Here is a 72,089-nt window from a genome sequence, read left to right as displayed (position 1 = left end):
TTTCTCACTGATCTCTCCTAGATTTTCAGTTCACCCATCCATGGCGCCTGACTAAAAATGGGGGCATTTTGGATACCCCGAGCAGTAAGTTAGCCTGGTAGGCATCCCGTTGCAAGCAAAGTCAACCCGAGCGGTCCATTTGACCAAAGCTTATCCAGGCAGTAAGCGTCCATATACAGCTAACTGTTATGCACCATCAACAGGTTGAGGTTACAAGATTAAAGAGTCATAATGGCCAAATGGAAGTTACACGACTCGGCCTATATAATAACAGTATGACAAAAAATGCAGGTATGAAGAACTATCACTGAAAAAATTTATTCCTAAAAATCCTTTAAGCTCCTTTAAGCTAACTTGGGCATTGGAGAGGTCTCTCCGAAGCACACTCGAGCTTACCTTTTTGTAAGACATCGAGAACAAGAGGCATTGAAGTGATTGTCCGGAGGGTTGAACTTGGTCGGGAACCAACAATACACACTATTCAAAAATAGGGATCATATTAAATTATTAATGCAACCATAGGAAGCAATTGAGGACAAGGGTGTTATTTGATTAAAAGGGTAATTGAAAACCTAAATTTTGAAATTTAACCCTCCATTCTATTTGGCCTTATGTGAACAAAAATGCCTTCATTATTTTCTTGTAAAAATAACTCACCCATTTAAACCTTACATGAAAATACTTAAAATGGTAAATGATATGTTAAAAATTGATTATTTTTCAAATAAAACATAAGAAGGGTCAAATTCATGAAAGGATTATTTCATCCCTTTTAATCAATTAATTCGATTTATTTCTTTTTATTTTTTTTCTCTCCATGTTAATTTTCACATCACCCAACAACACCACTCTTAATTCACACAAGTTTGAAGTTTTTGAATGAGATATATTCGTAATTATATTGTAATTGTGTTATAATAACCATTTCGTACTTGGATTTGTTCTTTCAGTCCATTTAACCTTTTTGTTTATTCATGTCAAAACAATGTACTTATAATCGAATCCATTTATGACATGTTGATCTTATATAAATTTATTAATTTTATATATTTAAAAATTATAAAAATTAAATATACTTTTTCAATTATGAATATCATATTACTAAAATATTAAATAACAAATTAACTTGAAATGCTATATATTTCATTAATTATTTTATAATTAAAACATTAAATGAAATAATAAACAAGTATAAAATAGAAAATTCTATCTTAGTTAGAAATTATAAACTGTTATTGAGACATATAAGTATTAAAATTCTACCCATTTCACTACCAAACAACTTATGTTTTTAGTCATAATTTAACCTTATGATGAACACTTAAATAAAATTTGTCATCTTTTTCTATTGATTTATATTTATTTATTTAAAAATTTTGTCTGGCATAAACTATCATCTCACAAAATCATCATTGATGAGTAGGCTATGCCCCAGTGTAAGCATCTCCAAATCAAACATCAATGAGAGGAGTACAACCAATCATACATCATCTTATCAAAATGAATCTCCGCTTTTCAAAGTCATCGTGGTAACGTGAAGAGAGTATTTGACCTCCTCTAAAGAAAAAACATGTCTTGATGTGAAAAAGATCAAGCAAAGTGGTATGCCTCAACAAAAATGTGCTCAAACATGATCATGCCCCGATGTAAGTTAGTATCTCTAAGATCAATCGCCAATGAAAAGGTTATTCCCCAGTATAGGGCAAACTCTGAAATGACTAAACTCCGTTGCAAGCTCTCATAAGTGTCTGTGTCATGATCCAATCATCGCAAAAATTTGTCAACAATGATGAGAAGGCTATGCTCCTATAATCACATCAAAGAAATCACTCGGTCATATTACTCCAATGTGAAAGAAATCTAATCACCTCCAAGGAACAGCTATGCCTCAAAACCATCATCGACTGAGAGGGGGATGCCCCTGATCCAATCACCACCCTAACTAACGTACCCATCATGAGGAACACTTGTTTGAGCTCCATAATGGGGATCAACCATTAGATGAACAAGATTCGAATATTACTTGCTCCCCATTTCAACCAATGAATGATGTACCTGGAAACCTTGTAGACAACCATAGTTTTCAGCCTTCTTCCTCGCGATCATCTAGAACAGAGTCGGTAAGCTTCACTCATTTCTTATAATGGACCTTGACCCACAACGTCGAACTACCTGTATGCAAAATTATCCGTCCAGAAAACCCATCCATACAATTCAGGTTCAAAACCCACAAGAACCACCCTATGAATAAACTAATTATAGCTGGCTTCGTTGCAATAGGCATTAACTTTCTTATGCTGACAGTCCTAGCATCATTTACCAAAGGATCAACAACTTTTCCATGTCAGAGAACATTATCAATCACAATGACACCCCTGGTCCTCACTAGTTGCGATAGCAATTTAAAGTATTCTTGATTCAAAGGGTAAACAAAACAAAAAAGAAAACCCTAAGTGTGACTCCTTATTTGAAAAATGTGGTTTATGAAAAACCGGATCGAGCTTAGGGGTCAGGTTACTTATCGGGAAGGTACAAAAAAAACCGTAGCACCCCTCTAAGTCCCTAAAATGGGTCTCTATTGATAAAATGAAGCAATCATGGCAATTGGTAAGGAAATCATTGAGTATCAACATGATCACACATTGAGAGTTAAAGCATGCATGAGGAATGGTCAAAGTGAGAAAGGATGCGTACCTTAGCAACGAGTCCCAATGCGCTATCAAGAAATTGGGTTAGTGCACAATCAATAAATATAAAATATAACACACATGCATCACTAAATAGGGTAATAAATCCCCGATGACAAACCTTGCACTTCACTCAGGTTTATTTCTACTTCTCTGATGTTGGGCCCCACCAAAGCTCATTTTATTTTGCATGAATCAACTCCAATAACTCCATTATTCGGAATTACGAAATTTAATTCTTGCTTATTTTAAAGCATTTTAAAAATAGAGGAGATATGAGAATTGCTCGCCAGAAAAGAAGATGGCGGCAAAATTTTAATGAAAAACGAGTTTTTGGAACCTAAGAAAAATGTTAAGGATGGAAAATTTTGGAGGTTTGAAATTAATTAAAAATTAGAATTGAGGAATTTATTTACAAAATGGGGTTTAGGAAAATTATTTTCAAAAAAAAAAAATGATGAAATGAGAGATGGCACGTGACACAAGGGTGGCCATGCTGAAGGCGTTCTCTTCTGGCCCAAGCTGGAAATGCACTCCAATTATCCTTCTTTTCTGGTATAACACCTTCATCAAAATAAATAGCTTTTGCACCATACTCTGATAGACAAGGACCAATAACAATGCCTATATTTGCCTTAAGTAGACAAAGTAAGTCACCCATTGAACCTCCAATATAAATTGTCAAGTGCTCTGTGTCATTACTGCATCCCTCCTTCAAGATGTCCTTAGAAACCTAAAGCTTTTCCACGACATACTCCATCTTCTTAATGATTTCACCCGTGGAAATGGATTCTTCACAAGCCAACTCATTTGAATATACTCTCAAAACACCCATATCACCTGATGAAAATGCTGATCTAACGAAATCGCCACACCAACAGTATGAAAGTCCATGAACATCTGCTTTCAGATTATTATTTTTAAGAATCTTTTGGAAGAAACCTGTGCAACCATCTTGAAGAATTAGACCTTGACCAACCTGTTTTATATCATCTGAATTTAAACCCTTCAATACTCCAGACTGAGTCACTCTTGAATCTGCCTTTTCCTCAAAATCAGAAAGTTGCTCAAGTGCTTTACATAAGCCTTCATAATTGAATTTTTCCACTGTTTCACTGGGGACGATGCTTCCCATGCATTTTTCAAGCTCTTCAGTATGCTGGGTAGATAGAACACCCCATGTGTGTGTCCAGATCACCATGAGTGACCATTTGAACCTTGACGAATGAGAGAGTACATAACATTTAAGCACACAGGACATATATTAACATTCTCCATTAGCTTCTCTTTGCCTTTGTCCACCTCTTGACCTCCCATGCAGCCAACTGTGAAGACCACGTCCAGGTGCAGTCACGTGGTGACACATCTCATGGTCTTCCTCATCCAATAAATCACATGCTCTGTTAAATCTGCTACCCGAATGGATACCTCCTATCCATCAACCTGAATATACTCCGAGCTTTCTTCATAAAACCCAAGAAACTCCAGAAGGCATCATGGTTCTCCTCCATCATTGAAATGATTAGGGATAGTAAATCACTCATCCCTTAGCAATATCCCATTTTTAAACCATAGGGTGCGTAGGCTTCTAGAATAGTAGCAAAGTGAGCAACACGGAAAATCTTGCGTGGATCCAAGTTCCATGATGGTGATCGTAGCCTCACCTTTGAAATCACAAGACCCAGAACCCATTCGTTCTTCCTGGTAATAACTATCAGATGCATAGGAGGCAGGGTTCTTCAGATTGTTGATTTGGTAAAAGCCTCTTCTGGTTGAACCCCTGAATGATTCACTTTTCTCAGTCCGCAAACCTAGTTCAGAACAGCCCGCAAGATCAGAACCTTAACCTAGGCGTGGAGATCCAGTGTTGTATAACGCCTCAATTGTCGGAAGCAGCCATGGCCCAAACAATGATATAATGGTCAGCAAGTTGTCCCCAAGGACCATGACAGTGATGAGCATTTCCGGGCAGCGCGTCACCACGTTCCACGTCGCGACGGTAATGGCTATGGACTGAGTGTCATGGTCAGGGAGCTTGATGAAGCAGGTGAAAATCTGGTGTTTTAGATTCTGAGGCAATGACTGCTTGATCGGTCGGATTCTAGTACCGGCGTTACATTGGGGAGGCAATCTTAAAGTTCCAACGGAGGTAGTAGTGGACTAATATTCCTCAATAACCAAACTTGAGTTTCTCACTTTCCGCTTCTCAAGGCATTCACCTGAAACGCTTCAGGCGCCCAAACCCTTTCTGCTCATCAGTATAATCACGCGCATGAAAGTCTTAACTGCCTTCTAAACTTCACAACTTCATCTTGCATCTGGGTCATCGTCGGCACGAACTTATCACCTGATTCAGTTAATATCCCCATATAACAAGTTCCAATGAAGTCGCAACTTTGCATCTTCTTTTCTGCGATTACTTTGATTCTCAAAGCCGATTACTTGTTGCAGTCCATAGGAGATTCAATAATCAAACATCATGCACAAGCAAAAAGGCAACAAAATACATCGGCATGTGGCCCATACACCCTCCAAAATCTTCACTCATTTAGTAAGTTTTAGATTCAAAAGAGTTAGCCTTCTGGTGAGCAACCCGATACCCATAACGAATGATGTATCTGAAACACCTTTCCCACGTGGCCCTTGAAGGATTCACTAGAAGGTGACCATGCATAGTAGGTCTTCACTCGCAGGAGAATGAGAAGGAAATAAACCTAAAGGGGGGTTGACAGCGTAGTCTAGAAGGTGATGAGCTGAGCGGGTGGGGGTATTAGGGTGGTCAAGTTCAGTGGGTATGAAGGGTGGAAAGATGGCATGATAGAGGAATAAGCAGCTGATAGTGGGTGCGATGATATAAGGTAGGTTGACTATGGAGAGTATGGCATTAAAGGATGAAGACTTAGAGAGAGAGAGGTGGGTTTAAGGGTATGGTGAGATGGAGGGTTGAGGGTGATAGGCTTGGATAGTTGCATGAGGAGGATGAAAGGTGGGTATGGAAAATGTGCATGGGTAGGAAATGGGTATAACAATGGGTGTGAATATTGAGAGGTAGTGAAATGAAGGCAGCCTTGCTCGTATGGATCAGTGTCGGATTGAGTTAAGAATGGTGAGAGAAAGGGATTCGATGAATATTGAATGATGGAAAATGGTGATTGGTTAGATAGGGATTTGTGGTCGAATGGAAATAGGAGACATGAACATAGAGATGAGTGTGATGGATGATAGTGGGCATGAAGGGTATTGGATTTGTTCATGGGTATAGTGGTTAAAAGAGTGGTGAGAAGAAAAAAAAATGGCCATGTAAATAGCAATTATACATGTGGGCCCGTGATTGCAAACGGGACTGCATTGTTGCATCTCATGCTGAACCCTCACCTCCTTCTAGGATCATTTTCTGCATCAAAGCTAGATAAACTTAGATGGTATTTCCTGCCAATTTTGGATGCCCCCCACTTTGGAAATATTTCCTTTTCACCCATCAGAATATGCTTATCAGGTGTACTTGACTCAGGTTCATTCCCATATTGCCTCTCTGATTTATGATCTTCAAAGGTTTTGCATGAAGGAAGCCTTTCACTGCATTCCCCTTCATCCACCAGACCTTCAGAGCATCGTTTCCAACAAAAGCAACCTTGACTCTTCTAGTCCCATCAGAAAAAAGTCTGAATATCCTCAGTTTATGTCATCCCTTGATGCCCAACTCAGAAATGATCCAAAAAACAGTCATCTCCCATATTTGGCTTCCCAGAAACACCTCGACTCAGATGGCCAGTCCAAATGTGATACCCAACATTCTAAAAATGCTAAAAACAGAGGAGATGATGAAGAAAAACAGAGCATGTATAAAAGAAAAAAAAAAGGACTGTTAAATCTCACTCCATTCCATAAATGCTAATGGGGTGGATATGGTGGAATCAAAAGGAAGCAAGAGCGTGATCTTCAAAATCAAAAGCAATGATGGATCCATATTCAAAACGTTCCAGAATAGAGAAAGACACAAATAAGGAGCAGGGTTTTTTTTTGTTACTGGCAGGAAGATATTTTTTCTAGAGAGTAACTAGAGAGAAAAATAGGAAGAAAAGGGAAGAGCATAGAAGACATCTACATAGGAGAGTATTCATTGTTGTGAGGAGTAGTAGAGAGCTTAGGAGGAGTTACAAAGAGAGTGAGTTTGGTTAGAGGAGGAAGTTTTGTTGGTTTTTCAGAAAGGATTCTAGCTTGAGTGAGAGCCATTCTAGAGAGGGTTAGAGAGGAGAAAGGTGTGTTTTGAGCAGCAAAGACACGAAGCAAAATAGAGCAGCCAGGAAAGAGAAGCAGAAAATCAAAATTACTAAAAAATTAGTGAAAGCTGTGAAATTTCATATTGTTACTAATTATTATAATTTTTTTTTGTATTTTCAATATTTCAACCAATATTTTATATAATTAAATTTAAATTATAAGAATTATATTATTAATACACATAACTATCTTAATGTTTTAACAATGTATACTTATTTAAATTTATTTCAATTTTTTTATTTTTTTATAAATATCTAATTAGACTTATAATTCATTGAAATTATTCATTTTTTTTTTACTTCATAAACCAATTATATTACTTTTTGTATTTTCAATATTCATTTGGAAAAAATAATTTCAATTTAAAATAAAATAAATTAATTAACTCTCAATTTATAAATTGTGTCATTGAATTATTTTTTATTTATAATATTTAGTTTATTTTAAATTTAATTTTTTTTCTTCACCTTTTGGTTTATCACTTTATATTAAAAAATAAAATAAAATTGAATTTCTTTTAATTTATATTTTCACAAATTATTCAATATTTTTTTAATTTTTATAAAATAAATCCTCAGATTATATAATTGGATGTTGTAAAGAGTTAAAATTTTTGTGTTGCATTGAATTATTTTTTCTAACAAAAGTATATTTGGGTACCGTAGACATTATATCCATATCTTAACGTATTATATACTTTTATTTTGTGCAATTAGCAATTGAGCGGAAGACGCGGAGCCGGCTAACGGAAATACCGCGTGTCACGCGTGTCCCTTCCCGTACCAAGTCTCAACTGCTTCAAGATTTCCGACGCGCCCTTCTTCGCTTAACTCTTAAGTCTTTTCTTCCACTCTTCCTTAAACCCATCACATTTCGCCGCGTGGACCTAAGTCTCAATGTCCTTGTGTTCATACGATGTATGTTCCCCCAATTCCTCATCTACACTGAAACTCCATACTCGCCTACTCAATCACTTCTCTACTCTAGAGTCTGGATGCTTATCTCTGCGCGTGTCGATGGCTCTTCACCCCAGCGAGTATGGCATTACAAGGGCAATATCGTCATTAAAGACACAACAGAGTGTCTATTTTATTTAAGCTGTACGTAATCGTGATTGACTTCTTAGTATCCTTTTGCTCCTAGTCTTCTCCCGCGTCTCTTATAAAAACTAAAGAAAACCACTCCAAGAGAGCACACTACAAGAATCTTCTTCCTTTTTTTCTTTCCTCTTTCTCTTTACAGATAAACTGAGAAAGCCCAGCTCATCCCTCAATTCCCAGATGGGTTTCATGAATGTTCTCAAGTTCTCAGCTGCATGCTTTGATCTTCTTGGCTGGTATGTTGTCCACGCGTTTTCTTGCCATTGGAAATTTTTGGGAAATGAAGTGGAATTCTCTGTTTGAGGACAAACATGGGATTTTCTTTGATTTCTCCCTGTTGGTTTTATCTATATTCTTTGAATTACCCACATTCTTGTCATTGATTGTTAGTCATTTGTTTGGATTTCTACTTGCAGGCCTCTATGTGCACTGGGTTATCCTCTGTAAGTCTTGGTCTTACACCTCAAGATATGATGATTCATTTACTCTTTTCTTGTTCTACGAATGGTTCAGTTACATTTATTGTGTTGGGAAACTGAAAAGGAAAAGGATTATTAGTTATTATCGTAATAATCATCAACATCATCTCGGTTCTTCACAGATGTGCTTCAATTCGGGCAATTGAGACTAACTCAATCTCAGACTTTCGGAAGTTGGTGGCGTATTGGGTTCTATTTTCCTTGATTTCACTCTTTGATCATGCTTTTTCCAAGCTCCTTGAATGGTAATTTTGCTCAACTGCATTCCACTATATGTGACTCTGTTTGTTTCATTTCTTTGCCCTTAAGGAATTTGGAGTTGCTTTTTTCAGTTTTCTTTCCTATGAAAATAATCGAGAGGTCTCCATGTATTTTATATTCCTTCATTTCTCTGCTTTGACAAAGGCCCACATTCTGATCAGCAGAAAGGTTATAACATTTGAAAAAGAAGTGCTTTATTTTTGTTTTTTGTTAGTACAATAATTTTCGTTTGGATAAATGGTCTGAAGGGTGTTTGTGTTTGGCTGAGTTCATGGAATTTTCTAGCTAATTTGGGATTTATTCTCAATTTCAAGATCATTGTGGATATGTCAGAAATTAATGAAATATAAACGGTGGAATGTGATTTTCTTGTTTAAGAAAAGTTTTTCTTTGAAAATACGGGTGCACCTGACCTACCTTATTGTGCTACTTGGAACACAAAACATTAGTACAGGTAATTTATTAACTAAATTGTACACTTTTTGATAGTTCAAGGAGGTGGTTTTCTTCTTTTAGGGTGTCAGCTTTGGAAATAGGATGGATCTAAAAGTTTTTATGTCTCATCTTTATAGGGAACTTGAAAGCATGGATGCACTTATTTCCATGGAATTTGGCTTCCTTGAAATCAAATTAAGCTTTATGCATCATTTGGATGCTGAGAAACAAATGGAAATAGAAAATTCAGAATCTGACAAGTTTTTGTAGGGCAACTGGATCTAATCTCTTAGTCGAAGCCTAATTGGGGCAAATGCTGATCATCTTTGGACCCCATTGAAAGCTCTAATCTGTGCACAATTCTAATGTTTTTGTTTTCTTCATTTCTTTTTCAACTTTTCACAATAGATGTCAAAGGTTAAAACCAAATTTACGCAGTCCATCCAAGTGGATGCATATAAATTTAACAGAAACTGAAATTCGAAGAAATTTATTTTCCCTTTTGTAAATGGTGTTTAAATATTTTATTTTCTTATATAATGCATGTCAGGGTACCATTCTGGCCTTACATAAAGCTGATGGTCATCTGCTGGCTGGTGATACAGCAGTTTGATGGTTCATATTATGTCTATCAACACCTAGTTCAGCCATGCTTGTCCATGGATCCACAAGCTGTCATGAACTGGCTCTTCAATGAATCAAAAAAGAAGTTTCATAGCAGAGAAAACTTTCTTGTTTCAGCAGACCGATATATTAAGGAGAATGGACCTGAAGCTTTGGAGAAACTACTTTCTAGGAAGGTATGCCATTATAAGTAGGATTATCAACAAGTCAAACAGAGTTTTATTTGAGATGTTCAGGTAAAAAATGACTATAGTAGGTCATCTAGAATCATTTGGTCTAAATTCATGTATATATCTATATATAATTGTGTTCTCTTTTTTTCACATATGCATGTGCATTTAGATTTACATAATTATATATGCATAATCAGATTCAACTGTGATAGCCCGGAATTATTTCAGTAATCAACTCTTCTGGGAACATGTTGGTTATGGTTTCTCTCTCACTGTCCTCTTCTTTATACATGACTTTGGCTTCAGTTGAGGAGCGCAAAGCCTAATGTTGAAGTGAAAAAGATCAAAGCACCTGCAGCACCGGAGAAAAAAGGGGAACAGGTAAGTTCTCTAATGTGACTATTTAATTTCTATGAGGCAGATCCCCAGAGAAATGTTGCTCATGTAAATTACTGATGCATTTGATTCAATGGCATGGTTTTAAAAGAAAAACCACTTTATGTATGTTTCTGTGAATAAGAGAACAAGTTTATGGATTAAATGATATTTTTTATGGTGGATTAATCAATAATTTTCAAAATAATAATATATTCGTGCATGTTTTTGCAATTCATGAATTCCTTTTATGATTGATTCTTCTTGCCTTTTTTCTCACCTCAGTGGAAGTGTGAAGAGCCTAATGTTGCTCAAAAGGAGATCCAAGTTGTCAAAGTAACAGAGATAAAAAATGGGGGGGATGGAGCAAAGAGGGTAAGTTTTGCTTTTTATTTATAAAGTAGGCTGTCTTCACACAAGGATTATTATCTTTAAGACATGAATGTTGAATGCTTTTGGAATTGTCCATGAATCATGTGTAGTGTGAATGGCCTAATGCTGCTAAGAAGGAGGTCAAAGTGACAGAAGTAACACACAGAACATTCGGTGGTACAGCACAGTGGGTAAGGTTTCATGTCATATTTAAATGGCTCCTCATATTTCACTAGGATTAATTTTGCCCCTACAAACATATTTGGCTACAAGTTAAGACAGAGTTCCAGATGCTGATAAAGTTGAGACATAAGTAATGAATGAGTTTAGAAACATGCACAACTCTTGTGTGAAACACAATGAGAGTGGAAAATAGCTAAGTTGAAAAATGGCCAAATACTATTTTGTAGTTCCCCCTACCACTTAAGTAATTTTTGTCATCCTTTGTGAATGGAAAATCCAGTCCCTTCAGTAATTCCGTTATATTCATGACTTGGTGAAGCATATAACCATTAGTGTCTTGCCTTAAGTCGACCTTTAATGATGATCCATTGAGATGGGTCTGACTTTTGTCAACCCTCTTATTCCCTTGATCATAGAGGTTAAACTTAGGGGGCTTAACCCACTTTTGAACCTTATTGGATATATGGCACATGGTATCCTCTTCATCTTGAAAGAGTGAAGTGGTCATACTCTTTCCTCTGAGTCCATTGTGGCCATGCACTTCTGGCCCATTGGGCTGAGTGAAAGGATTCCCTTCTGCTTCAAATCATAGAGAGATATGCCATGGTCAGCCTCTTTAATTCAAGGGATCGAAGTACTCAAATCCATTTCTCTGCATCCATCTTAATTCTGCATTCATGTCTCATGGTTAACCAAGAAGATCCAGCTTCCATCCATGAGATCAGCATCTGCAGGTTTATGACACCACCCTTCCTTGGCATAGGAAAGGGATCATTAAGCCATGTGTTGGATGACAGAAGTCATCATTCAGGTTATCTTGAGAACTAAGGAAGTTGGAATTCTAATTATTGCATATGGTTCTTGATGTTTAGCCAATATACCGTAGGATTTTAAGGATCATGCTCATGTGCATTGTGGTTGTTTATCAGCTATATGGTTTACCAAAATGAGGGACTGATTATGGTCATAAGTACCTTTTTCCTATTAATTTCTTGCATGTGCTCTGCTGAGATTATGTTTTTGACAGTCCAAATCAGGGCAAACCAACAAACAGCTTTATGTTAACTTTTACAAACTGCCACATTTTCAGGTTAAACGAACAGAGATAAATCTTGGTGAAACTAGAAGTAATACAACTTGTGCTGTGGAGATAAAAGAAAGGGCAGCGGCACTGGTGGCTGCAGAAATTGAGGCATGTAGAGACGATAGAACCCCCAAGATACCTCTTCATGAGAAAGTCCAGAAAGAGTGGGCTTGTGCTGTATGCCAGGTCACAACCCAAAGTGAAGCGACCTTCAATTCCCACCTTCAAGGGAAGAGACATCAGGCCACTTCTGAGCAGCTGAGAGCCAAAAACCAGGCAACCAAAACCAATTGTTCCCCATCTGCTTCAATGGCCAAGAAATCTGATCAGTCCACCAAAGAGGAGCAACCGAAGTGTACTTCCAACAATCTGAATTCCAAAAACAATGGAATCTCAGCTGCTTCAACAGTGAAGAAACCTGATGACACCAAAGATGATGAGCGACAAAAGTCTGCATCTAGCAATGAACCGAACCAGAAGAATAACAAAAAGCAAGAGGTACAGACCAATGAGCAAGGCCATCAGAAGAACTTAAAGCAAACTGGCGATGGAATGAAAGAGTTGAGATTATGCTGCAATATCTGTAATGTAAGCTGCACAAGTGAGCTTGACATGGCCTCTCATCTCAATGGATGGAGGCACTTTAATATGATAAAGGAGGCGTCTGAATTATGGTGCAGTAACTGCAATGTAAGGTGCAACAGTGAGGCTGTCATGGCCTCTCACCGAAATGGGAGGAGGCACTTGAAGCAGCTGAAGGAACGGTCGGGATTATAGTGCAGTATCTGTAGCGTGAGATTGTGTTAGGAAGAGGTGGAATGGGTTCCAATCAGGAATTAAGACTCGGTTCCAAGACATGGAAAGTGTCTTTAGATTATGTTATCTCCATTTTTTTTATTGTGAGAGGGGAGTATAAGGAATGAAAATAAATATATATATATTTTTTAATAGAGATGAATTTGATAATTTTAATTATTGTGTTTTGATGTATTTAGGAATGTAAAATTAAAATAATTATTTATTTTCATTTTAGTATTTGACAATAATAAAATTATGAATTAAAAAATAATGTGATAATAATACATTTATATTTAATTTAAAATATTTTTTATTTTATTTTAGAAGAATATGGGTTAAATTCTTTTTTTAAATAATAAGCTTAAGAAAAATAATTTTTACTCAATAAATAAAATTAATCATAAAAAGTCATAACAACCTAATAAAAATATAGGGGTAAAATAATAATTTTAAAATATTATTTAAGTTATCCAAACAAATTTGACTCTTCATTCTCTCTCTTGAACCAAATACGGTCTTTTAAGCGTTTGTCAACTTATTTTTTTTTGCAAAATATCAATATTTTACTAATATTTTTATCGATTATTTGCCAATATTTATCGCCACGTCACCAATTCTTTGAGTTTGACTTTCAAAATTTTGAAATGATATTTGAAGTCCAGTTCAGCCCAAATCACTACACCCATGATTTTTCCCTTTTCTTTTTCTCCTTAATTTTCACATCACCCAACAACACTACTCTTAATTCACACAAATTTGAAGGTTTGGAACGAGACTTCTTCCTAATTATATTGTAATTATGTTATAATAACCATGTCGTATTTGGATTTATTTATTCAGTCCATCTAAATCTTTTGTTTATTCATGTAAAAAGAATATAGTTATAATCGAATCCATTTGTGACATATTCATCTTTTATAAATTTATTAATTTTATATATTTAAAAACTATAAAAATTAAATATATTTTTTCAATTATGAATATCATATTACTAAAATATTAAATAACTAATTAACTTGAAATGTTTTATATTTCATTCATTATTTTATAATTACAACATTAAGTGAAATAATAAATAGGTTAAAATATATATTTTATTTTAGTTAAAAATTATAAATTGTTATTGAGACGTATAACTATTAAAATTCTACCCATTTGACCATCAAACAAACAACTTAAGTTTTTAGTCATAATTTAAGCTTCTGATAAACTCTATTTCCATAAATTAGAAACCGAAATCAATTTCTTCTTAGACTCAAAAACATAAAGACAATCTTTTAATTCTAGAAGACATCTATCATTTAAGATAAGGGTAACATATCCCATTGCCTAAACAACAACTCTTGCTTCAAAAGCCAATGTCAAGTACATATCCCTATCATTCAACCTTTCCCTTAGCTAAAACCCCTATAAAGAATTATAAACATAATCAATGGCTCCAAAATTTATCCACCAAGAGTTAGTGGAATCCAACACTAAACATAATTCAACTATAAGAGAATGATGCATAGTTGACTATCTCTTCAAGAACTAAGGACATTCCTTCTTCTTCTAATGGCATTTTTTACCACAAAGGAAACACTTGTCATGACCCTTACTCTTCTTCTTCTTCCCCTTAGCCTTAAACTTCCCCTTCTGCTTGATGAACTCTATAGTGTTCTTCTTATTTTGGCTAGAAAAACCTAAAGAACCCTTAACTGCCATATAAATACCTCTCTGGTCCTTGAGAATTCCCTCAGTCATTTTGTGTTCTCTCATTAGTTCAATTGTAGTTTAAGAAAAATAATGTTTTTTATTTTATTTTATGTGATTGAACTTGGAATGAATTTCCAAGTTGCATACATACTTGGGTTGAGATCAAGTCATAACGTAGTTTAAGAAAAAGATTTTTTATTTTTTATGTGATTGAACTTGGAATGAATCTCTAAGCTACCTACGTATCCAAGATGGGATCAAGTTCTAACATAGTCACAATGCAGTTCAAGATTTTTTTTTTTCTTTTTTTGTGCTCTAACTTTTGTCAAGACTAAAGATCTTAATCTTGCAAGCATGTCCTAACTTTTGTCTAGGTCACCTTTCCAAGTTTTCAACTTAGCAAACATTTTTTTTTTTTGTTCTCTAACGTTTGCCAAGACAAAAGATTTTAATCTTGCAAGCATGTCATAACTTTTACCTAAGTCAGATTTTTAGGTTTTCAATGTGGTGGATTTTTTTGTTTTTTATTTTTTATTTTTTATTTTTTGTGTCGTAGGCAATTTAGCTCATACGGCCCAGAAGCGATGTGTAGTTTGTTGGGATTCAACCCTTAAAAGCAAAACATGATGTAACAAAGTTAGACTTAACTATCCCCTTGCTATCATTTTGGTGTATTAACATTGATTTAAACATTCAACTCATATTTTACATTGTACATGACTTAGGTGCATTAGGAGTTGCTCATAAGATACATGGATTCCTTGTAAGTAGATGAGTTATCCATAGTCAGTTCATGGATTTGGGCAATCTAGTAGAGACTGTAATGCACCACCTCTTAATTGAAGAGATGACTTGTCTTGACAGTTGGGATAGGTTTCCTATGGTGAGTGCACTAGTATATATGATGCACATTGGATAGGACCTACGGTAAATCATGAGCAAAGCTATCAATTGTCATGATTCACCAAGTTACGATACTGCATGGACTCTCAATCTTGAGAGGACATTGAACCTGTGCCAAAATCAACAAAAAGCTTTCACCTATAGATGAGACCTTAAAGTGATCATATATCCCTATGGATTGAGTCACTATTGATGAAGGTTGGTGGTAATAGGTATTCTCAATAGAGGCACCATGATATCTCATGAGATTGAGACGGTGTGTCCCCTTGGGTGATACAAAGGACATGTGATCATAAAATCTGTGACCATAGTAATTCTTTTATTGAAATTTGACATATACCCCTTCGAGCTAGAGTATGTCAGTTGATTACATAATAAGTGGCATCTATAACTTAAGGATTTGAGAGGTAATCTTGATAGGTGATAGCACTACCTTGTTAGATTATGGACACCAGTTCATGGGGAATCTACATGCAGTGGATGATATGTCACGAACGCGAGCTTCATATCGTTGTTATTAACATAGGATACTGGAGTGCAATTGATTCTCTTTAGTAGAATGTTGAATCAACTTCAAAATGGATTATGAGGGAGCCAATACTCCTATGGGTCTTAATGGTCCCCACTCTGAGCTCATATACCATGATGACACAGTTTATGAGGGTTTGATTGGCTTTATGTTCATTTTTGTGCATAAGGGCATTTTGGTAATTACACAAGGTTACATAGGGGATAGTCAATAAGGTCTTTAGATTGGGCCAATTGATTAATTAGATGACCTTATGTGGTTAATTAATCAATTATGATATGTTTAGGCTAGATTAAATGACCCAAGCCTTGATGAATTTAAGTCACTTAAGCCTAGCAGATAACCTTATAAATACCCTCTTATGGGTTAGGGTTTCCTAATGACTTTCAGTTAATCATCTTCCATCCCTAGAAAGAGAAAGAGAGCCAAATCTTTCTCCCTTCCATTGCCCACACTTTGGTATGCCAAGATCATGGTTCAAGTCACTGGGAGGAAGATCTTGGGTGTACAAGACCTTCGGACTCTTTAAGTTTCTTCTTCGTTGGATGAATTTTTATTTGGGACACATCTAGATCATAAGTATGTGTTAGAAAATTTGGCTAATTCAACTTAAGGTAATCACTCTAGAGGAGGGGTGAATAGGGTGATGATCTTTTTTTACAAATTTAAATTATGTGAATGCAAGAGACAATTATACTATGCAAATATATAGTAAAACCATATAAAAATAATTGCATATAAAGTACAAGGGTAGAAAATAGAGAATATAAACACAAGATTTTTATAGTGGTTTGGTGCAACTCGGCCTACATCCATTCTCCTCTAGCTTCAATCCCAAGTTTGAGGTTCCACTAATTCAAGGCTTCCAACCTAACCCTTCAAGCAATACAATTGGATTATGGTTCCAATCAAACCTTTTGGACTTTTGGCTCTAAGCACCTTTTACAATCTTTGATTCGTGCCTAACTGGTGTTTGCCCTGTTGATTGGTGTTCAATCAACTGATGTGCTTTGATTTCAGTCCTCAGACGAGAGTAATCAACAAAATTTATAAACCTATTTCACCATATACTAGGGTAGCATTAGCTAGCATAGCATAGTGGCTCTAGGATCGTCCACAGGGATGGGTTTTCAAATTACAATTGATATTAGTTCAAAAACTGAATTGGTGTTTTTTCTTTTCAAGGTTAGCTTTAAAAGAAAACATAAGTATGTGTGAAAAGGTTGGTTTTAAGTGAAACCAAAAATAAAGTAACTGAAATTACTTACAAAGAAAAGTGCTTCTTGGAGTTTTAGATCACTAGGCTCAAGTTCCTTATACAAAAAGAGAGATTCCGATCACTTGGATCTTTTCCTAGCATTGGGGATTTAACATATAGTTATTTCCCGAACCGGTGCGGTACAGATGCTTCCCCTTAATGGTTTCAAACACTAAATCTCTATCACTGAATCATCTTGTAATGGTTCATACCTCTCACCTGGTATTGGTCATTTAAGGTGATCATTAACCTTGGATTACCCGTCAAAAGCTCGCAAAAGATAACTAATGAATGTCTCCTAGGAGTCCAAAAGCTTACCAAGTGTTGGCTATTCTAGATAATCCTACCTTTAAACCATCTCCCAAAAGCTCGCAAGAGATAAACTAGTGGATCTCAATGGACGGAGTCCACTTGCCTTACCAAGTGTTGGCCCAAGTGATTTTAAGGGATTTTAAGTTAACTAAAAAGATAAAAACCATTAACGGGTCACACTTTCTCTTCATTAAAACCTGAAACAATGAAACTTCCACTTTTGTATACGAAACCTTACCTAGCTTCCTTCACTCCAAGAAACAAAAAGCCTAGCCACTCATCCTCTAGGAAAACATCCTCAGAGTTTGATTTGGTAGAAATAAAAATAAAAGAGAAAACCAAATGTGAAGGTAAGGCCGAGCAGAGCTCTGTGTATTACTTTATGAAAAACTATACAAAATTTGTCTCTAAGAGAAACTCCCCCGAGATCTCTTTTAAAAGAAAATTACAATAGATATCATATAAAGAGGCTATTCACCCCTCTTGCTAACTTCCCAACCATGAAAACTTGTCAATGGTGGGTTACAAGGAGAAAATAGGGATTTACACACAAATATTTGAAGATAAACATCAAACTGAGTCGGTGCGCAAATATCTCAGATTACAAGTGGATTTCGCAAGTTCAAACGCAACTTGCAAAAATTTTGCAAGTTGAAATTATGGTTTCGCAAGTTGCGAAATTGTCCTGCAACTAATCAGCTCTCTGTCCTACAACAATTCCTTTCCTCTTCCTATTTCGCAAGTTGTGAGAATTTCGCAAGTTGGATTCCACAACTTGCAAAATTGTTGGATGGTTGATTTCTTTTGTGATTTTCTTCCTTGCATCCTCATTTGGCTTTGGCAAAGGGTTATGAAGCTCCAAAGCTTAGTTTCTTCATGAATTTGAGCTTCAACTTGCTTTGCCATGAACTATACAAAGATCTCCCTCATTCTTGGATTGCTTTGGTGATAAAAAAGCTATGAAAAACACCAAAACTTAACACAATTTGATTAGAAACGATTGTAAGGGTCTTTAACATGCCAATTGAGTTAAAAGGTAATAGCTACTACTCAAAAGTGTTTAAAAGAGTTAATTACAAGCTATAAAATGACCCTTTTTGAAGTTCAACCCCTTAAGTGATACCCCTTAAGTGATACCCCTTAATTCAAGAGATGTCTTACTCTTAAACAACCCCTTAAGTGATACCCCATACTTGAGATTCCCTAAGTGATGCCTCACACTTAGATTTTTCATCTCAAAGATTTACAAATGAAGATAGGAAATAATCTCACAAAATCTTAATACAAAACATTAGGCTCAAATGATACAAGATAAACTATGATTGAATGGTGCACTAATAATATGCAAGTTTTAAAACAATGAGTACTAAAAAACACTCTCCTAAGGTTCAAATATATTCAAGAAAGATTTAAGAAGGTTAAACTCTTGAAACAATAAAGATTGAAACCTTTTTATGGAGGAGAAATGCCAAACTAGTTGTTGGGGGTTTGTCCAGTCGAGTTCTGGTTTGACCGGTTCACTAACCGTTAGCATTTAATGCATGATAGGTGATCATTGGGCCTTGACCATCCCTCGACCAGTACTCAACCGGATAAAGTTCAACCTTAATCAATCGAATAAGCATTCTAGAATAGAGAGAAGGTTTTTGCACCTTTCAATCAGTTGAGTTGAACAAATAGACGGATTCCTTATCCAGTTCAACCGGTTGAGCCATTTTTGGCTCAACAATCATCATTTTCAACTTAAAACCTTTTAAACAAGTTTAGAAAGCATTTGACACAAGGATTTAGTTGAAAACATTAAATCATCCTATTTTTAAAAGATTTAAAACAAAATACCTCTTGAATGATTTTGGTGTATAAGTAAATAATGTAATGCATGAAAAACCCAGTGCGCCAACAACCTTACAAAGAGATCTTATGAGGCTTAGGTATTGAAAAACACTTCTCTTTAAGGCAGACAACATCGTGTGAATACCAAAGGGGAACTCTACGTTCCTAGGGAAAGATGCCTCGTCAGTACGTCTTGAGGTTGTTCACTAACTTCGGGGTTACCGGCTTTGAGAGGAGCCCTTTGATGACATTTGGGCATGCAACTCTTCATTTTCTTCCTTGATTCGCCTTGTTTGGTGGATCAAAGATTGCATATGCCAGTCATTTTTGCACTAGGTTCTCTCCATGCTTTCACGCCAGCCAAAGTAGCTTTCGTTACCCATAGTTGAGGATCGGCTTCTAAAGGGTACTAACATCCTTAGTCATTCCCACAGATGACACCAATGTTGGTTCTGAGTCGGCTGAAGTCAAATTCATCCAACTTAACGGAAGTTTGACAACCTTCCTCCATTTTTTGTGCCTCTTAGAGAATCCACCTAGCAGTAATGAGATTGGGCGAACTCCTTTCTTGCACAAAAGAATGTTCAGATGAGTACTTCGGGTACGCCCTTCGAAGCTTAAGTGAGGCAAAAATAGCTCAAACTACTTAATGAGAGAGAGTGGATAGGTGAATATGTGCCTACCTTGTTCGTGCTTTTTGAGGGGTTTATATAATGTTGATGAGAATGCCACTATAGTGCTTACTAGACACTTTAACTTTCTTCTATAATGATGATTGTCTTGCAGGCGGTTGGGCAATCATCAAAATTTTGGGTGGCTGATAGGTGCCATCAACTAACGTGCCATGATCTTAGACCATGCAGTAACCTGTTCCCTCAGTCTGTTGATGGCCTAAGGTTATGTGCAACAATTAATTGACATGGACTTGAGGGCTAGAAGAGGTCCCATCGGCCGTTCACATGTCAAGTGTGAATGATCACTCATGCTAGTGGGTCTTGAAGATTTGACTAGACAACCTTACCTATTTGGGAGGTCCAACCTCCCATTGCCGTTGTTTTGGCCTTATAGGAGAAAAGGGCTTTCTCATGTATGGTGCTAGAGGGACTAGTCGTGATCCAGATGAGTTGCATACCCATGCTAGATGGTCGAAGTGTCCGGGTTGGAAATGGAGGGAAGCCTCCCACAAATATGAGGGAGCCTTATGAAAACGGATCCTTAGGGCTTAAGAAGGGGTTTTCAATTTTAAGGTTTGCCTTTTCACCCAAGGATGTGAATGGGAAGATGAGGCGAAGTTAAAAGATTGGTGAAGCAAAGTGAGGGCAAGGTAGGGTTTGAATAAAGGAAAGTATACACTATTAATGAAGATGATAATCTCTAGAAAGAAAAACTAAGGTAAACTAGGGCTTTAATAATAATTTTCAATCTACACTAGTGAAGAGGATATCTTCGAAAACCAAAGTTAGGGCTTCAATAACGAATTTCAATCTACAATGGTGAAGACAATAATCTTCGAAAACCAAATCTATAATGATGAAGATGATTGAAAACTAAATCTATACTAGTGAAGACGATTGGAAAGCAAATCTACACTGGTGAAGACAATGAAACCAAATGTAGGTCTTCTAAACTAAACGCTTTTAAGGATTTTCCTTTTTTTTTTCCTTTGTTTTCAAGAAAGGCAAACTCTTTAGAAAACTAAAAAAACTAATGCATTCTTAGATCCAGATCACTATTTCCAACATGGTATTTGGATTGCCAGCTTGCATTTTTTATTTTTTTATTTTTTTAATAGTCATTGGCATTTTAGGGATTATTGAAGGATAATATCATTCAGCTCAATTTCCCAAATTAGTTAGGTCTTACACTCAAATGTGAAACTTATATGGATGTTAGGCCAATTATCAAACTCATCTGCCCTAAAACATAATTTCCCTTTTTTAAAATAGTTGTTAAACATCTATCCCAAACACGTTTAACCCTTTGAATTGCTTGTATGTTAACCTTGTTTCCTTTTCTTCATGCAACATGGCTTATTGATGGTTGCATTGAATCATTATCATTCACCAATTCCATGCAACTATGGACTACATTTCAAATCCCTCGAACATAAATGGTAATTCCAAAACAACTCAAGTATAATCTTTTCAACCCTTTCAAATGATTTAATTAATTGATTTTTGAATATATTCATATATTTTTTTGAGCAATTTTTAGGCATATAACATAAATCTCTTTTTTATATATATATAAAAGGTTTTATATTTTATATTACAATTTCCTTTTGTTTTTTCATCTAAAAAACAAAACATAAAACCTTAATAAACGAGTTTTGTCACAATCCCTTAACAAGTAATCTATTTTTTAAATTACTTTAACATTTTTAGATATATTGATTCAATCTAATTTACTTTTAATATTTTTTATAAAATATTTTTACTTTATATGACTATAAATTAATTACTATTGATTGCATATTATAGAATATATATTCTAAAATATATCTTATTGACAATATAATCATAAGATGTTATATCCATATCCTAACATATTATATACTTTTATTTTGTGCAATTAGCAACATGGTGGGAAGTGGCAAGCAGCTTAACGGAAATGTCATGTGCCAATGTGCCATGCGTGTCCCTTCCCTTAGTGAGTCTGAACTGCTCCAACATTTCCGACATGTTATTTTTTACTTAGCTCTTAAGTATTTTCGTCTCGTTTTCGTTAACCCCATCACATTTCGCCACATGGATCTAAGCCTCATGGTCCTTTCGTTCGTACAATGAATGTTCCCCCAATTCCTTATCTACACTAAAACTCCATACTCGCCATCTACTCAACCACTTCTCTACTCTAGAGTTTGGGTCCTTTATCTCTGCACGTGTCTATGGCTTTTCACCCCAACAAGTATGGCATTACAAGGGCAATATCGTCATTAAAGACCCAAAAGGGAAACCAATGGCATTATCTTCCTTTTGGTCTATTCTATTTATATTGTAAGTTATTCGTGATGACTTCTCCCATAAAAGCTAAAAACCACTCCAATAGAGCACACTTCACTTCTTCATTTTTTTTTTTCCAGATAAGCTCAGAAAGCCCAGCTCATCCCTCAACTCCCCGATGGGTTTGATGAATGTTCTTAAATTCTCAACTGCATGCTTTGATCTTCTTATCTGGTATATTGTCCACGCATTTTCTTGTCATTGGAAAATTTTGGAAAATGAAATGGAATTCTATGTTTGATGACAAAACTGGGATTTGCTTTGATTTCTCCATGTTGGTTTTATCCCTTTTGTTTGAATTGTCCACATTCTTGTCATTGGTTGTTAGTTATTTGTTTGGATTTCTACTTGTAGGCCTCTGTTTGCACTGGGTTATCCTCTATAAATCTTGGTCTTACACACCAAGATATGATGATTCATTTACTCTTTTCTTGTTCTATGAATTCTTAGTTCTGTTACATTTATTGGGTTGGAAAACTGAAAAAGGAAAGGATTATTCGTTATTATCATAATAATCATCAACGTCATCTCAATTATTCACAGATGTGCATCAATTCAGGTAATTGAGACTAACTCGATCTCAGACATTCAGAAGTTGGTGGCATATTGGGTTCTATTTTCCTTGATTTCACTTTTTGATCGTACTTTTTCCAAGCTCCTTGAATGGTAATTTTGTTCAACTTCATTCCATCATATGTGGCTCTATTTGTTTCATTTCTTTGCCCTTCAGGAATTTGGAGTTGCCTTTTTTAGTTTTCTTCCCTGTGAAAATAATCGAGATGTTTAATGTTCCAAGCCTCCATGTATTTTATTTTCCTTCATTTCTCTGCTTTGATAAATCCCCATGATTTGATCAGCAAAAAGGCTATAACATTTGACAAAGAAATGCTTTATTTTGGTTTTTTAAGTACAACAATTTTCATTTGGAGAAATGGTCTAAAGGGTATCGGTGTTTGGATGAATCATGGAATTTTCTCGCTAATTTGGGATTTATTCTCAATTTCAATATCATTGTGGATATTTCAAAAATTAATGAAATATATATGATGGAATGTGATTTTCTTGTTTAAGAAAAGTTTTTCTTTAAAAATTTAGGTAACCCTGACCTACCTTATTGTGCTACTCGAAACACAAAACAAAAGTACAAGTAATTTAGTAACTAAATTGCACACTTTTTGATAGTTCAAGGAAGTGGTGTTAGCTTTGGAAATAAGATGGATCTACTAGTTTTTATTTCTCATCTTTATAGGGAACTTTCCATAATATAGCTTATAAATACCATAATCACAGTGATGAATAATTGTCTTGTTTGAAAGCATGGTTGCACTTATTTGCATGGAATTTGTCTGCGTTGAAATTAAATTAAGCTTTATGCATCATTTGGATGCTGAGAAACAAATGAAAATAGAAAATTCAAAATTTGACAAGTTTGTGTAGGGAAATTGGATCTAATCTCTTAATCGAAGCTTAATTAGGGCAAATGTTGATCCTCTTTGGACCTATTGAAAGCTCTAATCTGTGCACAATTCTAATGTTTTTGTTTCCTTAATTTCTTTTTCAACTTTTCAACAAAGCATCAATTTGCTATAATAAATGAGAACCAACTTGACGATGAGAAAAATGACTGGTGATGATGTCATAGAGAATCGCAGATGAGAACAACCAAAAATACTAGGATTGGTACCACTGATGGTAATGAAGAAAACACAAAAATGGTGCAAATGGTGAACAGGAAACTCAAAATGGAATGGGAAAAGAAACCTAAACAATAGTCTCCTATATAAAGCACACAACATGTACATCGAGGCATCTGAAAGGACACGCTGCCTGAGAAGTCACTCTAATTGATGTGACTCCTCATGACGTGGGTGGTGGACATATGTCCCATGGTGCCAAAAATTTCAAACACTCAAGCAACCGAATACTTTCACTTAGTCATTTAAAGCCTAGCTAGACTCAATTGCAAGAATTAAGGGCATTGTGGGATGCTCACCACCGTCTATCATGGTCCTCAAACACTGTCTGGTGTGAGACATATTGGCACAAGAGCCATGTAGCTTCTCTATCCACCCCAAGATACTCCTAGGGTAGCAAACGAACACAATCCGACCAAACACTATGCATTCCTACCCTACAAGCATTAATTTCAATGAGCAATAAGTGTATTAACACATTAATGAATGCAACCGTTATAACGCTAAAACGCCATACTTTAAGGTTCATCAAGACACAACAACCATTATGGGCCGACAATTATTGGCGTTAAATATGGTAATGCGCAATCAAAGGCTCAATTAAGGCCCTTTAGAAGACGTTACTATTGGGCAAAGATAAATAACCATTTTTTACCACAAGAAAGTCTGATGCCATTTTTTTCACAAAAACTTTTGCTTAAGTCTTCCATCTCTAACCTAAGCTTTGAAGGGGTGTACTTGGAAAACCTATCCGAACATTCCTTTATGTAGGTGCAATCATCGTTTATGTCACGCGAAGGCTAGTCAAAGACCTTTATTGGTCGTGCACCAATAAATCTATTTAGTATATCTCATTTATCCGTTCAAGTGAGATGAAGGAGTGACCTAAAGATAGATTGGAAACATCATAGTTTCTTATATTGGTAAGGCAGCAACAACCTCGGCTAGTGCATCAACCTGCTCGTTTTCCTCTAGGGGTACGCGTTTGATAAACCATTCATTCAATTTTTCTGTTCAAGTGTACCAAAGAGAGGTAATGAGCCATGCATTCATCTCAAGCTTCATATTTTAGTTAGATTTGTTCACCCACTAGTTGTGAATTGCTTTTGATTTCTACTTTCATGGTTGTGAGAGCTAAGGCTAGATCGTCTCATAAGAATTGCTTCATATTTTGCCTCAATATTAGATACTGGAAAGTTGAGACAGACGACTTGTTCAATTTGCTCTCCTGTAAGGAATTGTTGTGTTAGTCCTATCCTAGCTTCTGATGTTCTAGAGGCTTCGTCTACATGGAGAACACGCCATTGTTCTTCATTGTTAGACCTTGTCCATTTTTGGGGTGGTTCGACTATGAAATCAATGAGAACTTGCTATTTGAGATACTAATGAGGTTTGTACCGTATGTAATATTCACTCAATTTGATTGCCCAATTCACCATTCGACTAGATAGATTTAGCTTGTGCAACGTGACCCACAACGGTTGATTTGTCAAGACCGTTATTTGGTGCGCCTGAAAATATGGACAAAGCTTCTTGGCAGCGATCCGTAAGTTCAGAGCCATTTGTTCCACTTAAGAATATCGTGTTTTTGTGTCAATCATAGCTTTTCTCACATAGTAAATAAGTCTTTGTTCATTACTCTAATTGTGTGGAAACAATATGACATTGACAGCAAAGTTTGACACAACCAGGTACATGTATAACTCTTCTCTAGCTTCAAGACTACTTAAGATTGGTGGCTTCGTAAGATACTGTTTGATGTCTTTAAAGGCATGCTCACACTCATCCATCTAACTAGACATCTTTGCTCCCTAGAGTTTGCTCAAGAAAGGTCTGAGCTTATTTATGAAGCGTGTTATGAACCAACCTAAGGTGATTAGACACCCAGTTAGACGTTGCACTTCCTTCTTGCTAGTAGGAGCAGGGATTTCTAACACTACTTTCACTTGAGCCAGATCGACTTCAATACCCCCTTTGAGTCACCATGAACACAAGAAACTTCCACTCACTTACTCTAAATGCATATTTTATTGGATTAAGCTTCATGTCATACCTGCACATTAAACTGAATGCTTCTTCCAAATGGAGGAGCTTCTTGGAACGAGTTATTCTCTTAATGACAATGTCATCGATATAGACTTCCAACGTTCGACCTATCAAGGGCTTAAAAATATGGGTCATCAACTGTTGGTACGTAGCTCCAATGTTCATTAACCCAAGCGACATGATCTTGTAAAAGTACAACTCCTTATGTGTAATAAATGTCATCTTCTCTTTGTCATGTGGAAACATTGGTATCTGGTGGTATCCAAAAGAAGCATCAAGAAAAGACAACATTCCATGCCTGGTTGTGGCATCGACTATCTAATCTATCTAGAGCAATGGGAAGCTATCTTTCAAGCAGACTTCATTCATATCCACGTAGTCTGCGCACACCTGCCATTTTTCTCCTTTCTTGGTACCACTACCACATTTGTTAACTAGTCCAAGTAGGTCACCTCCTTGATAAATCTTCCTTTTAATAGCTTCTCAACTTCTATCTAGATAATTTTTTGATGATCCAACTAGAAACGTCAGACTTTATATTGTATGGGTCGTGCTGTAGGAAGAAGGTTCAACTTATGAGAGCTCACCGCTAGGTCTATTCCAAGCATTTCCGAATGAATCCACACGAGGATATCCTTGTTTTTACAAAGCATTTCACCAACATTACCACATTCATCCCTAGTTAGCAAAAAATTAGCGTAAGTCATCTGCTTATTATTTTTCGACAAAGATAGCTATTGTAATAGGCTGATTGCCAATGAGTCTCTATCCTCTAGTTTTCCTTCGACCTAATTCTATAATTGTTATTAGCTCTCTCTTGATGATTTGAGTTCATCTTTAGTTGGGCCTGAACTCCATCGCCACTTAGTAACACTACTAGGTGGCTAATTGGATTCCATGTGGATCCACTTACCCAAATTCTGTCAGGTAGCTCACCATCTTATGATAGGTGGATGGAATAACTTTCATCTTATGTAGGTACGACAACCTTATGATGGTGTTGTACGACGGTAAATCCTCTACTATAGAAAATCATACGTTGAGAGTAGGCGGGTTGGCTTGGACAAGAAGTACCACGTCGCATAGTGATATTGTGGCAACCCTATTAAACCCAAACAAAAGTCGAACTAGATTTTCTAAGGCAGATGACGAACATCCCATTTTCCTGTAGGTTGACATATGCAATAAATTGGAATGATCATTTTAGGAAGGATCACTTGATTAATGTTAATTGAAGGGAAAGTGATTGGGTCATTGACTGGTCGGGCACTTTCGACAGTAAATGTGCACTGAACTGCACTTACTCTTTCCCTCCCTGTAGTCGCACAGAGCATTCGTCTCCTTTGTTGTTTGGAGTGATATTTGTCATCTACTATTTCCCCATGGATATAGTTAATCACTACTCGATGTGTTGTGGGAGAGTCAGGAACTCACTCTGACACTTCACGTGTCATTTCTTTATGTCCACCAGTTGCTCAGACATACAACTTGAGATGTCCGGTAATGATTAGTTTCTCCACCAAGTAGTGCAAATTTTTGCACTCTTCTGTGGTGTGCCCATGCTCCTTATGATAGAATCATCGCAATCCTCGATCATGCTTGGACGAATCAGTTTTGATGGGCTCTAGCCACTTGAACTCGAGCAGCTCTCAAATCAAGAGGAGAATTCTATCATAAAAAATGGTCAACGGGGTGAGCCTAGGCGATTATCATTGTTGTTGTCTTTCTTGTCCTTGATTAGTCTATCTAGACTGGCTTGAGGGCTTTAAGCTCTTAGCCTTCTTTTTTAATTGCTCGGTTTATAACCAGGATTTGTTGAGAGGTTACCTAAACATCCTCCTCAAGCATGACATGTTTGCCCACTCGTCTAAATAGGTCATTCATTGTAGTGGGCAACTTTTTGGCCATGGACTTGAAGAATTGAGTGCTTGGACTGATGATCCATTTGAAGATCTGCAGGATAGCATCCATGTTGTAAGATTCCATCTAGAACACCGCTTGTCTGAATCACTTCATGAAGTCCCTTAGCGATTCATTCTCCTACATCTGAATGTTCTATAAGGTGCTTATATTCTGCTTTTGGCGAGCAAAACATAAATAATGGCCCACAAAGGCCTCTAAAACATCTGTCATCTGTTGTTGGAAGTGCATCAGGTGAACAAAAGAGTCACCATCCCATAGTAAATAGTAAATTTGGGCACCGGAAACCCCTGGGCAGCTCATAACTAATGATATGTGGGTCAAACGACATGAAGAGCATGTCATCCAATCATCTACTTATGGAGTCAAGAGGGGCTTTTGTCAATGGGTTATTTGTCGATTGTAGTTCTAGTATTGAACATTAAGGCAGACGGCTTGGTGATGCCTCATCGTTTGATTGGCCTAATTGTGCTTTCAAGGCCTCCAATATGCATGGCGATGCTAGTGTTCTTCTCTCCTGATACCCAAGATAGGCTTTCAGGGCATCTGAGAGACGTAAGCCCCATTCTTAACCCATTTTCCATTTTTCTCCAATAGAGCTTGCAACCTCTTTCGCTTGAGTTCGATCGACTACTGAATGCACTAGTTCAAGTAATGTTAGCGAACTGCTAGTAGACAATCCCTCATCCACTGTTTGTAGAGACGACTTAGTGTATCATTGAAGAACTTTCATTGTTTGGCTTCAAACTACTCTTGAAGTCGTCTATTGGTTGGAGGTACGATGACTTTTTTATCAGCACCCCATAGCCACTTGTGCTCGTAGCTCTTGGTTCTCTTGCTGTAGTTGTTCTGCCTGTTGGACAGGGACTACATAGGTTATTCATATTCTTCTTGCTTTTTTTCTATCTTTCCTTGCCAAGCTTGGAATCGCTCGTCAACATTTGCAGAATGAGTTGCAGGAGGCGTGTTAACCATCGTGTTTTTTAGGCATTTGTGGTTGATTCCCATAGACAATGCCAATGTTGGTGCACGACCAGTAAAAAAAGGTGTTTGGCTAGTCTCCATGTAACATAGATGACGATTGCACCTGCACAAAGGAATGTCTGAATGGGTTTTTCAGGTACACCTTTCCAAAGCTTAGGTCAGAAATGGAAGACTTAAGCAAGAGTTTTTGTGGAAAAATTGGTAGCATACTTTTCTTGTGGTTAAGAATAACTATTTATCTTTGTCCAACTATAATATCTTCTCAGATGCCTTAATTGAGCCTTTGATTGTGCATTATCATCTTTAATGTCAATGATAGCCAACCCATAATGGTTGTTGTGTCTTGATGAACCTTAAAGGTTGGCGTTTTAACCTCATAATGATTGCATCCATCAATGCGTTAATGCACTAATTGCCTATTGCAATTAATGCTTGTTGGGCAAGAATGCATAGTGCCCGATTAGATTGTGTTTGTTTGGTACCCTAAGAGTACCCTGGGGTGGACAAAAAAGCCACATGGCTCTTGTTCTAACATGTCTCGACTAGACAGTGTTTGAGGATCATGTTAGATGGTGATGAGCATCCCACAGTGAAGACGTATGATGAAAGCAAAGGTAGGGCTTCTAAACCAAACGCTTTTAGGGATTTTTTTTTTTTTTTCAACAAAGTTGACCTCTTCAAGGAAAAAAAAAAAGGTTAAAAAAACTATTGCTTTTTTGGATCCAAATCACCATTTCCAATGTGATATTTGGATTTCCACCATGTATTTTTTTTTTTTTTAACAGTCAAGGACATTTTATGGATTATTGAAAGATAATATCTTTCAACTTAATTTCCTACATTAATTAAGTCTTAGGCTCAAATGTGAAACTTAAGTGGTTGTTAGGCCATCAAACCCATCTGCCCTAAAGTATAATTTCCCATTTTCAAAATATATAGTTGTTAAACATCTATCCCAAACTATTGTAACCCTTTGAAGTGCTTGGTATGTTAACCTTGTTTCCTTTTCCTTATGCAACATGGCTAATTGATTGTTGCATTGAATCATTATCATTCACCAAATCCATTCAACTATGGACTTACCTTTCAAATCCCTCTAACAAAAATGGTAATTCCAAAACAACTCAAGTCTAATGTTCTCAACTCTTTCAAATGATTTAATTAATTGGTGTTTGAATATACCTCTTATATTTTTTTAGAGCAATTTTTAGGCACATAACATAAATTTCTAATTTTTTTTTAGAAAAGGTTTTATATTTTATATTTTATATTACAACTTCCCCTTTTTTTTCCATCTAAAAAACAAAACATAAAACCTTAATAACCGAGTTTTGTCACAAACCCTTAACAAATAATCTATTTTCCAAAAATTACTTTAACATCTTTAAACATATTGATTTAGTATACTTTACTTTTAATATTTTTTGAAAAATATTTTTATTTTATATGATTATTAATTAATTAAGATTGATTGGGTATGGTAGAATATATATTCCAAAATACATCGTATTGAGAACAATATCACAAGATATTATATCCATATCTTAACATATTATATACTTTTATTTTGTGCAATTAGCAATTGGACGGAAGGTAGGGAGCCGGCTTAATGGAAATGTCGCATCTCACGTGTGTCCCTTCCCTTACCAAGTCTCAACAAAGGATGAAAATATCGGTAATCACGGATATATCGGTACTTCGATTTTACGGATATATTAGATATATCAGAGATATATTGACGGATATTTTGGAAAAAAATATCGATAAGCCTAAAATTGATCAAAATTTATAAAAATATAAAAAAAACTTCATAAAAATGTAATTAAAAGAAGGTCGTATAAGTTACTCATGTTGATCATGTGATATATCACGAGATATAATCGATTTTTGGGAATTTCTCACGAAAATATCGCGACATTTCTTCCTTGTCTCGACTGCTCCAAGATTTCCTATACGCCCTTCTTCGCTTAGCTCTTAAGTCTTTTCTTCTCCTCTTCCTCAAACCCATCACATTTCGCCGCGTGGAGCTAAGTCTCAAGGTCCTTTTGTTCGTACGATGTATGTTCCCCCAATTCCTCATCTACCTTGAAACTCCATACTCGCCATCTACTCAACCACTTCTCTACTCTAGAGTCTGGATGCTTTATCTCCGCGAGTGTCGATGGCTCTTCACCCCAGCGAGTATGGAATTACAAGGGCAATATCGTCATTAAAGACACAACAGGCAAACCAATGGCATTGTCTTCCTTTTGGTCTATTTTATTTATGCTGTAAGTATTCGTGCTTGACTTCTCCCGCGTCTCTTATAAAAACTAAAGAAAACCACTCCAACAGAGCACACTTCAAGAATCTTCTTTTTTTTTTTCTTTCCTCTTTCTCTTTACATATATACTGAGAAAGCCCAGCTCATCCCTCAATTCCCAGATGGGTTTTATGAATGTTCTCAAGTTCTCAGCTGCATGCTTTGATATTCTTGCCTGGTATGTTGTCCACGCATTTTCTCGCCATTGGAAATTTTTGGAAAATGAAGTGGAATTCTCTGTTTGAGGACAAACATGGGATTTTCTTTGATTTCTCCCTGTTGGTTTTATCTATATTCTTTGGATTACCCACATTCTTGTCATTGATTGTTAGTCATTTGTTTGGATTTCTACTTGCAGGCCTCTATTTGCACTGGGTTATCCTCTGTAAGTCTTGGTCTTACACCTCAAGATATGATGATTCATTTACTCTTTTCTTGTTCTACGAATAGTTCAGTTACATTTATTGTGTTGGGAAACTGAAAAGGGAAAGGATTATTCTTTATTATCGTAATAATCATCAACATCATCTCGGTTCTTCACAGATGTTCTTCAATTCGGGCAATTGAGACTAACTCAATCTCAGACTTTCGGAAGTTGGTGGCGTATTGGGTTCTATTTTCCTTGATTTCACTCTTTGATCATGCTTTTTCCAAGCTCCTTGAATGGTAATTTTGCTCAACTGCGTTCCACTATATGTGACTCTGTTTGTTTCATTTCTTTGCCCTTAAGGAATTTGGAGTTGCTTTTTTCAGTTTTCTTTCCTATGAAAATAATCGAGATGTTTAATGTTCCAGGCCTCCATGTATTTTATATTCCTTCATTTCTCTGCTTTGACAAATGCTCACAATCTGATCAGCAGAAAGGTTATAACATTTGAAAAAGAAGTGGTTTATTTTTGTTTTTTTTAAGTACAATAATTTTCGTTTGGATAAATGGTCTGAAGGGTGTTTGTGTTTGGCTGAGTTCATGGAATTTTCAAGCTAATTTGGGATTTATTCTCAATTTCAAGATCATTGTGGATATGTCAGAAATTAATGAAATATAAATGGTGGAATGTGATTTTCTTGTTTAAGAAAAGTTTTTCTTTGAAAATGCGGGTGCACCAGACCTACCTTATTGTGCTATTTGGAACACAAAACATAAGTACAGGTAATTTATTAACTAAATTGTACACTTTTTGATAGTTCAAGGAGGTGGTTTTCTTCTTTTAGGGTGTCAGCTTTGGAAATAAGATGGATCTACAAGTTTTTATGTCTCATCCTTATAGGGAACTTGAAAGCATGGATGCACTTATCTCCATGGAATTTGGCTGCCTTGAAATCAAATTAAGCTTTATGCATCATTTGGATGCTGAGAAACAAATGGAAATAGAAAATTCGGAATCTGACAAGTTTTTGTAGGGCAACTGGATCTAATCTCTCACTTGAAGCTTAATTGGGGCAAATGCTGATCATCTTTGAACCCATTGAAAGTTCTAATCTGTGCACAATTCTAATGTTTTTGTTTTCTTCATTTCTTTTTCAACTCTTCATAATAGATGTTGAAAGTTAAAACCGAGCTTACGTAGTCCATCCAAGTGGATGCATATAAATTTAACAGAAACTGAAATTCGAAGAAACTTATTTTCCCTTTTGTAAATGGTGTTTAAAAAGTCTGTGTAGTTTGGTTTTTTTCCTGGAAGATCAGATGATTTTGTGATCATTTTTCTATTTGCCTTGTCATCATGAGATTTAAATATTTTATTTTCTTATATAATGCATGTCAGGGTACCATTCTGGCCTTACATAAAGCTGATGGTCATCTGCTGGCTGGTGATACCGCAGTTTGATGGTTCATATTATGTCTATCAACACCTAGTTCATCCATGCTTGTCCATGGATCCACAAGTTGTCATGAATTGGCTCTTCAATGAATCAAAAAAGAAGTTTCATAGCAGAGAAACCTTTCTTGTTTCAGCAGACCAATATATTAAGGAGAATGGACCTGAAGCGTTGGAGAAACTACTTGCTAGGAAGGTATGCCATTATAAGTAGGATTATCAACAAGTCAAACAGAGTTTTATTTGAAATGTTCAGGTAAAAAATGACTATAGCAGGTCATCTAAAATCATTTGGTCTAAATTCATGTATATATCTATATATAATTGTGTTCTCATTTTTTCACATATGCATGTGCATTTAGATTTACATAATTATATATGCATAATCAGATTCAACTGTGATAGCCCGGAATTTAATTCAGTATTCGACTCTTCTGGGAACATGTTGGTTATGGTTTCTCTCTCACTGTCCTCTTCTTTACACATGACTTTTCAGTTGAGGAGCACAAAGCCTAATGTTGAAGTGAAAGAGATCAAAGCACCTGCAGCACCGGAGAAAAAAGGGGAACAGGTAAGTACTCTAATGTGGCTATTTAATTTCTATGGAGGCAGATCCCCAGAGAAATGCTGTTCATGTAAATTACTGATGCATTTGATTCAATGGCCACGGTTTTAAAAGAAAAACCACTTTATGTATGTTTCTGTGAATGAGAGAACAAGTTTATGGATTAAATGATATTTTTTATGGTGAAATAATCAATAATTTTCAAAATAATAATACATTCCTGCATGTTTTTGCAATTCATGAATTCCTTTTATGATTGATTCTTCTCACCTTTTTTCTCACCTCAGTGGAAGTGTGAAGAGCCTAATGTTGCTCAAAAAGAGATCCAAGTAGTCAAAGTAACAGAGATAAAAAATGGGGGGGATGGAGCAAAGAGGGTAAGTTTTGCTTTTTATTTATAAAGTAGGCTGTCTTCACACAAGGATTATTATTATTATTATTGTTATTATTTTAAGACATGAATGTTGAATGATTTTGGAATTGTCCTTGAATCATGTGAAGTGTGAATGGTCTAATGCTGCTAAGGAGGAGGTCAAAGTGACAGAAGTAACACAGAGAACATTTGGTGGTACAGCACAGTGGGTAAGGTTTCATGTCATATTTAAATGGCTCCTCATATTTCACTAGGATTAATTTTGCCCCTACAAACTATTTGGCTACAAGTTAAGACAGAGTTCCAGATGCTGATAAAGCTGAGACATAAGTAATGAACGAATTTAGACACATGCACAACTCTTGTGTGAAACACAATGAGAGTGGAAAATAGCTAAGTTGAAAAATGGCCAAATACTATTTTGTAGTTCCCCCTACCACTTAAGTAATTTTTGTCATCCTTTGTGAATGGAAAATGCAGTCCCTTCAGTAATTCCATTATATTCATGACTTGGTGAAGCATATAACCATTAGTGTCTTACCCTAAGTCGACCTTTAATGATGATCCATTGAGATGGGTCTGACTTTTGTCAACCCTCTTATTCCCTTGATCATAGAGGTGAAACTTAGGGGGCTTAACCCACTTTTCAATCTTATTGGATATATGGCACGTGGTATCCTCTTCATCTTGAAAGAGTGAAGTGGTCATACTCTTTCCTCTGAGTCCATTGTGGCCATGCACTTCAGGCTCATTGGGCTGAGTGAAAGGATTCCCTTCTGCTTCAAATCATAGAGAGATATGCCATGGTCAGCCTCTTTAATTCAAGGGATTGAAGTACTCAAATCCATTTCTCTGTATCCATCTTAGTTCTGCATTCATGTCTCATGGTTAACCAAGAAGATCCAGCCTCCATCCATGAGATCAGCATCTGCAGGTTTATGACACCACCCTTCCTTTGCATAGGAAAGGGATCATTAAGCCATGTGTCGGATGACAGAAGTCATCATTCAGGTTATCTTGAGAACTAAGGAAGTTGGAATTCTAATTATTGCATATGGTTCTTGATGTTTAGCCAATATACTATAGGATTTTAAGCATCATGCTCACGTGCATTGTGGTTGCTTATCAGCTATATGGTTTGCCAAAATGAGGGACTGATTATGGTCATAAGTACCTTTTTCCCATTAATTTCTTGCATGTGCTCTGCTGAGATTATGTTTTTGACAGTCCAAATCAGGGCAAACCAACAAACAGCTTTATGTTAACTTTTACAAACTGCCATATTTTCAGGTTAAACAAACAGAGATAAATCTTGGTGAAACTAGAAGTAATACAACCTGTGCTGTGGAGATAAAAGAAAGGGCAGCAGCACTGGTGGCTGCAGAAATTGAGGCATGTAGAGACGATAGAACCCCCAAGATACCTCTTCATGAGAAAGTCCAGAAAGAGTGGGCTTGTGCTGTGTGCCAGTTCACAACCCAAACTGAAGCGACCTTCAATTCCCACCTTCAAGGGAAGAGACATCAGGCCATTTCTGAGCAGCTGAGAGCCAAAAATCAGGCAACCAAAACCAATTGTTCCCCATCTGCTTCAATGGCCAAGAAATCTGATCAGTCCACCAAAGAGGAGCAACCGAAGTGTACTTCCAATCTGAATTCCAAAAACAATGGAATCTCAGCTGCTTCAACAGTGAAGAAACTTGATGAGACCAAAGATGATGAGCAACAAAAGTCTGCATCTAGCAATGGACCGAACCAGAAGAATAACAAAAAGCAAGAGGTACAGACCAATGAGCAAGGCCGTCAGAAGAACTTAAGGCAAACTGGTGATGGAATGAAAGAGTTGAGATCATGGTGCAATATCTGTAATGTAAGCTGCACAAGGGAGCTTGACCTGGCCTCGCATCTCAATGGAAGGAGGCACTTTGATAGGATAAAGCAGCTGTCTGAATTATGGTGCAGTAACTGCAATGTAAGGTGCAACAGTGAGGTTGATATGGCCTCTCACCGAAATGGGAGGAGGCACTTGGAGCAGCTGAAGGAACGGTTAGGATTATGGTGCAGTATCTGTAGTGTGAGTTGCAACAGCAAGGTGGACATGGATTCTCACCTAAATGGGAAGATTCACTTGGATCAGATCAAGGACCAGTTAAGATTATGGTGTGGGGCATGTAATACAACCTGCAAGAGTGAGCGCAACATGGCCTTTCATCTGAATGGGAGGAAGCACTTAGAGAAGAAGGGGAATACCTGATTTGCATGTTTCTTCAGATTATTGATACTTACAAATGGTTTTAGTTAGAAGCATACAGGCCAGTGGGTGGTGGTCACAGATGCCTCTATTTTGTTGTATGAAGTAAAAACAGTATTTCCATGTCCAGAAATCAACCACTTGTTTAGTGCATGCATGGCTGGTTCAAAATTAAACCTAATTGTGAATGACTAGGAGCAGGGAGGGAAAAATTGAAGGGAAGAATGTAAGATTATGGCTTCATTTTTATTTTTTCCTCTTCTGAAAATTGTAAGATTGTGTTAGGAGGAGCTGGAATGGGTTCAAATCAGGAATTAAGACCCAGTTCCAAGACATGGAAAGTGTCTTTAGATTATGTTAAGTTATTTCCATTTTTTTTTCTTTTCTATTTTTTTTCTTTATTTATTGTAAGAGGGAGCATAAATGAATTTTTATTTTTTATTTTTTTTTTCAGAATAAAGATGAATTTGATAATTTCAATTATTGCGTTTGGATGTATTTCGGAACGTAAGATTGAAATAATTATTTGTTTTCATTTTAGTGTTTGATAATAATGAAAGTATGAATTAAAAAATAAATTGATAATAATACTCTTACATTTAATTTAAAACAATTTTTTATTTTTATTTTTATTTTAGAAGAATATGGGTTAATTTTATTTATTTATTTTTTAAATAATAAGCTTAAGAAAAATAATTTTTACTCAATAAATAAAATTAATCATACAAAGTCATAAAAACCAAACCAAAATATAAGGGTAAAATAGTAATTTTAAAATATTCATTTAAGTTATCCAAATGCATTCCTACTCTTCATTCTCTTGTACGAAATACGGTCTTTAAGCGTTTGTCAAACTTATTTCTTTTTTGGCAATATATCAATATTTTAGTAATATTTTTATCGATTAGTTGCTGATATTTATCGCCACGTCACCAATTCTTTGAGTTTGACTTTCAAAATTTTGAAATGATCATTGAAGTCCAGTTCAGCCCAAATCACTACACCCATGAAAGGGAACGGCTGGGCCACCACACTAATATGGCCCATACATGGGACCTCGTAAAAGAATACCCATCTTCAAAAATAGGGACCATATTAAATTATTAATGTAGCTATAGGAAGCATTTGAGGACAAGGGTCATGATTTTTCCCTTTTCTTTTTCTCCTTAATTTTCACATCACCCAACAACACCACTCTTAATTCACACAAATTTGAAGGTTTGGAATGAGACTTATTCGTATTTATATTGTAATTATGCTATAATAATCGTGTCGTATTTGGATTTATTTATTAAATCCATCTAAATCTTTTGTTTATTCGTGTCAAAACAATATATTTATAATCGAATCCATTTATGACATATTCATCTTTTATAAATTTATTAATTTTATATATTTTAAAATTATAAAAATTAAATATATTTTTTCAATTATGAAATCATATTACTAAAATATTAAATAATTCATTAACTTGAAATGTTTTACATTTCATTAATTATTTTATAATTACAACATTAAGTGAAATAATAAATAGGTATAAAATATATATTTTATTTTAGTTAAAAATTATAAATTGTTATTGAGACATATAACTATTAAAATTCTACCCATTTGACTATCAAACAAACAACTTAAGTTTTTAGTCATGATTTAAGCTTATGATAAACTCTATTTACAAAAATTAGAAACCAAAATCAAATTCTTCCTAGACTCAAAAACATAAAGACAATCTTTTAACTTTAGAAGACAACTATCATCTAAGATAAGGGTAACTCATCCCATTGCATGTACAACAATTCTTGCTTCAAAAGCTAATGTTAGGTACATATCCCTATCATTCAACCTTTCCCTTAGCTAAAACCCCTATAAAGAATTATAAACATGATCAATGGCTCCAAAATTTATCCACCAAGAGTTAGTGGAATCTAACACTAAAAATGATTCAACTAAAAGAGAATGATGCATACCTAACTGTCTCTTCAAGAACTAAGGGCATTCCTTCTTCTAGTGGCTTTTTTTACCACAAAGGAAACACTTATCATGACCCTTACTCTTCTTCTTTTTCCCTTGCCCTTGAACTTTCCCTTCTGCTTGGTGAATTCTACAATGTTCTTCTTATTTTGGTTAGAAGAACCTAAAGAACACTTAACTGCCATATAAATACCTCTCTGGTCCTTGAGAATTCCCTCAATTGTTTTGTGTTCTCTCATCAGTTCGGTTATAGTTTAAGAAAAAAAATGTTTTTTTTATGTGACTAAACTTGGAATGAATGTCCAAGTTGCATACATACTCGGGCTAAGATCAAGTCATAACGTAGTTTAAGAAAAAAGATTTTTTTTTTTTTTTTTTTTTTTTTTTTTTTGTGATTGAACTTGGAATGGATTTCTAAGCTACTTACGTATCCAGGATGGGATCAAGTTCTAACATAGTCACAATGCAGTTCAAGAATTTTTTTTTTCTTTTTTTGTGCTCTAACTTTTGCCAAGACTAAAGATCTTAATTTTGCGAGCATGTTCTAACTTTTGCCTAGGTCGCCTTTCCAAGTTTTCAATTTAGCAAACAAGGTTTTTTTTTTCTTTTTTTTCTTTTTCTTTTTTTAGTTCTCTAACTTTTGCCAAGACTAAAGATTTTAATCTTGGAAGCATGTCTTAACTTTTACCTTAAGTCGAATTTTTAGGTTTTCAATGTGGTGGATTTTTTTTTTTTTTTTTTTTTTTTGTGTCGTAGGTAATTTAAGCTCATATGGATTGGAAGCAATGTGTAGTTTGTTGGGATTAAGCCCTTAAAAGCAAGACATGATGTAATAAAGTTAAACTTAACTATTTCCTTACTATCTTTTTGGTGTATCAACATTGATTTAAACATTCAACCCATATCTCTTACATTGTACATGATTTAGGAGCATTAAGAGTTGCACAAAAGATACAAGTTATGGGTTCCTTGTAAGTAGATGAGTTATCCATAGTCATTTCATGGATTTGGGCAATCTAGTAGTGACTATAGTGCACCACCTCCTAATTTAAGGGATGACTTGTCTTGGCAGTTGGGATGAGTTTCCTATGGTGAGCGTACTAGTGTAAATGATGCACATTGGACAGGACCTATGGTGAATCATGACGCAAGGCTATCAATTGTCATGATTCACCAAGTTACTATACTACATGGACTCTCAACCTTGAGAGGACATTGAACCCATGTCAAAATCAATAGAAAGTTTTGACCTATGGGCGAGACCCTAAAGTAGTCATATATTCCTATGGATTAGGTCATTGTTGATGTAGGCTGGTTATAATAGGCATTCTCAATAGAGGCACCATGATATGTCATGGGATTGAGATGGTGTGTCCCTTTGGGTGATCCAAAGAACATGTGATCATGAAATTTGTGGCCACAGTAATTCCTTTAGTGAAATTTGACATATGCTCCTTGGAGTTAGAGTATGTCAATTGATCACATAATAAGTGAGATCTATAACTCAAGGATTTGAGAGATAATATTGATAGGTGATAACACTAACTTGTTAGATTTAGACACCAGTTTCATGAGGAATATGCATGTAGTGGATAGTAGGTCATGAATGCGAGCTTTGTCTCGTTGTTATTTACATAAGGTACCGGAGTGTAGTTGATTCTCTTTAGTAGAGTGTTGAATCAACTTCAAAATTGGATTATGAGGTAGTCAGTACTCCTATGGGTCTCAATGGTCCCCACTCTGAGCTAATATACCATGATGACACAATTTATGAGGGTTGGATTGACTTTAGGTTCATTCTTATGCATAAGGGCATTTTGATAATTACACAAGGTTGCATAGGGGATAATAAATAAGGTCTCTAGATTGGACTAATTGATTAATTAGATGGCCTTATGTGGTTAATTAATCAATTAAGACATGTTAGGGCTAGATTAAGTGACCCAAGCCTTGATGGGTTCAAGTCACTTAAGCCTAATGGGTAACCGTATAAATACCTCCTTATGGGTTAGGGTTTTCTAATGACTTTTAGTTAGTCATCTTCCACTTTTAGAAAAATAGAGAGAGCCAAAGCTTCCTCCTTTCCACTGCCCACACTTTGGTATGCCAAGATCGGGAATCGAGTCATCGAACAAAAGATCTTAGGTGTACGAGACCTTTGAACTCTTTAGGCTTCTTCTTCGTTGGATGGATTTTGATCTGGGAACATCTAGATCACATGTATGTGTTATAATATTTGGTTAATTCAACCTAAGGTAATCACCCTAGAGAAGGGGTGAATAGGGTGATGATTTTTTTTTGCAAATTTAAATTATGTGAATGCAAGAGACAATTATATGCAAAATATATGGCAAAACCATATAAAAACAATTGCATATAAAGTAAAAGGTTAAGGAAGAGAGAATATAAACACAAGATTTTTATAGCGGTTCAGTGCAACCCGACCTCCATCCATTCTCTTCTAGCTTCAATACTAAACTTGAGGTTCCACTAATTCAAGGCTTCCAATCCAAGCCTTCAAGTAATACAATTGGATTATGGTTCCAATCAAACCTCTTGAAATTTTAGTTCTAAACACATTTTACAATCTTCAAGAGATACCTCACTCTTGAACAACTCCTTAAGTGATACCTCACACTTGAGAATCCCTAAGTGATACCTCACACTTAGATTTTTCATCTCAAAGATTTATCCGCTCTGCACCCACCTCCCGAGTATATGCTTCAACAGGAATCACACAAGGGTAGATTGATACAATAGAAACCTCTGGTAAAATGCCCGCTCGTAACCCAGCAGATAAAGTACATTACATAGTCCGTTTTAGGGATTGGCTACTTACCCATTCAGTGACTTTGGCACTGGACGTTCCCAAAATGGGTACTATCGGGTCGGGTGAATTCAATAATAGACGCCTGTTGGCATTCCAGCCTTCCTTCTCCTTTCAGGGCCTATCCGAAAGAGAATCCAGTACTTCTTGGTCAAATGAAGATAGGAAATTATTAGCCTAAGGACTCTCCTAATCGGGTTTTGATGATAACAAACCATGATTAAATGACTAATTGGTTTAATGGTTAAGAATCTCAAGCATAAACTCGAAAATTCATCAAATGACCAAATGGATACAAGATCGAGACATTTGGAAGACTTGTGATCATAGGAAACTAATGTAAGATGAATGCATGAGTGCACTTAGGATTTTCATACCGTTTCATACAATTTAGAAAACTCAGTTTATTCTTTAAAACTTCAATTTCATTAAAACCCGAGTTTTAACAATTGTACCTCAGGCAAAATGTTTTAAAATTGGCATAATAATTCACCTAAAAACCTTGCCTAAGTGTTAGGAAAGAAAGGAATTGAAAAAGATAGGTTTTCGGGGCCAAAAGGCTCAACCGGTCGAGGCTATGGCCAACCAACTCAACCGGTTAGGGAATCGGTCGACTGGTTACCCTTGTCCAGTTGAGGTCCGATCGAAGGATGCACAAAATTTTCTCTCTCTCCCAGTAGCCTTCTCTTCCCGGTTGAGGTTATTCTCTTCCCTGTCGAGGTCCGGTATAGGCAACGGTAACCTGTCAAGCATTAAATGCTCCAACGGCTAGCGAACCGGTCAACCCCTAGCTCGACCGGTCAAGGTTACCTTTTGTTGTTTTTGACTCCCGAGCTTAGAAACCTATAAATTGAGAGCTCCACTTCATTTATTGACGAGATAACACTTGCAATCAATTGTCTACCTATTTGTTCTTGATCAGAAAGCTCTCATTTCTTTCTTAGTACATTAAATCATCACTTGCATATCCTTTAGTGCACTCTTGTGTGTCATCCTAGATTTGTCTTGTATTTGAGCTATCTTTAAGCTAGGTTGAGGGATTCATTCTTGTAAAAACCGAGTGTTAAAGCCTTCAAGAAGTTTAAATCTTGAAGAGATTGTGTAAGAGTCCATTGGAGCCAAAATCCAAGTGTAAGAAGATTGGAAGTTTGGTTGAAGTTTCAAGTTAGTGGAACCTTCACTCGGTTAGGAGATTGAGGAGACTGAACGTAGGCAAAGAAGTGTCGAACTACTATAAAACCCGAGTTTGAATTCTCTAACTCTAGCTCTTTATTTTGCTTATATTGTGCTTGAACTCGTTGTGATTTAAAAGAATTTAAAAAACCCCTATTTGGGTGTTTTTCTTAATTAAGCATAGCCTTTATTTTCTCATAAATAATCTTACAAAATCTTAGTACAAACTTTAGCCTTAAATGATACAAAATAAACTAGGATTGAATGGTGCACTAATGATATGTAAGTTTTAAAACAATGTGTACAAAAAACACTCCCCTAAAGCTCAAATATATTCGAGAAAGGTTTAAGAAGGTTAAACTCTTGAAACAATAAATATTGAAACCTTTTTATAGAAGAGAAAAACCAAACTACCTGTTGGGGATTCGTTCGATCAAGCTCTGGTTCGACCAGTTCACTAGCCTTTAGCATTTAATGTATGATAGGTGACCATTGGACCTTGACTACCCCTTGATTGGTACTCGACCGGATGAAGTTCAACCTTGATTGATCGAATAAGCATTCTGGAAGAGAGATAAGGTTTTTGCACCTTTCAACCGAGTAAGCTGAATAGGTCGACTAATTTCTCATTCGATTCAACCGATTGAGTCATTTTTTGCTCAACAACTATTATTTTCAACTTAAAACCTTTTAAACAAGTTTGGAAAGCATTTGACATAAGGTTTTAGTTGAAAACATGAAATCATCCAATTTTTAAAAGATTTAAAACAAAATAACTCTTGAATGATTTTGGTGTATAAGTAAAGAATGTAATGCATGAAAAACCCAATGCACCAACAACCTTACAAAGAGATCCTATGAGTCTTAGGTCTTGAAAAACACTTATCTTTAAGGTCTTCTTCTTCTTATTGATTTTATCTTTGTGATTGCCACTTTGGAAATCATCTTGCCTAGTCACACTTAAAATATAATCATTAGTTCTAAATCTTGTTTTGTTATCATCAAAACTAAGATTAACCAAACCTTGGTTTCACAATATGAATATTGTATCTCTAGATCTATAGTTAATAGTGGTTTTTATAGTCATTTGTTTCCATTGCGATAAATTTAGAGAAGCTTAGGGATAGATGAATGCACCCTATGAGATCTAGGGCATAGGAATGGAGTAATCCGGGGTTCCTAACATAGTTTAGGCTTGTGCTTCATGGAGTGATAACAATTCTTCAAGCATAGTTATGCTTTAGAAATTTGTTATTGATTGGTCCAATTTTTAGACCATCTTCAGCAACAATCTTGTGTGCACCATTGATATAATCTTGTTATACAAAATATGATCTATCACATTTTTGGCAAGAACTTTCCACTGGTTTTGTGCATGGTAATGATCATGCATGCAAACTTAACTAAGTTATACACTAGATGCCAAACTACTACAATTCTTATACACCTTCCCGTTTTGTGCAACTGAACAATTCAACATCATAACACCAAAGTTCTTGCTTAGATTTCCTACAGTGCTAAAATTTTGAAATGATTAATTTGTTTATTTTTCTTTCAATCCCAAGACCCACATACATCATGTCATGCCCTAAGACCCACTCTAAGGGCATGACAATCATTTCACATCTCAAGGTCGAAAGCTCAAAGTGTAAATTGACCTTAACATTCATTTTGTAACTGGAAAATTATCAATTACCAAATTCATATTTATAGTAGTAGAATAAAATTCTACAAGTTTCAAATCTCAACTTTAAAGTTAACACATCAACTAAAGTGTTATTGTCCAAACAACTTCAAACTTAACAATTCAAGCAATCATTAAATTCTAACTTTCAAAAAATATTTTTTAAAAATAAAGATTTAACGAAAAGTCTTAGTATTGCCAAAATCTCATCCTAACCTTCACTCCTAGCCTGAATTAAGGTGCCTAAAAAATTGTCAATGAAAGGAAATGAGATCAACGCTCAATAAGGAATATTAATAAGGTTTCATGGATCAAACATTTTTAATTATAATTCCAAATAGGAGATATAATATATAATCATTTTCATAAGAAATTTTGAGTTTAAATATAATAATATATTGAAAACTTTTCAGCTAAACATTTTCATATCTATGTCAAAACAATTTCATATCAAATTCAAATCAAATATATACAAAATATTTTTACTTTGGTTATCAAATGTCACATGGTGTCAAGTTAGGTGGGACTTTACAAATTGGTGTCTAACCTCAAATTTTTTCCTTTCAAGGTGGACGAAACCAAACACTACTAGTATTATTAACATCTAACCAAATCCCTAAAGGGTGAGATCTAAAGCAATTACATTCTCCGCCAAGAAATATAAGGTCAACAATTATAACTCGTTGACTAGGGACAAAAATAAACTAGAGTCAAACACCTTATTTCATTAATTCAAACTTGCAAAACAAAAACATCATATCTCCATAATTTTCATTTTTTATAAACAAAAGAAATGTTCTAACATAGTTTTTTCATGAAAAATATATATTTGATCCATGCATAAAAATAAAAATAATTTTTTTATTATTCAAAATAACATATAAAAATAAATATGTTCTTTTGGCCAAAACATGTATTAATTTTTCTTACCTCAAAGAAACACTCAAAGACCTTGAAGCAATTAATCCTAAAGAATTTCACCCCAAAAAACATATTTCACACCTTACTAAAAAAAAAAAAACAAAACAAAAAAATTACTATTGATTATTTATCTAATAATAGTTTTGTATTTTATATCACCTATATTATTTTTAACTTCCTAATAAATAACAATTTAATAAGCGATTTTCCAAATTTTTAAAAGTTATGTTCTTTCCAAAATTTATTCATAATATTCTATTATTATTATTATTAATTAAATCTCTCAAAAATATGTTTTTTCTATTTATTGCATTAAACTATTATTATTATTATTCAATTTCAATTTGATTAATTGGTTTTTTCTTTTAAATTCCTAATTTATATAAGATTCTTGTTTTGAAAATCTTCCATATTTACTTATTTGTTTAAAGTAAATTTCTCCAAAACTTGTTCCTTTTGGTTAAACAAGTATCTTTTCCTATTATTATTATTATTATTATTATCCCTAATATTATATTCAAATAACTAAACAATAATAATTTAAATTAGTGAGTTTCCAAATTTTTATAAAACTCATATTCATTCTAAATCTTATCATATATATCAATTTCTTTTATATACTTAAATTAAATTAAAAAATTTACTTAAAAAATATATATATTATATTATTACTTTCAACATCCTTCTACCACCCAAACAATTACTTCAAGTAAAAGTCATATATCCTTATTCTACTAACTATCCTCTCTCTTGCAATAGCACACTTAGGGATGGCAATGGGGTGGGTTCGGGATGGATCGCCCCTATCCCAACTCCTCCCCATTTATTCAAAATAATTTTCATCCTCGTCCCATTTAAAAAATTAAATGAGGCAGGGCGAGTATGATAAATTCTCATATTCGCCTCGCCCCGCCCCGTTTAACTCTTTTTTGAATTTTTTTTTAAAATTACTTTAAAAATTTTTAATTACATTAAAATAAATATATTTTATAAATAATTAAATTATTATATTTTTTATAACTTATTTTATTAAAAATATTTTATTATTATCTATATATTAAAAATAGTAAAATAAAAATTAAATTAAATTAATTTTATATATAATTGGGGTGGGACGGGATGAGGCAATACCCAAACCTGCTCCGGGTTTTAAAAAAAATTCTCAAACCTATCCCAAACCCGTTTATTAAAATTAAATCTCGTCTCATTAGGGACGAGGCGAGTACCTGAAAAAACCTGCCTCATTGCCATCCCTAGGCAAACTTTCATTTTTTTTTTTTTTTTTATCTTTTTCCTCCTTAAGATCAATCCTATTGTAAGCACCCTTTTTTTTTCTACCACATCTTGTTGCAAGCAACCTTGTAAGTTTTTTTAATTTAAATTTTTTTTCCACTATGGAGGCACGTACAACCATAAAACCTCCTCTTTTTTTTATTTTATTTTTACAACTCTCAAATCTCTCAACCTCCATACTATTAGGTTTTATTCATTTATTTATTATTATTATTATTATTATTATTATTCCATATCCAAAACTATAATTAATTTTCTTTTATATTTTTTTATTTTAGATCTATTAATTTGAATATTCGAAATTTTCTAATCTTACTAATAACTCTAAACGTTCAAAACTAATTAATGAATATAAAATATTAATCTAAGGATTAAAATCTTATATAGAAAATTGATCTTTAAATCCTAAACTCCCAAATTTTCAACCTTACGTTGCCCTATGTTGTCCAATCTCTTAGATCTCCATGTAAAAGGGTTTTTTTTTTTAATAGAGTAAATAAGAAAAATTTAATTTATACCTAAAATTTTAAAATGGAGAAAAATCTTTCTACCCTTATTAATTTAATTAATTTTTTTAAATTATGTTTTTACCCTTGAATTGGGTCTGGGCATCACACATCATACTAAAAAGTTATCAATAACCATCCTTTGAGGCACATTAGCATAAATTTGCGACTTTAGTTGTGTTCTAGGTGCAATTCTATTATGTTTAATTGAAAAATAACACCCATAGCACAACCAAGCCTAATTGACAGCATTTGGGCAAATAAATGGTAAATTTCTAAAAGTTCACCAAAAAAAAAAAAAAACAAAAAAGATCATAAAGGGCATATTTTTCAAGTCAACCTAGTTTTGGGATATTGCAATCCAATCTAAGAATGCAATAATAGCTCTTTAATTCATAATTTTAAATTCACAAAAGATATCACCTAAAATTACTATAGGTTACCAAAACATCAACAACATATAGAAAGCTTAGAAATGCTTGGAACCTATCGAATTTTCACTTTTTAGGAATAAAAAAAAAATGAACTTTAAGGATTTTAGGGTAATACTTGCTTGAACCATCTTTCAATCCTTTTGTTGGCGGTGGGCCTTTTACCTATAAGAACAGGAATGAGAGGTGAAAAGGAGGGAGCCTTATGAAAACGGATCCCTAGGGCTTAAGAAGGGGTTTTCAATTTTAGGGTTTGTCTGTTCACCAAGGATGTGAATGGGAAGATGAGGTGAAGTTAAGAGATTGGTGAAGCAAAGTGAGGGCATGGTAGGGTTTGAATAAGGGAAAGTCTACACTATTAATGAAGATGATAATCTTTAGAAAGCAAAGCTAAGGTAAACTAGGGCTTTAACAACAATTTTCGATCTACACTAGTGAAGACGATATCTTCGAAAACCAAAGCTAAGGCAAGCTAGGGCTTTAATAACGAATTTCAATCTACAATGGTGAAGATGATAATCTTCGAAAACCAAATCTATAATGGTGAAGATGATTAAAAACTAAATCTATATTGGTAAAGACGATTGGAAAGCAAATCTACACTAGTGAAGTCAACGAAACCAAAGGTAGGTAAAAATAATAATAATAATAATGCATTCTTAGATCCAAATCACCATTTCCAACATGGTATTTGGATTTCCACCTTGTATTTTTTGTTTTTAATTTTTTCAATAATCAAGGACATTTTAGGGATTATTAAGTGACAATATTCTTCAACTCAATTTCCCACATTAGTTAGGTGTAAGGCTCAAATGTGAAACTCATATAGATGTTAGGCCAATCATCAAACTCATTTGCCTTGAAGCATAATTTCCCCTTTTTAAAATAGTTGTTAAACATCTATCCCCAACACTTGTAACCCTTTGAAGTGCTTGTATGTTAACCTTGTTTCCTTTTTCTCATGAAACATGGCTTATTGATTGTTGCATTGAGTCATTATCATTCACCAAATCCATGCAACTATGAACTACCTTTCAAATCCCTCGAACATAAATGGTAATTCCAAAACAACTCAAGTATAATCTTTCCAAGCCCTTCAAATGATTTAATTAATTGATGTTTGAATATACTTCATATATTTTTTTAGAGCAATTTTTTAGGCATATAACATAAATCTCTAATTTCATTTTATTTTTTTTATAAAAGGTTTTATATTTTATATTACAATTTCCTCTCTTTTTTTTCATCTAAAAAAAAAAACATAAAACCTTCGTAAACGAGTTTTGTCACAATCCCTTAACAGGTAATCTATTTTTAAAAATTACTTTAACATTTTTAGATATATTGATTCAGTCTAATTTAATTTTAATATTTTTTATAAAATATTTTTATTTTATATGATTATAAATTAATTACTATTGATTGCATATTATAGAATATATATTCTAAAATATATCCTATTCACAATAATATCATAAGATATTATATCCATATCCTAACATATTATATACTTTTATTTTGTGCAATTAGCAACAGGGTGGAAGACGGCTTAGGCGGGAGACGGCTTAACGGAAATGCCGTCTGCCATGCGTGTCCCTTCCCTTAGTGAGTCTGAACAGCTCCAACATTTCCGACACGCCCTTCTTCGCTTAGCTCTTAAGTATTTTCGTCCCGTTTTCATTAACCCCATCACATTTCGCCATGTGGATCTAAGCCTCATGGTCCTTTCGTTCGTACGATGAATATTCCCCCAATTCCTTATCTACACTAAACCTCCATACTCGCCATCTACTCAACCACTTCTCTACTCTAGAGTCTGGATCCTTTATCTCTGCACGTGTCTATGGCTCTTCACCCCAGCAAGTATGGCATTACAAGGGCAATATCGTCATTAAAGACCCAAAAGGCAAACGAATGGCATTATCTCCCTTTTGGGTCTATTCTATTTATATTGTAAGTTTTTCGTGATGACTTCTCTCATAACAGCTAAAAACCACTCCAACAGAGCACACTTCACTTCTTCGTTTTTGTCTTTCCTCTTTTTTTTTTTTAGAGAAGCTGAGAAAGCCCAGCTCGCCCTCAACTCCCCGATGGGTTTGATGAATGTTCTCAAATTCTCAGCTGCATGCTTTGATCTTCTTGGTTGGTATGTTGTCTACGCATTTTCTCGTCATTGGAAAATTTTGGAAAATGAAGTGGAATTCTATGTTTGAGGAGAAACTGGGATTTGCTTTGATTTCTCCATGTTGGTTTTATCCCTTTTGTTTGAATTGTCCAGATTCTTGTCATTGATTGTTAGTTATTTGTTTGGATTTCTACTTGCAGGCCTCTGTTTGCACTGGGTTATCCTCTGTAAGTCTTGGTCTTACACCCCAAGATATGATGGTTCATTTACTCTTTTCTTGTTCTATGAATTCTTAGTTCAGTTACATTTATTGGGTTGGGAAACTGAAAAGGGAAAGGATTATTAGTTATTATCATAATAATCATCAATATCATCTCGGTTCTTCACAGATGTGCTTCAATTCGGGCAATTGAGACTAACTCAATCTCAGACGTTCGGAAGTTGGTGGCGTATTGGGTTCTATTTTCCTTGATTTCACTCTTTGATCATACTTTTGCCAAGCTCCTTGAATGGTAATTTTGCTCAACTTCATTCTTTGCCCTTCAGGAATTTGGAGTTGCTTTTTTCAGTTTTCTTCCTTGTGACAATAATCGAGATGTTTAATGTTCCAGGCCTCCATGTATTTTATTTTCCTTCACTTCTCTGCTTTGAAAAATGCCCACAATCTGATCAACAGAAAGGTTATAACATTTGAAAAAGAAATGCTTTGTTTTGGTTTTTTAAGTGCAACAATTTTCATTTGGAGAAATGATCTAAAGGGTATTGGTGTTTGGCCGAATTCATGGAATTTTCTCGCTAATTTGGGATTTATTCTCAATTTCAAGATCACTGTGGATATTTCAGAAATTAATGAAATATATATGATGGAATGTGATTTTCTTGTTTAAGAAAAGTTTTTCTTTGAAAATGTGGGTGACCCCAACCTACCTTATTGTACTACTTGGAACACAAAACAAAAGTTTTTCTCGCTAATTTATTAACTAAATTGCACACTTTTTGATAGTTCAAGGAAGTGGTGTCAGCTTTGGAAATAAGATGGATGATTGTAGGGAACTTTATTTCTCATCTTTATAGGGAACTTTCCATAATATAGCTTATAAATATCATAATCACAGTGATGAATGATTGTCTTGTTTGAAAGCATGGTTGCACTTATTTCCAGGGAATTTGTCTGCGTTGAAATTAAATTAAGCTTTATGCATCATTTGGATGCTGGGAAACAAATGGAAATAGAAAATTCAGAATCTGACAAGTTTGTGTAGGGCAACTGGATCTAATCTCTTAGTCGAAGCTTAATAGGGGCAAATGCTGATCATCTTTGAACCTATTGAAGGCTCTAATCTGTGCACAATTCTAATGTTTTTGTTTTCTTCATTTCTTTTTCAACTTTTCATAATAGATGTCAAAAGTTAAAACCGAACTTACGTAGTCCATCCAAGTGGATGCATATAAATTTAACAGAAACTGAAATTTGAAGAAATTTATTTTCCCTTTTGTAAATGGTGTTTAAAAAGTCTGTGTGTAGTTTGGTTTTTTTCCTGGAAGATCAGATGATTTCGTGATCATTTTTTCTATTTGCCTTATCATCATGAGATTTAAGTATTTTTTTTAAAAAAATATTTTATTTTCTTATATAATGCATGTCAGGATACCATTCTGGCCTTACATAAAGCTGATGGTCATCTGCTGGCTGGTGATACCGCATTTTGATGGTTCCTATTATATCTATCAATACCTAGTTCATCCACGCTTGTCCATGGATCCACAAGTTGTCATGAATTGGCTCTTCAATGAATCAAAAAAGAAGTTTCATAGCAGAGAAAACTTTCTTGTTTCAGCAGACCAATATATTAAGGAGAAGGGACCTGAAGCTTTGGAGAAACTACTTGCAAGGAAGGTATGCCATTATAAGTAGGATTGTCAACAAGTCAAATAGAGTTTTATTTGAGATGTTCAAGTAAAAAATTACTATAGCAGGTCATCTAGAATTATTGGTCTAAATTCATGTATATATCTATATATAATTGTGTTCTCTTTTTTTCACATATGCATGTGCATTTAGATTTACGTAATTATATATGCATAATCAGATTCAACTGTGATAGCCCAGGATTTAATTCAGTAATCAACTCTTCTGGGAACATGTTGGTTATGGTTTCTCTCTCACTGTCCTCTTATTTATACATGACTTTGGCTTCAGTTGAGGAGCACAAAGCCTAATGTTGAAGTGAAAGAGATCAAAGGACCTGCAGCACCGGAGAAAAAAGGGGAACAGGTATGCACTCTACTATTTTATTTCTATGGAGGCAGATCTCCAGAGAAATGTTGCTCATGTAAATTAGTGATGCATTTAAAAGAAAAACCACTTTATGTATGTTTCTGTGAAAAAGAGAACAAGTTTATGGATTAAGTGATATTTTTTATGGTGAAATAATCAATAATTTTCAAAATAATAATATATTCGTGCATGTTTTTGCAATTCATGAATTCCTTTTACGATTGATTCTTCTCACCTCAGTGGAAGTGTGAAGAGCCTAATGTTGCAGAAAAGGAGATCCAAGTAGTCAAAGTAACAGACATAAAAAATGGGGGGGATGGAGCAAAGAGGGTAAGTTTTCCTTTTTATTTATAAGGAAGGCTGTCTTCACGCAAGGATTATTGTTATTATTTTTAAGACATGAATGTTGAATGCATTTGGAATTGTCGTTGAATCATGTGAAGTGTGAAGGTGCAAATGGTGCTAAGAAGGAGATCAAAGTGATGGAAGTAACACAGAGAACATTTGGTGATACAGCACAGTGGGTAAGGTTTCTTGTCATACTTAAATGGCACCTCATATTTCACTAGGATTAATTTTGGCCTACAAACATATTTGGCTACAAGTTGAAGACAGCTTTCCAGATACTGGTAAAAGTTGAGACATAAGTAATGAATGAGTTTAGAAACATGCACAACTCTTGTGTGAAACACAATGAGAGTGGAAAATAGCTAAGTTGAAAAATGGCCAAATACTATTTTGTAGTTCACCCCACCACTTAAGTAATTTTTGTCATCCTTTGTGAATGGAAAATGCAGTCCCTTCAGTAATTCTGCATATAACCATTAGTGTCTTGTCCTAAGTTGACCTTTAATGATGGTCCATTGAGAGGGATCTGACTTTTGTCAACCCTCTTATTCCTTTGATCATAGAGGTTAAACATACGGGGCTTAACCCACTTTTCAATCTCATTGGATATATGGCATGTGGTATCCTCTTCATCTTGAAAGAGTGAAGTGGTCATACTCTTTCCTGAGTCCATCGTGGCCATGCACTTCTGGCTCATTGGGCAGAGTGAAAGGATTCCCTTCTGCTTCAAATCATAGAGAGATATGCCATGGTCAGCCTCTTTAATTTGAAGGATTGAAGTACTCAAATCGATTTCTTTGCATCCATCTTAGTCCTGCTTTCATGTCTCATGGTTAACCAGGAAGATCAAGCTTCCATCCATGAGATCAGCATCTGCAGGGTTATGACACCACCCTTCCTTGGCATAGGAAAGCGATCATTAAGCCACATGTCGGATGACAGAAGTCGTCATTCAGGTTATCTTGCGAACTAGGGAAGTTGGAATTCTAATTATTGCATATGGTTCTTGATGTTTAGCCAATATACTATAGGATTTTAAGCATCCTGCCCATGTGCATTGTGGTTTTTTATCAGCTATATGGTTTACCAAACTGAGGGATTGATTATAGTCATAAGTACCCTTTTCCCATTAATTTCTTGCATGTGCTTTGCTGAGATTATGTTTTTGACAGTGCTAATCAGGGCAAACCAACAAACAGCTTTATGTTAACTTTTACAAACTGCCACATTTTCAGGTTGAACGATCAGAGATAAATCTTGGTGAAACTAGAAGTAATACAACCTGTGCCGTGGAGATAAAAGAAAGGGCAGCAGCACTGGTGGCTGCAGAAATTGAGGCATGTAGAGACGATAGAACCCCCAAGATACCTCTTCATGAGAAAGTCCAGAAAGAGTGGGCTTGTGCTGTGTGCCAGTTCACAACCCAAACTGAAGCGACCTTCAATTCCCACCTTCAAGGGAAGAGACATCAGGCCACTTCTGAGCAGTTGACAGCCAAAAACCAGGCAACCAAAACCAATTGTTCCCCATCTGCTTCAAAGGCCAAGAAATCTGATCAGTCCACCAAAGAGGAGCAACCGAAGTGTCCTTCCAACAATCTGAATTCCAAAAACAATGGAATCTCAGCTGCTTCAATAGTGAAGAAACCTGACGAGACCAAAGATGATGAGCAACAAAAGTGTGCATCCAGCAATGGACCAAACCAGAAGAATAACAAAAAGCAAGAGGAGAAGGTGCTAGTTCTTGAGACCAATGAGCAAGGCCATCAGAATAATTTTGATCCACGATCCCACATTTATTTTGGGTCTCACAAGTTTCAAATTTGCAGAAAAATGAAAGATGTTTGAGAGAAAATTAAATCATATTGCACTACTGTTAGGAAAAATATGGCTGAATCCGATTGCTTTTCTTCTCCAAGTCTACTAAAAATATAATTTTTTTCCCCATTCCTGACAAAATTTAAATTTTTTCCTTAAAAAAAAAAAAAAATTAAGTTTGATCATCTAACACATCTGTCTAAACTCAATCTCAACTTGAAAAATCAAACCTTAATGGATGGACTATAGAAATAGTGAGAAAACACTTCTGGGTTTTTATTTTTCTTCCAACATCAAATTTTTCTATATATGGGATTTCACATGCAAAAGCAGGAGTAGATTTGCTTGTGTTTGATGTATGTATTAGAAAAATTTGTCCCTTCTGGGATGTTTAATACTTCTCTATTCTTTTATATGCATGTTTAGCTAGAAGATATAGAATCGATACCATTCCTTAAAAGTGATAGCCACAACTGTGATAATTAAACATCAAAGAATATGAAGATCTATATATTCTTTTTTTTTTCCTCTCTCTTTCAATAATGAAGCTAAGATGTGTTGTAAGCATCAAATGCATCGTCTCTGCTTGAATACAAAGCCAAGGACCACAAGATGGATGGATATGGGGACGCACAAAACTTCTCAAACATGATTATATTAATCAAGAATTCAACTAAGCTTAAATTAAAGATGTTGATTTCTAGCATCTCTAGTGCTATAGGATGACTATTGATCCTGTATTGTTATGTGCCTTACTGATATATTCTTCGGGTTGTTATGTATAAATAAAAATTTAAAAAAAGAACGCTATCAAGATTAAGGCTTCTTGTTAACTGAGATTCTTCCATGGGAAAGTTTGCTTAGTGGTTACACTATCACTATTTAGGCCAGTAAAAATTGGAAGGCTTTGTAAAAAACTGATGGTCCAAGAGCTATTCTACTTCATCATCCATGTAATATGACGATACAAATTTGACTAAATGCAACTATAGAAGGCTTAGGACCATAAACCAAGCCTAGTCTAGATGTCACTTACCTAAATTTATGCATAAAGCTTTTGGATGGCTCAGAGTTATATTTGATTAGTGTTATGTTCACAACTATATTTTCATTGGATTTATAGTCCAGCTTGAGAACTAGTTCTCCATTGCACATAATGTCCACACAAGGCCATAGTGCCCGCTCAAGGCCACGGGGCTCACTCAGGCCACGGTGCCCACTCAAGGCTCAAGTGCCTGCTCAAGACCCAATGCCCACTAAAGGCCATAGCGCTACTCAAGGATATAGTGCTTACTCAAGGCCATAGAGCCCACCTAAGGCTAATGACCCAATCCAAACAGTAATTAAAGAATAAAAATTGCATTCCCTTGTGACCAATCCAAACATTAGACCGCTGACTTGTATAAGACATCATTCACCATGCAAGCACTTTGTCAGCAACCTACCATCTGGCATGAACCATTTTGGATTGATTCACAAAGCAATGATGTTATATTAAGCATATTCAATATATAACCAAATTGTGCTTCCTTGGATTAACTAAAATATTTCCATTGCAAGATGAGCAGATAGGCATGTCATGAAGTACTTTCCTGATGATAATACCCCACAAAATATTTCTTTTTCTCACTGATCTCTCCTAGATTTTCTGTTCACCCATCCATGGCGCCTGACTAAAAATGGGGGCATTTTGGATACCCCGAGCAGTGAGTCAGCCTGGTAGGCATCCCGTTGCAAGCAAAGTCAACCCGAGTGGTCCATTTGACCAAAGCTTATCTAGGCAGTAAGCGTCCATATACAGCTAACTGTTATGCGCCATCAACAGGTTGAGGTTACAAGATTAAATGCAAAAATAAAGAGTCATAATGGCCAAATGGAAGTTACACGACTTAGCCTATATAATAACAGTATGACAAAAAATGCAGGTATGAAGAACTATCACTAAAAAATTTATTCCTAAAAGTCCTTTAAGCTAACTTAGGCATAGGAGAGGTCTATCCGAAGCACACTCGAGCTCACCTTTTTGTAAGACATCGAGAACAAGAGGCATTGAAGTGATTGTCCGGAGGGTTGAACTTAGTCGGGACCAACAATGCACACTATTCAAAAATAGGGATCATATTAAATTATTAATGCAATGAAGCAATTGAGTTCAAGGTTATTTGATCAAAAGAATCATTGGAAATTCAAATTTTAAAATTTAACCCTCAATTCTATTTTGACCTTATTTGAACAAAAATGTCTTTATTATTTTATTGTAAAAATAACTCTTTCTTTTTAACCCTACATGTAAATTAATGCTTGAAATGACAAATGACATTTATATTAAAAATTAATTATTTTTTAACTAAAAACAAGAGAAATCATTTCATCTCTTTTAACCAGTTAATTTGATTTATTCCTTTTTATTTTTTCTCTCCTTAATTTTCACATCACCCAACAACACCACTCTTAATTCACACAAGTTTAAAGTTTTGGAATGTGATATATTCGTAATTGTATTATAATAACCATCTTGTATTTGGATTTGTTCTTTCAGTCCATCTAACCTTTTTGTTTATTCATGTCAAAACAATGTACTTATAATCGAATCCATTTATGACATGTTGATCTTATATAAATTTATCCGATTAGCTTTTTTTTGAGTGAACAATGAGCTTGAAGTAAAAAGTGTTCAGATGATTTTTTTGAGTACGCCCCTCGAAAACTTAAGTTAGTTTAGGGAAGTGACAGATAAGAATTTTTTTAGGAACTTCTTTCATACCTAGATTTTCATGTCTGATAGTTATTTATCTGAACCAAGTTACAACATTTTCTCGTGCATCTTAATTGCTTTCAACGTTAACAATTGACTTATCGAATAACGCCTTCTAGGCTTTTGTACTCGTGAATAGCCTTGATGTAATAGTACAACATTCAGTGCTTTTAATAATTAATGTATGTTAGATAGCAATAAATGGTGCCCGAATGGCACTTAAATGGCGCTCGAATAGTACTTAACGGTCCATGCTAGATGGATACAAGGATCCCACACTATTGATTTATATTTAATTATTTAGAAAATTGATAAATTATTAATTTAAAAAAAAAAGTAAAATTATTGAAAATTATTTTAGGAAAATATCTTACAATTTTTAATTCTTTTAAAAAATTTCTTTTAATGTTTATTTTATAAATATATATATATTATATTTCTCTTCCTCTCTCTCTCTTCTTTACTTAGTCCATCATTTAACTAATTTTCAATTTTATATACAATACATACATTTTTTTCTCAAAGTTTTCCACGGCACCAGGTGCCAGTAGGGGCACTACACTTTCATCCAATTATCATTACACTAATTGTTGGATAGGCTATTTGTGGACCCCGCATTTCGGCTCATGCGTTTCCCACTCGATGGCGAGCTCGATTTTTATTTGAAAAATTAATTTGTTGATTAAAAATGACTTGGAGTCGCCACTTATTTTTGTTTTATATTTAAAAGGGTAAACAAAATAAGAAAGAAAACCCTAAGTGTGACTCCTTATTTTGGAAAAGGTGGTCTGTGAAAAACCTGATCAGGCTCGGGGGTCAGGTTACTTATTGGGAAGGTACGGTACGGACCGTAACACCCCTCTAAGTCCCTAAAGTCGGGTCTCTACTATTAGGATGAAGCCGTCGTGACAATCAATAAGAAAGTCAATGGATGTCTAAGTCAAATCATGCACATATGAAAATCGGAACATGCATAGAGAATGATCAAAACGAAAATGCATGCATACCTAGGCCACGAGTCACAATGCGCTATCAAGAAACGAGATTAGTACACAATTAACGAATACAAATTATAGCTCATGCATATCGGAGTGCAAGATGAAGATTAAGCAAAATATATTAAACACAACAGTTGACAGTCAATAGGGATCAAACATAGGGCCTCCCCCTACCAAAGCCCGATTTATTGTCCACGAACTAATCTCACAAATCTCGTGTTTTAGAATTATGAAGGAATCATTATTGCTTATGTAAAATCAAGAAGACCAGAAGATTATTTAGGAACTAAAATGGGATTAAAACTATTTGAGTGAAAACTGGATTATTGGAGTTTATTTGAAAATTGGAGTATTTGGAATTAACTTTAAAAGATTAGAGCTTCGGTAATTAAATTGAAATTTGTCAAAGAAAATGAGAGATGAACTTTAGGAAATTGATCTGTGAGAATATGGATTTTGGAAGTTGAATGCGTAATAATAGTAATTATAAGAAATGAACTTTGAGAAATCGGACTACGAGAATATAGATTTTGAAAGTTGAATTAATAATAATAACAATGATAAGAAATGAACTTTGAGAAATTAAATTGCGAGAATATAGATTTTGAGAGTTGAATTAATAATAATAGTAATGATAAGAAATGAACTTTGAGAAATTAAACTGCGAGAATATAGATTTTGAAAGTTGAATTAATAATAATAGTAATGATAAGAAATGAACTTTGAGAAATCGGACTGCGAGAACATAGATTTTGAAAGTTGAATTAATAATAATAGTAATGATAAGAAATGAACTTTGAGAAAGTAAACTGCGAGAATATAGATTTTGACAGTTGAATTAATAATAATAGTAATGATAAGAAATGAACTTTGAGAAATTAAACTGCGAGAATATAGATTTTGACAGTTGAATTAATAATAATAATAATAATAATAATAAGAATAATAAGATTTGGGAAATTGAATTAATAATAATAATAATAATAATAATAGTAATAATAATAATAATGATAATAGTTAATAATAATAATAATAATAATAATAATAATAATAGTAAATATAATAATAATAATAATAATAGTAATAGTAATAATAATAATAATGATAATAGTTAATAATAATAATAATAGTTAATAAGAATAGTAATAATAATAATTAATAATGATGATATCATAAACCCAAGTCCATAAGCCCAAGCCCACGTCCAACATTAAAAGAGCTCAATCCATAAGCCCAAGCCCACATCCAACATTAAAAAGAGCTCAATCCATAAGCCCAAGCCCACGTCCAACATTAAAAAGAGCTTTGGGCTCCATCTCCACCCAGCCCAAACTAGCATAATAATAATAACAATGGGGCTTTGGGCTCCATCTCTATCATAAGCCCAAGTCCATCATTAAAAAAAAAAGCTTGGGGCTCCATCTCCACCAAGCCCAAACTAGCATAATAATAATAACAATGGGGCTTTGGGCTCCATCTCTATCATAAGCCCAAGTCCATCATTAAAAAAAAGGCTTTGGGCTCCATCTCCACCAAGCCCAAACTAGCAACCTTAGCCCATTAACCCTCAAGCCTATCAAGACTAAATGCCCCACTTGGGCATTGTCTTCAATAAGGAGCTCCCCAGCAAGGGCGCCATGGCCGTCGGAGCTAGGACCGCCCGCGACGCCGGAGGTGCGGGGGTCATTGCTACGAGCGCCGACGATGGCTTGGAGATCTTTGTAGAACCTCACAAAACTCATCAAAGGCTCAAATATGATGAACAAACTCGATACAACCCTCAAGTATTAAACAAGCTAAAATGGAGGGCCAACTATTTACAGGAGAAAACAAAGACGGGGCGTGTACATGCACTACATTCAAACTCAAAACCAAATAATTTGAGATGTCCACAACAAGATCACTAAAATATTACCCATGGGTCAGTAAAGAAATGATGCCAGATACCGAGAGAAAGAAACGTATTAAACTCGAAAGGGACTCACCTGGAACTCGTGAAAGCTTCCTAACAGCCAACTTTCTCTCCCAAGCTAGCTCCCCCTGGTTCTCTCTCTCATTGTCGAAAACCTCCAGAAAATCCCCCCCCCCCCCTCTCCCCCAAAAAAAAACCAGAAAATCTCTCCTATCTTTTTTCTTTTTCAGCAAGCCACCACCTGCCTCTCTATTCATGCATCAGCAAGCATGGTTTTCTTCATCACCAGCATGGCCCCTGCCATGCCCATGCAGCCCGTCTTTTTGGAGAAAAGGGCCCCCCTTTCTTTCAAAAAAAGAAAATGCAAAGAAGAGCTCACCCTCTCTCTTCCCCCCCCCCCCCTCCCCCCCCCCTACCCCCTTCTCCACAAAAGGGGTCTACAAATATGCCCCTCTTCGGTAGAGCTCATGAGTGTAAGGAATGTGAACATTGGAGTGAAAAGCAAGTGTGAGTAATGAGTGTAACGAAGTGAACTCTACCGAAGAAAAAGAGAGACCCCTAAAGGTATACACATAGAATAGAAACTCATCCGAACCATCATGGGTACCGAAAGAGTCCTAAAATCCTAAAAGGAGAGTGGATCTCTCAAAGTGCCTCTGGAACCGTACCAAAGACCCAAACTCTCTCTAAGACTTCTCCAAAGATGACTCGGAGTACAAGAATGAATATGCCTCGAGGGGATTGCCCTAAGAGAACTACATGGAAGTCCCAAGTGAAGGGCGCCCAACAACATGACCGAAGTATGCGTCGTAAACTCAAAGGACTACGTCATGAGCAATGAGGAGAGAAATCCGGAAGAGCAATGACGGATAAGCAACGAGCACAGGATAACACGGTGAGGAAAACGAGGATAGATGCTAACCCCTGAAGGTAAGATGTGTAATGCCAGCGAATATGAATGCAAGGGACTGTGACCCTGAATGATATAGTCGAGGAGAAATGACTCTGTACTTCAAGTCACGGAAAGATGGTGACTTAAGGTCCTCGAATGAATATGTACAATGGCTCTGAACGTCAAATTAACGAACGACGGTGGAACTGAATGCTAAACAGAACAATGGTTCTGAACGCCAAAACTAAGAAAGATGATGACTCACAATGCATGAATGGGTATAAAAAAAAAAAAACGGCTCTGAACGCCAAACTAAAGGAAAAATATGGTAAGGACGGTAAATGTCAAACATAACAGTGGCTCTGAACGTTAAAATTAAAGAAAAGAAAAGAAATGGCTCAAAAGGCTTGAAGGAGTGTGCCCAATGGCTCTGAACGCCAGAAATGAGGAAAATGGTGATGAATCGAACGAAAGATAGACATGAGGACCCTGAGTGCCGAACCAAAACCATGACTCGGAACTCTAAATAAATAATAAAAGAAACAAATAATGGCTCTGAACACCGAATGAGGATGTGGCTTCGAACGCCAAATGAAGATGTGGACCTGAATGTCGCTCGAAGATGAGGCTCTGGACGCCGAGCGAAGCGAAACATGGCTCTGGATGCTGAAACGAATGATATGCAATGGCTCTGAACTCCAAATCGAAGTGGACAAGGGCTCTGAAAGCCAAACAAAGCAAAACATGGCTCTGGATGCTGAAACGAATGATATGCAATGGCTCTGAACTCCGAATTGAAGTGGACAAGGGCTCTAAAAGCCAAACGAAGCAAAACATGGCTCCGAACGTCGAAATGAATGATGTAATGGCTCTGAACGCCAAACGAGAATACGACTCTGAACGTCAAATTGAGGAGTGATAATGGCTCTGAATGCCAAAACTGAAAATACGACGAGGATAGCTCTAAACACTAATACTGATGAGTGATGGCTCTGAACGCCGAACGAAGATGCGATGATGGCTCTGAACACCGAAACCAGGAAAGCGACTTTGAATGTAAAACTAGGAAACGATGGTGGCTCTGCACGCCGAAACTGAGAATGCGACGAGGATAGCTCTGAACATTGATACTGATGAGTGATGGCTCTGAACGCCGAACGAAGATGCGATGATGGCTCTGAACACTGAAACCGAGAAACGTGACAATGATGGCTCTGAACGCCAAAACTGAAAATGTGACACTGAACGTTGAACTGAAAACACGATGACGACTCCGAACGTCGAAACTGAGAAACGATGGTGGCTCTGATGACTTCGAATGTCATAAATCGCGAATGAACGGTGGCTCTGAACACCAATACTAAGAAATGATCAACGGCTTTGAAAGCCAAAATGAAACAACGACACCTCCGGACGCCGAAATGAAACGACGACTCTGAACGTCAAACCAAAAGAATCATCGATGAATGCCAATCTGAAACAAAAGCTCTGCATGCCCAACTAAATTGGTAACTAGGAATGTCATGCTGAGAAAGACGACTCTGAACATCGTAAACGAGAAGACAAGGTGGCTCTAAACGCCAAGTTGGAAAGGGATAATGGCTCTGAATACCAAAACTAGAGAGATGGCTTTGAATGCCGTAACCGGGAACGCAAATCGAAACGTCAAACTAGCAAGTGATGACAGCTCTGATCGCCGAAACCGAGAAACGCGACGATGATGGCTTTGAACGTCAAACTGAAAAAGAATGAGGATGGCTCTGAACGCCAAAACTGAAAAGAGAGGATGATGGCTCTAAACGCCGAAACCGAGGAACGTGATAATGATGGCTCTGAACGCCAAAACTAAAAATGTGATGAGGATGGCTCTAGACGCCGATACTGAGAAGTAATAACGATGACTCTAAACGCCGAACGAACGAAACATGGCTCTGAATGCCAAACAGAAACAAAACACGGCTCTGAATGCCAAAACAAAAATAGTTGATGGCTTTGAACGCTAAACAGAAACAAAACACGGCTCTGAACGTCAAAACCGAGGAACGCGATAATGATGGCTCTGAACGCCAAAACTGAAAATGTGATGAGGATGGCTCTGATTGCCGATACTGAGAAGTGATAATGATGACTCTAAACGCCGAACGAACGAAACATGGCTTTGAACGCCAAACAGAAACAAAACACGGCTCTGAACGCCAAAGCAAAAATAGGCGATGGCTCTGAACGCTAAGCAGAAACAAAACACGGCTCTGAACGTCGAAGCGAAAATACGCAATGGCTCTGAACGCCAAAACTGAAAATGTGATGAGGATGACTCTGAACGCCGATACTGAGAAGTGATAACGATGACTCTAAACACGAACGAACGAAACATGGCTTTGAACGCCAAACAGAAACAAAACACGGCTCTGAACGCCAAAGCGAAAATATGCGATGGCTCTGAACGCCAAGCAAAAACAAAACACGGCTCTGAACACTGAAGCGAAAATAGGCAATGGCTCTAAACGCCAAAACTGAAAATGTGATGAGGATGGCTCTAAACGCCGATACTGAGAAGTGATAATGATGACTCTAAACGCCGAACGAACGAAACATGGCTCTGAACGCCAAACAGAAACAAAACACGGCTCTGAACACCAAAGCAAAAATAGGCAATGGCTCTGAACGCCAAACAGAAACAAAACACAGCTTTGAACTCTGAAGCGAAAATAGGCAATGGCTTTGAACGTCAAAACTGAAAATGTGATGAGGATGGCTTTGAACGCCGATACTGAGAAGTGATAACGATGACTCTAAACGCCGAACAAACGAAACATGGCTTTGAACGCCAAATAGAAACAAAACACGGCTCTGAACGCCAAAACGAAAATAGGCGATGGCTCTGAATGCCAAGCAGAAACAAAACACGGCTCTGAATGCCGAAGCGAAAATAGGCAATGGCTTTGAACGCCAAAACTGAAAATGTGATGAGGATGACTTTGAATGCCGATACTGAGAAGTGATAATGATGACTCTAAACGCCGAACGAACGAAACATGGCTCTGAACGCCAAAGCGAAAATAGGCGATGGCTCTGAACGCCAAACAGAAACAAAACACGACTCTAAACGCCGAAGCGAAAATAGGCAATGGCTCTGAATGCCAAAACTGAAAATGTGATGAGGATGACTCTGAACGCCGATACTGAGAAGTGATAACGATGACTCTAATCGCCGAAATCGGGAACGCAAATCGGAACATCAAACTAGGAAGTGATGATGGCTCTGATCGTCGAAACCGAGAATGCGACAGTGATGGCTTTGAACGCCAAAACTGAAAACTGATGATGACTCTGAATGCCGAAACCGAGAATGTGACTCTGAACGTCAAACTAGGAAGTGATGATGATGGCTCTGAACTCCGAAACTAAAAAGTGATGGTGGCTCTGAATGCCGAACTACAAGGAAATGATGAGAGAGAAATATGCCCCAGTGTGGCATGCCGCTGCAAATCTCAATCCGCTGGAAGGGTCTGAAAGAGACTCTATGAGCCCCGAAAGACGCTCTGCTAGCTAGTCAGAATGATCAGGTCGACGGTGAACACAGTCTCAGGACCCGCCCGAAGAAATCACGAGGTCTTCCAGAGTGTCGTAATGAGCCGAACTCCTCTAACTCATAATGCTCTGCTTGAAGGACCCATCGTCGTCTCGAACGGATAATCCGATAGTCTCAGGGAGTAGTCTGGTAAGAGACACACCATGATCTCAACATAACCATCTACTAAATAGTCCTGGCCAATGGGGCGATCCAAACCCGAACATCGTGCTCCACTGAAAGCTCATCTCGACGAAAAGCACAGGAATAGTGACCAGTGAAGCAAGTGCAATATCTCTCGACCGAGTAATGAAAACTATAACAGACCCGTGAGGGAATGATCACCTCCATAGCTAAATGAGGAGAATACGCCTAGTATGGTATCAGATGTACCTGATCTATCCTGATGGCTCAAGGATAACTCCATGGGGACGTACAAAGGATCTAGCATGTACCCTGTTAAAATGGGGACGCGGGAATCCACGCGCCTGAGATAACTCTGTCCAGGAATCACGACTATATCAGAAAATGTGAATCTGGCTGAAAGGCTCCAGAGAGGCTCCACAGAGTATCAGGACACAATGAAATCGAATCATCAATCCGATGTGTATCTCATAATCGGGGATGATCATGCAAATCAGTGGGGAATCTACAAATCCCAACCAAAATGAGGAATATGCCCTAGTGTGGCATCAAAACGTGACAGGTCAGGAAAATCAAATGAGCTCAAATCATCCATCATCGAATGCGCGATCCAAGTCATCCATGTCTATAACTGAATCAGACCCATAGATCAAAGGAGCGTCTCCCGGGAGGAAAGCCTGATGACATCTAAGTGTCAAGAAGTAGGCCTAACTGGGCAACTCTCGAGAGGCTCCACTGAGGAATCATCGTAAAGATAGCGAATAGATCATCGTCTCGATGTACGTCTCGCGAATGAGGATAAGCGCGCAACTCCACCAAGATCTGTAAATCTCATCCAGAACGGTAATATGCCCCAGTATGGCATCGGGTGCACGATAGGTCCGAAGAACAAATGACATGAAATCATCTATCGTCGAGCACATGACCTCCGTGAAGATCCGTAAATCTCATCCGAAACAGAAATATGACCCAGTATGGGCATCGGATGCACGATAGGTCAAAAGAACAAGTGTCATGAAATCATCTATCGTCGAGCACGTGACCTCCGTGAACATCCGTAAATCTCACCCAAAACGGAAATATGCCCCAGTATGGCATCGGGTGCACGATAGGTCCGAAAAACAAATGACATGAAATCATCTATCGTCGAACACGTGACCTCCGTGAAGATCTGTAAATCTGATCCGAAACGGAAATATGCCCCAGTATGGCATTGGATGTGTGACAGGTTAAAAGAACAAGTGTCATGAAATCATCTATCGTCAAGCACATGACCTCCGTGAACATCCGTAAATCTCATCCGAAACAGAAATATGCCCCAGTATAGGCATCAGATGCACGACAGGTCAGAAATCAAGCGACATGAAATCATCTATCATCGAACATATAACACTGGTCGTCCGAATCCATAACTGAATCATGCACATATATCCAAGATGTACCTCCCAGATGGAGAGGCATGATGACATCCAAGTGTCGAGAAATGCGGACCTAGCTGGATGGATCTCGAGAGGCTCTATAAAGTAACGATCATGTCCACGTCTCAGTGAGCATCCAGTAAGTGATGATGATCGTGCAAGTCCGTGAGGATCCATAAACCTCCAAATGAAATGGGATATGCCCTAGTGTGGCACCAGTGGTACGATAGGTCAAAAATCAGGTGACACCAAATCAATCATCGTTAGACTCACGATCCTGGTAATCCGAACACAACTGAATCGGTCCTACACATCAAAGAGGCGACTCCCAGAAGAAGAAGCATGACGATATCTAAATGTCAACCAGATCTCAAACACCTGCCCAAGTAGAGGCTGTCAAAGACGACATTTAATCCCATGGCCTCAGGGTGGTCTTAAAACACGGGACGTAACGTAGGCTAAGGCGATAGGGTAATAGAAACGAAAGGAAACTAGGCCCAAATACCCGATGATCAGAAAACCATGCCCTCATATATGAAATGCAACATGTATAGTGAATCCCATGAGCCTGGACCTAAGGATGCCTAACGTGAATATGATGTCGATAAGGAGACAAATGAAGCAAAATGAACTGATAGTGATATGTGTAATGATGATGCGAAGTGAGCATCGAACCCGGGATGGGTTGCTGTAAGGAGAGAATAAGATGTGAAGGAAATGAGATGAATCACAAGCAACGATAAAAACGACAGCGAAACAATGAATATGTGAAGAAAGGTGGTGATCAACTCAGATCAAACATGAAGTGAAGTCACATCAATAATGAATATAATGATGGAAAGGACAATGACTCGGAGTCCTTAGGAGAAGGTCACTCATCTCTCTCACAAATAGATATGACAAAGCAATACAAATAACATGGGATCTTAGAGAGTTCACATACGAACTCCCAATAACGAACATACTCAATGATTGAGAACACTATGCACATACACACATGCGCTATTTTTTTTTTTTTTTACATATATACAAATACGCGTACCCTGAACATGAACAAATGAACCCCAAATCATCAATAACAAATAGACATACTCCCAAGTGCTAAGTTAACAAACAAACTCTCTCTGACGAGATGACCTTCTCAAACTAAGGATCTCTAAACCAGTGTCCGCGAGATAGATGGTGGAAATGATGTGACTATCCTCCATGTGATGAACTGAGGGGGATCACCACTCATGGTGAAGAGAAATATGAAACAAACAAGTAGTAGATAGGATAAGGAAGAAGAGAGGAGCACAACCAACAAGATGAGATGAAAGTGCAGAGGTGTAGTGATAGGAAAAGATAATGTGAAAAAACATGCCCCTAGGTCCAAGGCTCATGAACCCCCAAGCAATGCATGCATACATTAAAGGGCCCCTATCCCGGTGTGAAAATGTGAGCAAGGCGATAAGAAAGAAAGGCTATAATACGCATGTGAGGCTCAATGGGCTAGCAACGGACTATGTATCAAAAGGAAATAACAAGGTAATGGCTAACCGAAATGATGGCCACCCATCCTGCGACCATGGTCTCAAACATAGTACTTCTTTAGCTGATCCACATTGGTCAGCTCTGAGAATCGGTTTCCATCTAAATCCATCAACCATGCGGCGCCCTCTAGGGTCAACTCCCTGATGAAATAAGGTCCACTCCAGTTGGGTCTGAACTTCCCTCTAGGATCTATGATCAATCCCCTGATGACTTTCAGAACCAAGTCACCTATCCGTAATGGTCTAGGCTTGACCCGCTTTTTGAAAGCGCGGGCCATCTTCCTCTGATACGCACGAACATGGTCTGCTGCTCTCAATCTCCTCTCATCTAGGAGATTTAGCTGATCAAATCGAGTCTAAGCCCAATCTGCCTCGGGGATCTGCTGCTCTAGTGCTACTCTCAACGAACCCATCTCAATCTCAACGGGTAGCACCGCCTCCATGCCATATACCAATGAGTAGGGTGTGGCGCCTGTAGAGGTGCGAAAAGAAGTCCAATAAGCCCACAATGCAAATGGGAGCTTCTCTGACCAATCCTGAGAAGTCTCGACCATCCTTTGTAATATCCTCTTGATATTCTTATTCACGGCCTCTACTGCCCCGTTCGTTTGCGACCTGTACGTAGACGACCTATGATGTTGGATGCTATATCGCTGCGCCAAGGTGTCCACCTCCGCCCTAAAATATACCCCTCTATCCGAAATCAACTCATGAGGGACTCCATAGCGACAGATAATGTGTGATCTGATGAAACTAGCAACTCCACATGATGTCAATCTCGCATACGACGCGGCCTCCACCCACTTGGTGAAGTAATCGATGGCGACCAGGATGAACTCATGACCACTGGAAGATTTCGGTGAAATCTTCCCGATGATGTCGATACCCCATACTGAAAACGGCCAAGGTGAAGTCAGTGCGTGCAACTCTGAAAGTGGCACGTGAATGAGGTCCCCGTGTATCTGACACTAGGGACATCTCTGAACAAACTGGCACAATCCGTCTCCATGGTCAATCAGAAGTAACCGGTCCTCATGATCTTACGGGCCAACATATGTCCTCCCATATGTGGTCCGCAGACTCTTGCGTGAACCTCTCTCATCACTCTATCGGCAGAGGCTCTGTCCAAGCACAATAATAGCATCCCACCAGCTGATTGTCTATATAATGTCTCGCCACAAATCATGAATCGGGCGGCTAACTGTCTTAGTGCTCTCTTATCCTTGGCCGTGGCAGTCTCAGGATATACACCAAGTCTCAGAAAATGATATATGTCATGATACCAGGGCAGACCATTGTCTATCTCCGTATCCTCAATCAAACAACAGTACGCGGGAGCAGATCTCGACTCGATCAACAATGGGCGAACAATGGCATCAGCAGGAATGTCAATCATGGAAGCCAGAGTAGCTAAGGCATCAGAAAACTGATTCTGCGCTCTAGGCAGATGGGTATATCTCAAATCACCAAATCTCCTAACCAGTAGCTCCAAATATGCATGATAAGGCCTAAGCTTCACATCTCTAGTCTTCCACTCGCCCTGAATCTGCCTCAATACCAGATTGGAGTCACCAAACACCTCCATCTGTCTAATCCCGAGCTCGAGGGCTGTCTCTAATCCCAAGATACAAGCCTCATACTCAACAATGTTGTTCGTGGCAGGATGTCGATCCGAGAATGCCAAACGAACAGATCCGGGAATGTGATCACCATGAGGGGATATCAATAGGACGCCTATCCCGTATCCAGAATGGTTGGCTGCACCATCAAAGTACATGCGCCAACCTGACAGACTAGTCACAACGGCGACATCCTCATTTGGAAAGTCATCATTAATGGCCCTGCCATCAGAAACTGGTAAGGATGCTAGGTGATTAGCGACAATGCTCCCTCTGACGGACTTCTGAGTGACATAATGGATGTCAAACTCAGTCAGAAGCACCAACCATCTCATGAGGCGACCAACCAGGGCGGGTCTGTCAAACAAATATCTCAGAGGGTCTAGACGGGATATCAAATGTACTGAATACTCGGTCATGTAATGTCTCAATCGTCGAGTGACCCAAACCAAAGCCAAGCAATAGCGCTCAATCATAACATACCTCGTCTCATAGTCTAGCATTCTCTTACTCGGATAATAAATGGCTCGATCCTTGCCCGAGTCATCGAGCTGAGCCAACATATATCCCGAAGCCACGTTTGAGACGGATAGGTATAGGAGTAAAGGACGACCTGGTGTAGGAGGCGCCAAGACTGGGGGTGACAACAAGTACTCTCGGATCCTCTTGAATGCGCGCTGACACTGATCATCCCAAACAGTAGGTTGACTCTTCCTCAAGAGTCGAAAAATGGGCTCACAGATGTCTATCAATCTGGCGATGAATCTGCTGATGTACTGAAGTCTACCCAAGAAGCCTCTGACCTCTCTCTCTGTCCTCGGTGCAGGCATATCCAGGATGACTCTGATCTTATCCGGATCTACCTCTATGCCTCTCTCACTGACCATATACCCCAAGAGTTTCTCAAAAGTCGCTCCGAAAGTGCACTTCTTGGGATTCAATCTCAACCTGAACTGTCGGATCCTCTCAAAGAACCTCTCCAGAGCTGCCAAGTGATCTGGTCTATCTCGGGATTCCATTATCATGTCGTCTACATAAACCTCGACATCCCGATGCATCATGTCATGGAAGAGGGTGGTCGTTACCCTCTGATAGGTGGCTTTTGCGTTCTTCAATCCGAATGGCATGACTCTGTAGCAATAAGTACCCCACTTGGTAATGAAGGACGTCTTCTCCATGTCCTCTGGAGCCATCAAAACTTGACTGTACCCGGAAAATCCATCCATAAAGGACAACATTGAATGACCTGTCGTACTGTCAACTAGCATGTCGATGTGCGGAAGGGGAAAATCATCCTTAGGACTGGCCTTGTTGAGATCTCAGAAATCAACACAGACTCTCACCTTGTCGTCCTTTTTGGGAACAGGGACGACATTAGCCAGCCACTCTGGGTACTCGACCACTGATAATAATCCTACACTGAGCTGCTTCTGAATCTCCTCCTTCACCTACAAGCTCCAACGAGGGTGCAATTGTCTCAACTTCTGCTTAACCGGTCTGGCATGGGGCAGAAGTGGCAAACGATGCTGGACGATGGATGGATCAAGGCCAGGCATGTCCTCATAGGACCATGCGAAAACGTCCAAGTAGGATCTGAGCAGTTGGATGAGGATGTCCCTCTCATCAGCAAATAAATCTGACCCGATCCTCAACTCCCTAGGCTGATCTGCTGCGCCGAAATCAACAATCTCTGTGTCCCTTACAGCAGGTGAATCCCTCTGATCAATGGGATCCGAATCAGAAACAGAAGATGAGTCATCGTCTGAATCATGCCATGCAATCTCATCATCAATGTCAAATATCTGTGTTGTGGGTGAAGATGGGGTAGATAAATCAATATCATAAGAGACAGAAAAATACTCGAAAATGCTCAAATCCATAGATGAAAAGTCAGAAACATAGTCATGACGTGAGACAAATCCCGATAAAATGTCAAATAAAAGAGGCGGGTCCACAAAGTCGGACGCTCCCTTGACAACGTCGACATGGCTACCAAACAAAACATCACCAGCTATGACGTCCTCAATAGGCTCTGGAGCAAGGGCAGTCAGGCTCTCCTCAGCAAGCTCGATGGTGGATACCCCAAAAAGGTCAAATGGTGAGGCGAACCCAGGCTGAACAGTCTCCTCAATCTGGTTCGAGCTCAGCGCGGGCATCTCATCTATATACTCATCGTGTGGGGCAGCTCCGTCTACTATGTCCCCGACCTCAGCAAATGTCCCATGCTCATCGATCTCGTCTGGAAAATAGAGCATCATGAGGCTCATGCGATCAAGAGATGCAGGGACGGTCAATGTAGCTGTCGACGTGCCAGGGGCTCCATTACTCAAGTGTAACTGGCGGACGAGGCGCTGTAGATCGGCCTCCTGAGTGATGCTAAGTCCACCAATGATCATGTCTAAAAAGGTCAGTGGCTTTGATGCCCTCACGAAGTAATCTAATAAGCTCATGGTGTAAGGGCGAACAAGATAGTTGAAAGGCGTGCGAGTCAACCGAGCCCTCACTCGCTCCTTGCGCAGTCGCGCTATATATATATAGTCAGCCTCGGTGGGGATGAACCCGAATCCAAAAGGTACATCATGATCGAGAATGGTCATGAACTCACTAGGCCTGTGCTGACGTCGACCCAAACCCATGCCGGGCAGATAGGACATGCCTCTCATCATATCGAGCACCACTGTGCTGCCATGCTGGTCAAATAACATAGCTACAAGGTCTCGGAAAAAGTCCTCCATTTCAAGGGTCTGTACCTCATCAAAAGTGAACCCAATCAATAGTAAATCGTCGTCGCTATGGCTGATTTGGAGCACTGGCTTAGCGGAAATGAACACGTCCCCTGTCGATTGTACGGTGACGACTTGACCCTCATGAATGAACTTCACTTTCTGATGAAGTGAAAAAGGAATAGCTTCGACTCGGTGAATCCACGGTCGGCCCAAAAGTAGGTTAAAGGATGTAGGAATCCTCAAAATCTGGAATACGGTGACAAACGTGGCCGGACCTATCAAGAGCTCAATCTCCAGGGTACCCATAACCTCTCTCCTGGTACTGTCATAAGCTCGAATTGTCTGCGTGGAAGGACCGAAATCAGAGGGTGCGTATCCAAGGGCGATGGCGGTAGCCAAAGGACATACGTTTAGGGCCGAACCATTGTCTAGGAGGACAGATGGAACTCGACGACCTGAACAACCATAGAAATGTAGAGAGGACGTGTGTGGTCTGAGCCCTCTGATGGCAAGTCGTCATCGGAAAACATGATACAAGAGGCTCTACCAACCATCATCATGTGAATAATTCCCTCGGGAGTGGTCGTAGTGCTGACCCTGATCTGGCTCAAAGCTCGAGTCAGTGCATCCCGATGAGTACTAGAGGACGCTAAGAGGCTCCAAATAAAAATACGAGCCTGAGTGCTCTGCAAATGTCTTAGGATCTCATCATCCTTTGATCGAACCTCCTCGAGGGCATATGTCCCCTCTAATGGTCTGGCGGCAGCGGCAGGAGGCGGCTATCTCAATACTCTCTCTCCTCGGAGAATG

The 72,089-nt window shown here is 37.0% G+C and overlaps 3 protein-coding genes across 6 annotated transcripts; all 3 read left to right on the top strand.

Annotated features, from left to right (window-relative positions):
• The first annotated feature begins 8,090 nt into the window (after nucleotides 1-8,090).
• On the top strand, nucleotides 8,091-13,026 carry LOC100245618 (uncharacterized). 3 transcript variants are annotated; one of them, XM_002265766.5, is made up of 8 exons: nucleotides 8,091-8,304; nucleotides 8,485-8,511; nucleotides 8,670-8,792; nucleotides 9,794-10,043; nucleotides 10,347-10,421; nucleotides 10,701-10,790; nucleotides 10,898-10,978; nucleotides 12,061-13,026. In XM_002265766.5, exons 1-8 carry the CDS (start codon nucleotides 8,249-8,251, stop codon nucleotides 12,829-12,831), a joined length of 1,473 nt encoding a protein of 490 aa, XP_002265802.1. In that variant the 5' UTR covers nucleotides 8,091-8,248; the 3' UTR covers nucleotides 12,832-13,026. The 3 variants fall into 3 exon arrangements, with proteins under 3 accessions (XP_002265802.1, XP_059591983.1, XP_059591984.1); XM_059736000.1 differs by lacking the exon at nucleotides 10,898-10,978 and having other exon boundaries at nucleotides 8,131-8,304; XM_059736001.1 differs by lacking the exon at nucleotides 8,485-8,511 and having other exon boundaries at nucleotides 8,244-8,304.
• An 18,319-nt stretch (nucleotides 13,027-31,345) lies between these two features.
• On the top strand, nucleotides 31,346-36,818 carry LOC132252619 (uncharacterized). 2 transcript variants are annotated; one of them, XM_059735997.1, is made up of 8 exons: nucleotides 31,350-31,508; nucleotides 31,689-31,715; nucleotides 31,874-31,996; nucleotides 33,097-33,346; nucleotides 33,647-33,721; nucleotides 34,003-34,092; nucleotides 34,217-34,297; nucleotides 35,379-36,818. In XM_059735997.1, the coding sequence occupies exons 1-8, from the start codon at nucleotides 31,453-31,455 to the stop codon at nucleotides 36,339-36,341; spliced, it is 1,665 nt and encodes a 554-aa protein (XP_059591980.1). In that variant the 5' UTR covers nucleotides 31,350-31,452; the 3' UTR covers nucleotides 36,342-36,818. The 2 variants fall into 2 exon arrangements, with proteins under 2 accessions (XP_059591981.1, XP_059591980.1); XM_059735998.1 differs by lacking the exon at nucleotides 34,217-34,297 and having other exon boundaries at nucleotides 31,346-31,508.
• A 12,305-nt stretch (nucleotides 36,819-49,123) lies between these two features.
• LOC100854587 (uncharacterized) lies at nucleotides 49,124-53,810 on the top strand. The gene is made up of 8 exons (XM_003631668.4): nucleotides 49,124-49,290; nucleotides 49,470-49,496; nucleotides 49,659-49,781; nucleotides 50,917-51,166; nucleotides 51,470-51,544; nucleotides 51,788-51,877; nucleotides 51,991-52,071; nucleotides 53,131-53,810. Exons 1-8 carry the CDS (start codon nucleotides 49,235-49,237, stop codon nucleotides 53,740-53,742), a joined length of 1,314 nt encoding a protein of 437 aa, XP_003631716.1. The 5' UTR covers nucleotides 49,124-49,234; the 3' UTR covers nucleotides 53,743-53,810.
• The last annotated feature ends 18,279 nt before the right edge of the window (nucleotides 53,811-72,089 follow it).

The sequence above is a fragment of the Vitis vinifera genome, chromosome 3 (genome assembly GCF_030704535.1).
Source record: "Vitis vinifera cultivar Pinot Noir 40024 chromosome 3, ASM3070453v1".
NCBI lineage: Eukaryota > Viridiplantae > Streptophyta > Magnoliopsida > Vitales > Vitaceae > Vitis > Vitis vinifera.
The sequence above is the reverse complement of the archived record's forward strand: the minus strand, read 5'-3'. Positions and strand labels throughout refer to the sequence as shown.

Coding starts and splice junctions, on each gene's coding strand:
- LOC100854587 (XM_003631668.4), top strand. CDS start 49,235: ATGGGTTTGATGAATGTTCTCAAATTCTCAGCTGCATGCTTTGATCTT. Junction 51,167..51,469: donor AGAAACTACTTGCAAGGAAG/GTATGCCATTAT, acceptor CTTTGGCTTCAG/TTGAGGAGCACAAAGCCTAA. Junction 51,878..51,990: donor GGGGGGATGGAGCAAAGAGG/GTAAGTTTTCCT, acceptor AATCATGTGAAG/TGTGAAGGTGCAAATGGTGC.
- LOC132252619 (XM_059735997.1), top strand. CDS start 31,453: ATGGGTTTTATGAATGTTCTCAAGTTCTCAGCTGCATGCTTTGATATT. Junction 31,509..31,688: donor TGCTTTGATATTCTTGCCTG/GTATGTTGTCCA, acceptor TTCTACTTGCAG/GCCTCTATTTGCACTGGGTT. Junction 31,997..33,096: donor TTTTCCAAGCTCCTTGAATG/GTAATTTTGCTC, acceptor AATGCATGTCAG/GGTACCATTCTGGCCTTACA.
- LOC100245618 (XM_002265766.5), top strand. CDS start 8,249: ATGGGTTTCATGAATGTTCTCAAGTTCTCAGCTGCATGCTTTGATCTT. Junction 8,305..8,484: donor TGCTTTGATCTTCTTGGCTG/GTATGTTGTCCA, acceptor TTCTACTTGCAG/GCCTCTATGTGCACTGGGTT. Junction 8,793..9,793: donor TTTTCCAAGCTCCTTGAATG/GTAATTTTGCTC, acceptor AATGCATGTCAG/GGTACCATTCTGGCCTTACA.